Here is a 69,570-nt window from a genome sequence, read left to right on the forward strand (position 1 = left end):
TGTCTTTGTGTGTGTGTGTGTGTGTGTGTGTGTGTGTGCATATGCTTATAGAGTATACATATATTAGTCTAATCATTTACTTTCAGTGTGTGTGTCTGTCTGTTAGCCTGTTCTCCATTTTGGATGTGTTTCACTGTCATCCATGCATCCAGGTTGGCTCTGACCACCTCAGAGGCCTTAATGTGCTTGAACCCCGGTAAAATGCTGCTTGCAGCTTTAATTATTATTATTATTCTTCCGCCTTAAAACTGAACGTGCAGCCCAAACCGTAAGGCCTAGAGAGCTGAAACTTGGTCAGATGGTAGTAGTCTTGCTCGCTACTCAGATACAAAGAACCGGCCCAATCGGCCTAACGGGGGCGCTACAGCGCAAAAAACAAAAATTTTGGACAATTTTGGCCGTAAAGTGTAAACCGTTAGCCATAGACTCAAAAACATGGCATTGTTGCAATCCTTGGGTTAGCCCGAACAAAAGTGCACGGCGCCTTTTTGGGGTCTACGACGCACCGTTTTCTCGCAAAATCGAGCTATATCCGAAACCTACTTTTGCGAACTAGTCCTAGGATTTTTAACCAATCAGAACCAAACCACTTCATAAATATTCCCTGGACACTCAATATCAATAATTATCAAAAAAAAGTTGAAATTTCAATTCTTACGCGAAACAGTACACCAAAAAGCGTCTATGCTAATGTTAGCCAAATGCTATTTTAACTATAACTCTTGAACGGAATGAGATATCTTCACCAAACTCGGTATACATATGTATAAGCTCAATCTTTGGTCAAATCAAAAATATTGCGCATCTCTGCCACTTGGGGGCGCTATAAGATAGAAAAAACACATAAATGGCTATAACTAGGCAACTGTTGCCTCGATCGACTTGAAAATTGGTATGCAATGTCTTGGTCTGAAGGGGCACAAGTACATATGAGGACATTTGCATATCTCAAAAAAACATGGCCGCCATTGGCCAAACAATTTTAAGCATCTATTTGAAAGGGTTAACGGATGTTGATCGGAACGAAACTCGCTGGGTACGTTCGACTCATGAACCTTAAGGTCTGTAAGAATTTTGAAAGAAATCGGCCACTAGTTGGCGCTAACGAGTTTTATGGCTCTGTAATCACGTGGTGTTTCACATATCAACACAGTATGCATATCATTTGATAGATCTCCTCATAATGCACAACTTTGCCTCAAGAACCATGGCTGTCAATCAAATCGTTCAATTGTTATTCACAAATATGTTAAAAACCTACTTTTGCGAACTAGTCCTAGGTTTTTCACCCGATCGGAACCAAACCACTGCGGTAATATTCTCTGGACTCTCTAGATCAATAGTTATCAAAAAAATGTTGAATTTTGTCCTTTGGTTAGCTGTAGCCAGGTCATTAATAAAAGGGGTGTGGCCACATACAAACAAAAGCCTATAAAACCTCAACAGAAACTCAAAACTTTACAAAACTAGGAGAAAACATGGAGCAGATGTCTCTGAACAATCATGCAAAGTTTCATGGAGATCGGACAATAGGTGGCGCTATAACAGTAGAAAAGGTCTCAAAAACACAAGATTTATATGGTAAATGGCCTCAAATTGGTTAAAAATACTCATATATTCACACAATTACTAGATCATATGATAGATCTCCTCATTCTGAACAACTTTGCCTCTTGGATCAATGTTGTCGATAAAACTCCTAATTAAATATTCAAGATTATTTTAAAAAGGTACTTTGGCAAACTAGTCCAAGGGTTTAAGCTGAAAATCAATAAAACCACTGAAGTACAATTCTCTAGACTCTGAAGGTCAATAATTATCAAAAAAATGTTGAACAATTGTATTTGGACAACTATAAACCAGTTATTTTAAAATAAGTTATTTACATATTGTACCCAAAGACCTGTTAATACAAACAGAAAGCCCACAAATTATCAAAACTGTGTAAAATAATGCATAATCTCATTCTAAACAAGCATGCAAAATTTAAGTGAATTCATGCCTAAAAAATATAAAACACAGTTACATTTTAAATCTCATTGAGTCACAGTTTTCCATTTTGTTCAAACAGACATATCCAACAGACGCAGTGGTGTTGTTGGCGCAGTGGATAAGACACATGCCATTGGTGCGAGCGACCCGGGTTCGAATCCACTGTGAGACACCGATGTGTCGCTTAGCAAGACACTTAACCCCAAGTTGGTCCAGAAGCATGTGACCTCTGACATATATAGCAAGTGTAAGTCGCTTTGGATAAAAGCGTCAGATAATTGTAAACGTCAGTTTTTACACTTCTGCCACTTTATGATTACAGTGAAAGCTGAAAATGACATCTAAACTATTAAAAACTAGTTCAATCATTTAATTTCAGTGCGTGTTTCTGTCTGTGAGCCTAATCTCCATTTTGGATGTGTTTAACTGTCATCCGTACATCCATGTTGGCCGAGACCACCCCAGAGACCTAAAATGCTTGAACCCCGATAAATGCTGCTTGCAGCTTTAATTATTATTATTATTCTTCCGCCTTAAAACTGAACGTGCAGCCCAAACCGTAAGGCCTAGAGAGCTGAAACTTGGTCAGATGGTAGTAGTCTTGCTCGCTACTCAGATACAAAGAACCGGCCCAATCGGCCTAACGGGGGCGCTACAGCGCAAAAAACAAAAATTTTGGACAATTTTGGCCGTAAAGTGTAAACCGTTAGCCGTAGACTCAAAAACATGGCATTGTTGCAATCCTTGGATTAGCCCGAACAAAAGTGCACGGCGCCTTTTTGGGGTCTACGACGCACCGTTTTCTCGCAAAATCGAGCTATATCCGAAACCTACTTTTGCGAACTAGTCCTAGGATTTTCAACCAATCAGAACCAAACCACTTCATAAATATTCCCTGGACACTCAATATCAATAATTATCAAAAAAAAGTTGAAATTTCAATTCTTACACGAAACAGTACACCAAAAAGCTTCTATGCTAACGATGGCCAAATGCTATTTTGACTATAACTCTTGAACGGAATGAGATATCTTCACCAAAATTGGTACACATATGTATGAGCTCAATCTTTGGTCAAATCAAAAAAATCGCGCATCTCTGCCACTTGGGGGCGCTATAAGATAGAAAAAACATATAAATTGCTATAACTAGGCAACCGTTGCCTCGATCGACTTGAAAATTGGTATGCAATGTCTTGGTCTGAAGGGGCACAAGTACCTATGAGGACATTTGCATATATCAAAAAAACATGGCCGCCATTGGCCAAACAATTTTAAGCACCTATTTGAAAGGGTTAACGGATGTTGATCGGAACGAAACTCGCTGGGTACGTTCGACTCATGAACCTTAAGGTCTGTAAGAATTTTGAAATAAATCGGCCACTAGTTGGCGCTAACGAGTTTTATGGCTCTGTAATCACGTGGTGTTTCACATATCAACGCAATATGCATATCATTTGATAGATCTCCTCATAATGCACAACTTTGCCTCAAGAACCATTGCTGTCAATCAAATCGTTCAATTGTTATTCACAAATATGTTAAAAACCTACTTTTGCGAACTAGTCCTAGGTTTTTTGTCCGATCGGAACCAAACCACTGCAGTAATATTCTGTGAACTCTCTAGATCAATAATTATTAAAAAAATGTTGAATTTTGTCCTTTGGTTAGCTGTAAAGGGGTAATTTAGAAAAAGGGGTGTGGCCAAACATACCTCAAAGCCTATAAAACCTAAAGGAAAACTCAAAACTTTATGAAACTCGGTGAAATCATGTAACAGGTGACTCTTAACAAGCATGCAAAGTTTCATGGAGATCGGACCATAGGTGGCGCTATAACAGTAGAAAAGGTCTCAAAACAAAAGATTTATATGGTAAATGGCCTCAAATTGTTTGAAAATGCTCATATATTCACTCAAAAACACTAGATCTTCATATCATATGATAGATCTCCTCATTCTGAACAACTTTGCCTCTGGGACCAATGTTGTCAATAAAGCTGTTAATTAAATATTCAAGATTATTTTAAAAAGTTACTTTGGCAAACTAGTGATAGGGTATAAGATGAAAATCAATAAAACCACTGAAGTACAATTCTCTAGACTCTGAAGGTCAATAATTATCAAAAACATGTTGAACAATTGCATTTGGACAACTATAAACCAGTGATTTTATAATATGTTATTTGCATAGTGTACACAAAGGCCTATTAATACAAACAGAAAGCCCACAAATTATCAAAACTGTGTAAAATAATGCATGATTTCATTCTAAACAAGCATGCAATATTTAAGAGAGATTGGGCAACAAAAAAAAAAATAACAACACTATAACAGTTATGTTTAAAAACACAGTGTTGCTTGAGTAAATGCATTTTATAACCACTAGATGGCAGCGGAAGACCACTAATTGGCTCATTCAGCTAAGTTGAACAGTACTGTTGAAAGAATTCATGAATTCATGCCAAAACATTAAAAAATTAACTGTTATAACATTTTAAATCTCACTGAGTCAATGTTTTCCATTTTGCTCATACAGATATATCAGTTTTTACAATTTTGCCATATTATGATTACAGTGAAACCTGAATGACATCTAAACTCTTAAAAACTAGTTTAATCATTTAATTTCAGTGTGTGTGTGTGTGTGTCTGACTTTTGGATGTGTTTAAATGTCATCCATACATCCTGGTTGGCCGAGACCACCCCAGAGGCACAAAGGCCTATTAATACAAACAGAAATCCCACAAATTATCAAAACTGTGTAAGGTAATGCATAATTCAATTCTAAACAAGCATGCAAAATTTAAGAGAGATAGGGCAAAAAAACCCAACAACAACACTTTAACAGTTCTGTTTAAAAACACAGTGTTGTTTGAGTAAATGCAATTTATAACCACTAGATGGCAGCGGAAGACCACTAATGGGCTCATTCAGCTAGTACTGTTTTTATGAATTCATGCCAAAACATTAATAAATTAACTGTTATAACATTTTAAATCTCATTGAATTGATGTTTTCCATTTTGTTCATACAGATGTATCAGTTTTAACAATTTTGCCACATTATGATTACAGTTTAATCTGAAAATGACATCTAAACTCTAAAAAAGAGAAGACTTGCAATAAGTTTATTGACACCTATCACTTATTTCAAATACCTATATCTGCAACAAAATGTTTGTGCATGTATATGTGTGTCTTTGTGTGTCTTTGTGTGTCTTTGTGTGTGTGTGTGCATATGCTTATAGAGTATACATATATTAGTCTAATCATTTACTTTCAGTGTGTGTGTCTGTCTGTTAGCCTGTTCTCCATTTTGGATGTGTTTAAATGTCATCAATGCATCCAGGTTGGCTCTGACCACCTCAGAGGCCTTAATGTGCTTGAACCCCGGTAAAATGCTGCTTGCAGCTTTAATTCTTATTATAATTCTTATATCACAACTGGTTAAATTTTTATTTTTTTAAACAGAAGTTCGACTGGTTGGAGGATCTCGCTGCTCTGGGAGGTTAGAGATCCTTCAAAATCAGACGTGGATGTCAGTGTGTGATGCTGTCTTTGACCAGCAGGATGCAGAGGTTGTGTGTAGAGAGCTGGACTGTGGGGCTCCTGTACAGGTGCTGGGAGCAGCTGCTTTTGACAAAGGAGACGCTCAGATGTGGACACAAGAGATTCAGTGCAGAGGAAATGAATCTCAGATTCACCTCTGTCCAACATCACCATCACATCAAAACACCTGTTCACATGACAGTGATGTAGGAGTGATGTGTTCTAGTTGAGTATAAATATTTAGCAAATATTATATATGAATAAACATATATAGTATATAACTATATACACATAATACATAGAACTATACTTAATATATTTATTTATGATATGATGTATTTTGATCACTGAATTGTAATTCTCTTCTTCGTATTCATGCAGACATGTACAGTGAAAAATACATAAGCTTGCACTAGACAGAATATTGTTTGTTTTGTTTATTAGTTATAAAAGATGTGTCACTTAGCAGATCTGACTGATTAATTTATTAATCGAGCTAATTGTTCAAGATTTTAAGCATGACCATAAATATCAAAATGGACAGTTCTTCTATTTATTTACATTGCTGCAATGCAAACTACCACCACAAAAAGTAACATATTTTTTCAAAACATTTAACATTAATTGGTAACATAATTGATTACTATTTTGGGTGAGTAATGCACTAGTGTAAGGTTTATCTTTTTAAAACAAAATTTGATTTATCCATAAATTAGTTTTTACTTTTTGTTTTTATACTGTTTAAATAAACTCTCACGTTATGTCCAGGTTACACTGATCTCAGGCTGGTAAATGGTTCAGACTCTTGTTCTGGTCGAGTTGAACATCAGTACTTCAGTAAATGGGGCACAGTGTGTGATGCATGCTGGGATATGAGAGCTGCCAGTGTCCTCTGTAGACAACTGAATTGTGGGATTGCTGTGTCTGTTGTGGGATCAGACTGATTTGGAGAAGGAAGTATTGAAATCTGGGCTGATGTGTTTAATTGTGACGGGAATGAAACAAAACTCTCAGAATGTTCCATCTCTTCATGGAGTCGAGCTGAATGTTTACATAGACAAGATGTTGGAGTCATCTGCTCTGGTGAGAGGATTTTAATGAAAAATATATCATAAATTACCATGCAACATCTTAATAAATTGCCACACCTTCTTCTTAGATTCCTCTCTGGCTCTTCATGACGGTCTGGTTCGGTTGTCTGGAGAGAGACAGTGTGAGGGGGAGGTGGAAGTTTTCATCCATCAGGTCTGGAGGAGAGTTCTGCTGGACTCCTGGAGTCTCTCTGAATCCTCTGTGGTCTGCAGACAGCTGGGCTGTGGCTCTGTGCTGAACTTCTACAGCTCCTCTTCATCCAGTCCTGAACACAGTCATGAGTGTGTGACGGGCTTCCAGTGCTCTGGGAGTGAAGCTCATCTGGGGAACTGCAGATCTCCACAAACTCTCAACTGCAGCTCCACACAACATCTGTCAATCACCTGCCTTGGTGAGAAGAACAACATCTGGACAGATTCTTCAGTTGTTCATGATCAATAATGTGTTTTTCTTTCTCTGAATATCAGGTCGGGGTCCATCAGGCTGGTGGGTTCTGGGGGAGACTGTGCAGGGAGGCTGGAGGTTTTTCACAGCGGCTCATGGGGGACAGTGTGTGATGACTCCTGGGATATTAAAGATGCTCATGTGGTGTGCAGACAGTTGCAGTGTGGAGTGGCCCTCAGTAACCAGCAGGTACCAACCTGGTTTGGTCCTGGTTCTGGACACATATGGCTGGATGAGGTGGAGTGTGAGGGGAATGAGACGTCCCTGTGGAGCTGCTCTTCTCCAGGCTGGGGAAAACATGACTGTCAACACAAGGAGGATGTAGGAGTCGTGTGCTCAGGTAACCAGTTCACTGTTGTGAAATAAAATTTAACTATGTAATGTAATGTTTGAAATTATCAGGTTTGTATGAGATCTAAGGTTGATTCTCATTATTTTCTATCTAGAGTTTAAAGAGATCAGGTTAACTGAGGGCTGTGAAGGGAATCTGGAGGTTTTCTACAATGGATCCTGGGGTAATGTGTGTTACAACCAGATGGACAGAGACACAGTGAGTCTGATCTGTCAAGAGCTGAACTGTGGAAGATCTGGCAGTGAACCCAGTTATTCAGAGGGACTCAAGTCTTATAACTGGCTTGATAATCTTAATTGTCGACGACATGACTCCACTTTATGGCAGTGTCCATCTTCACCCTGGGGAAAGAATGACTGTGATAATGAAGTGGCCAAAATCACCTGCTCAAGTAAGATGATATTTAAGATGGTTTGACAAATTACTGCTTATTTAAAATATGGTTATTTTATATATTTTAATGATATTCTGTTCAGTAGTAAATAAATTTTTAACAAGTTTTCATCTCAGAGGAGGAAAGTCCTGAGTCTCCTCAGAGTCATCTGACGTGTTCTACTTCATATCCACACTGGAGACAGTGTTCAAGTAAGTTCATTATAAGCTTGTATTTATTTGTTTTTTCATCCTAAAGTATTATCTGCTTAAATAGCATCTGTCCACATCAACACTGAACTATTTTTTTATTCCACATTTAAAATTAACCACAGCATTAAAGGCCCATAGCTCTAGTTTTATTGTGTTTTGTTGTAAATGTTGTGCTGAAGTTGGTCAGTGGTTGACGTGTGTGTTTTAGATCATGTTCCTCTCAGACTGCGTGGAGGGGACGGCCGGTGCTCTGGGAGGCTGGAGGTGTATCATAACGCTGTGTGGGGCTCAGTCTGTGATGATCAGTGGGACATCAGCGATGCTCAGGTGGTCTGCAGGCAGCTGGGTTGTGGAGCAGCACTGAGGGCTGATAGGAATTCAGTCTTTGGTGCTGGTGAAGGTGTTGTGTGGATGAACAAAGTCGAGTGCAGAAGGAATGAGATTCACCTGTGGGACTGTCCTCTCTCCCTGAATAACCACACTGACTGCTCCCACAAGAAGCTTGTTAGACTCACCTGTGCAGGTCACAGTAAGATTTTTATATAATTTCATTGTTAATAATATTTGACTCTTTAAATTAATAATTTGCATAACTGTTAATTTGTTTGTGTCTGTTTTGTCAGATGTGTCAGTGTCCACTACTCCTGCCACAACATCATCAGTCTCTCCTTCACAAACTCCTCCACCAGTGTCTCTCTCAGTGCTTGTGATTGTTCTGGGAGTTGTGCTCTTACTGCTCTTAGTGCTACTGCTTATACTGATTCAGCAGAACAGAGTGATGAGGAGAGGTAGGAGAGATCCAGAGACTGTCATATTGTGTTTTATTCAGCGTGTGATCAGTCATGTGTTGTGAACTGACAGCAGGTTTGTCTGTCTACACTCACAGCTCTCTCTAAGAGGAGACACAGGACGATGTCTGAGGCTGTTTATGAGGAGATTCAACACAGACACAATCACTTCACTCAGAGGGGTGAGACATGAGCCATCAATCTCATTTAATACCATTAATAAGAGTCTGTGAGACAGTTGATGTTCATCTATTATTAGTCCTATTAAACCTCCTGCTTCAAACCACAGAATTCCTGACGGAAAACCACAGAGCTGTGTGTGTGTGTGTGTGTGTGTGCCAGTCAGCGTCTCTTCCTGTGTGTATTTTTAGAGGGTCATTCGCAGGGACTTGTATGTTTGTACATGTACAGTAGATGCAGGTGTGTGTGTGTGTGTGTGCTCTTGTTTTTATGACATATCAGGACACAACTGTGTATAATGACATGGGTATGACACAGGTATTACAAGGAGAGGGTGACTTATGAGGACATAACCCATGTCCCCATTTTTCAAAACGCTTATAAATCATACAGAATTAGTTTTTTTGAGAAAGTAAAAATGCACAAAGTTTCCTGTGAGGGTTAGGTTTAGGGGTAGGGTTGGTGAAGGGCGATAGAAAATACAGTTTCTACAGCATGTAACGTCAACTGGCGGCCCGCGGGCCAAATCCGGCCCGTCAGAGATTTCCATCCGGCCCCTAGAATAATACTGAATTCAGGAATAGCCTTGTAAGAGGAAAAAGTTTAGGGCTGGCCCGAATACCACTTTTTGAGCTTCGAAGCTTAGGTAGTAATGAACATCGACTATTTGAAGCTTAGGAGAGAGGGGCTGAACATATTTTTCTCTCTAATAAAGGCAGGAATCTGTGTCTGTATGTCCGTTGGCATTTTTATTTTGAGAACCGTTCATCCAATCGACTTCACGAGGGAGTGCAGTGTCGCATTTGGTGCAATATGATGGACACGCGAGACGCGACACATTCAGAATTAATAAACTTTTAGTAAACTACAGAACTATGGAAGCATATGGGTAGCATTATTCAATTTGGGATGTAATATGCAAAATGACAATGCAATATGTAAAATGGCAATGCATTTCTGTATTTACATTTACATTTTCCAATACATTTGTGAAACGTTTGGTGCAAAATGAAAATTAAATTACATAAGTTTCATTTGCCATTTCATACACCAGTTTTAATATGTAAAATGAATAATAATTTTAACGCTTTATAAGTTGCAAAATTAAAAATTAAAATGTATTACAGAAATGATTAGATATGTCTAACACGTTCAAGCAAAAACTGTGGCAAAATGATCATTTAAATGCTATTTTTCTTAAATGCAATAACACTCACAGTCAAGACACTTACGATTGCATTTTCATTCAATGTCCCGCAATGAATGTAGCAAAATTCAATGTGCACATTGAAAATGCACTCCGAGCCGATCACGTCTCCGCCCCCTCCCGCCATGTCAATCACTGCGTGAACAAGGCGGGGCTTGCAGAAGGTCAGAGACTCAAATCTCAAGAAGAGGATTCAAGTGAGAGAACATGGACAAGACAGTTGGTCCCTGTACGTTTTGATCATTTCGGTTTATGGCTTCAATATTTCATTCGCACTTGTGGGCGGAGCTGAAACGCTGCTTTCATCTGATTGGTCGAATCGCTCCACCTTCAGCTCGGTTTTTTTATTCTTTCAGACAGAATGAGAGTCAGTGCGAGTGAAGCACTGTAATGTCTGAAACCACCGCTCACTGTTAATTAGCATAATATTTGAATCAGATGTAGCTGGGCACATAATTCGTGCTGCTGAGACCTGCAAATTATTTCTAGGTTGTAGTATTGTATAAATATTGTCCCAATGATAAATACAGTGCAAATAGTTCTGTCTCCTTGGATAACAGTGAAGTGGAAATAAATATAGTTAAATTTATGAAATAAAATTAAATAGGATTTTTTGGGAAGGTAAGTCTGGCCAGTTAAATTAAATTATTTCTAGGTTATAGTATTGTATAAATATTGTCCCACTGATAAAAACAGTGCAAATAGTTCTGTCTCTTTGGATAACAGTGAAGGGGAAATAAATATAGTTAAATTTATGAAATAAAATTAAATAGGATTTTTTGGGAAGGTAAGTCTGGCCAGTTATACAAGCAACACGAGTCGGACGAGTCTGAAGATCTGAGCTGAATTTGGTGAAACATTAAAGTTCTAGTCTGTGTCAGTTACTCTCATAATAAATAATAATAATAATGTTACCTGTATTTTTCGGTATAAGTTGCGTCAGTCCAAAAATACGTCATGACGAGAAAAAAACATATAATTCGCACTGGACTATAAGTCGCATTTATTCAGGACCAAGAGAAAACATTATCGTCTACAGCCGCGAGAGGGCGCTCTGGGGTAGGCTACAGGAGCACTGAGCAGCATAGAGCTAATTTTACTATTATTTAGAAATGTAACTATATTATTTTTTTCAATTATTTATTAATGTCACACACACACATACATAGTGCCTTAGGACTTAAAAGATGAGAGTGGTAAATGTTACAGACATGGAACTGTTCAGTCTATTATTGATTTTTATTTCCACTTCACTTTTATCCAAAGAGAGAGAACTATTTGCACTGTATTTATCAGTGGGACAATATTCATACAATACTACAACCTAGAAATAATCATAGAAATAATCCTTTAAACAATCCTTTTGTGACATTTCGCGACGCTCTCGCTCTGATCAGTGAATGTCTGTTGTGCTCTCAGTGCTCTGCTATACGGGAGCGCGCGCTCTTCCGGCAGAAGTGCCCTTAGGACCCATATAAGGAAATTCCGCTCCATCTAACGTCACACAGAGCCATACTCGAAAAAAACTTTCCGAAACTTGTGACAAACCGGAAGGAGTATTTTTGGAACAGAAATACTCCTTCAAACGTACAACTTAATTTTTGAAAATTTGTCCATGTTTAGCATGGGAATCCAACTCTTTAACAGTGTAAAAAACTCAGTATGCATGAAATAGCATTTCACCCCCCCCTTTAAAAAAGGGGATATGTATCGATACTCGAAACCATGATCAGCAACGCTGCTATTGGCTGTTCAGCATGGCCAAAGAACGTGCCCAATTTTTCTCCCAAGCAGAACAAGAGCTTTTAATTGAAGGTTATGCCGAATTTGAGTCGTTAATTAAAACAACAGGGAACACCTCAATGTCTGCAAAAGCCAGGAGAGCGGGCTGGCAAAAAGTAGCAGACAAATTAAATGCATAAGTGCTGTCCATAGTAGATGTTTCTATCATTTTCTACAGTGTGTTTTTGCATTTTAATAATTTAATATTTACTTTCGTTAATGTCAGAGCCACCACTGGACCCAATAGAACATGGGAACAAGTAAAAGTGAAATACAAGAATATTCTACAAAATGGTAGCCTTTAATTCATACTGTCTTTTATTTTAAAAAGCCACTTTTTTTTCCTTTTTAAAAGCCACTGTTAAATGATGTGTTTGTCTATTTATAACAGCCACCAAGAAAAAAGGCTGAAAAAAAAAAAAAAAAAACAGGTGGTGGTCCTGCACCACCACAATATACCCCAGCAGAGGAGCTGGCCCTTGGATTGAATGAAAACCGAACCATTGTGGAGGGCATCCCTGGGGGCAGCTCTTCCTCAGACCCAAAGACAGGGACCAGTAGCAGCAACACCTTAATTACTGGTAGGCTAAATGAGCTTCCAATTCTCTTAGTACACTGTAAAATGATCTGTTGCTGCATTAAATGAAGTATAATCCAAATGGCTGGTACAGTCATTTCAACTCTTTGTGAAAGTGAAAACTTCTACAGTTTTATTTAATACAAAATGTTGCCATGAGTTATTGATCACATTATATATTTTACAGTGTAGTTAATTGTAATGACAACCCCCCCCCCCCCCCCCTCTTTTGCAGTTTTACATAATACACCAACACTTTTACCTGTTCCCATGCAAGTGGTGGCTGAAGCATATGCAGTAAGTTGTGTACTTTTTCTAACTTGCATAAAGGGAAGAAAGTGCAACACTCTGTAATACCCATTTATTTCCATTGCACAGGACAGTGAAGAAATCCTCTCAGAAGACTGTCCTTTGGAGGAAGAACCTGTAAGTGCATAAATACCTTTACACTAATTTGTATATAGCCTCCTTGTGTACCTATTCTTTCTGTCTGCAATTTGAGTTGCAGGAGTCCACACCTAGAGAAAGGCTTGCAGAAGAGTCTGCACAAAGAACTAATACAGAGTTGGACAGTGGTAAACTTTTACTTTTTACTTTTGTTGCATGAGGCATGTCTTGATTTTTTTTTTTTTTTTTTAAATGACAGGGTGACATCCGTTCCCTCTATAAACGGCATCTTCAACAAAAAATTGAGTATTTTGAGCTGAAAAAACGCAAATTAAGAGGAGAAATTTAACTTGACAACTTGAAAAAGAGAAAACTTGCTCTAGAGATAGTTGCTTCAAAAGGACCTGCTAATACACCATTTGACACATCGTTATGTAAAGTCACCAATACTACTATCTCTAATTGCAGGCAAAAGATGACTTGCTGGTTTTTCTTTAAAGAATTGTTTAAATAAAACTCTGGGAACTAAGCATATTTGTCGTCTTTTATTACACATTCAAAAATGGTGTTCCACAATTCTGTCCCGTGCAGCTCTGCCACTAGGTTGGTCCAAGTGCACTGGCTGGAGGTCATCATCAGGCTGCACCCCCACCACAGGGATCCTCTCCTTTCTGATAGTGGCGATGTTATGCAATATGGCACATACAACAATTATGTCACAGGCCCTGTCAGGGGCAACCCGTCAGACTTTTCAGACACTGAAATCTTTCCTTAAGTTGCCCAAAGGTCATTTCAATGCATGCCCTTGTCCTGGCTAGAGGTGCATTGTAACAGGTTTGTGGTCCAGGGTTTGGGTCGGGGAAGGGCATCATAAAATACTGCCTGCAGGCATAGCCCCCGTCTCCAAGCAGGATCCCATCAAAATCCCCTGTATAATGGAAAAATGCAGTTTTGTTAGGCTCAGCATAAGTGTGTGTGTGTGTGTGCAATGCTGTGAGCTTGACATTTATGTTCCCTTACCACGTTCAAATAATGTGCATAAATGTGACTTGAGTCATGCACTGATCCTGGCCATTTTGCTTCCACATTTGTAATATGGAACATAGAGTCACACACCATCTGAGAGATTTTAGTCAGTCAACTGCATACTTTTTGATTTAATTCCTTTTTTTTAATGTAATAAACTACTAATCTGGAATATTATAAATTGTAATAGTAACTTACCTGCACATTTACACTGTGAACCCCCTTTCGGTTCACAAAATCTCCTTCATTTGGGCCAGGTGGGGCCTTGATGGGGATGTGTGTGCAGTCTATGGCACCAATCACGTTAGGGAAGCCTGAACGACACATACTGTTAGTCATACTTTTTGGCATGGTCATGATTGCATGTCATTAACAATTATAAATGTACCTGCAATAGCGAAAAAATTCTGCTTTACAACCTGGGGTCTTAAGTGGCTTGGGAATACCACAAAAAAACCCTAAAAACTGCGTGAGTGCCAGGTAATGTAAATGTAATAATGTAAATGACACCCTCACAAGAAAAACGGTATCTCTCAACAATTACTTTCGCGCTGGGCTAGAGGATCCTGTCTATCCCGCAATACACCTGATTAATTTGAAAAGCTCTGCGAATTATTCTCGCACCTTCCGCAACAGGTTGCTCGCGTAAAAACGGACAAGACATGGCTGCGACAGACTTCCCTATCTCCCCCGCTTATAAAGCCTCAATCTAATCATGTTTACATGAAATAAGCCTTCTCCCGAGCAGGTTTAAGCTTACGGACCTGTTGCTATGACAGCAGCTCCGGGATGAGCTTCGAAGAACCAAACGATCCAAGATCACGCCAAATCGTCAACATTCAAATCCAGCTAACTGAGTTAGCGGCGTACGAAGAACGGGCCCCGGATCACAAAAACTGGTCAACACGGTAGTTTAATTACGTTTCAGCTTTGAATGAAGATAAGCAAACGTAGAATATAATTGTTCTTTTGTGCACTAAATGTTATTAATTGTTTGCTTATTTGCCAGAGGCATCTGCCCATCGTTAGAATACGCTACAATAAATGGACCAGCAGCTGTTAAATATTTAATCATATTCCTCTGTTTTGCTATTAAAAACATCTCATTTGATAAGTATGTCGTTTGAGGTTGTGTATCATATGGTGGCACAAACTTTTTTTTCTCCTTAAAAATGTGTCAAATGCATGACAGCCTGCAGTTTATGTGAAGAAGCACAGTTTGTTTGTTTGCAATTAATATATCTGTTACAAATCAGCAGAGTTTGATACTTGCACTTCTGCCTGTTATTTTTTTTCCTATATGTGTACTTTAGTGTAATAATTAAACAAATCATATGCAAAAAAAGAAAAATTTGTATAGCTTACTATTTGATACAAATGTTGTATTGTTTAACCAGTTTTAAAGTTTTACTACAATTTGTTCCTGAAATCCAAACTTTTGAAATCAAGATAAATCAATGGTAATCAAACCAAGCACAACCTAATAAAACAAGTTTCATGGATAAAGGGTTTTGTAAAAAAAAAAGATCATGTTGGTGGATATTCTACTAATATTAAAAACGTGTGGGTCATTCTTGAATGGCTTATTCTGCAATGGGTATAAAAAATCTGGTCCCATTGATTTGGAAACATGTTTCTTCTCCCAACATTTAGACTGATTTATTTGAATTTGTTCATGGTGTTTAAATCTCTGTTTGCCATTTGTTGTTCATATAGGAATTTACTTTAATAATGTATTTAATAATTTACTTACAACAGAAATCCTATAACATGTGCTTGCTTGTGTGGATCAGTAGGCCTGTCCCTAAACACATATACAAGTAAACCCTTGTGTAGCTTTCACCTGTTTTTTTTTTTTTAAACACGTATTTTATATTTATACAGGTGTGTAGTAAATTTCATTTATGTAATGCCTTCACCTCATCTGTCAATAAAACTTTTAACACAGAATCAGTTGAAGTCTTTATTCAGCAAAAGCAATCTACTTTTATCTTTGGAATGAAAATATACAAATTACTGTATGTTTTGATATAGCCATTTGTTATTTTTTAGTTTTTAGAAAATAAGAAAAACATTGTTAAAGTATGACAAGGTTGTGGATTTCAAAACTTGACCAATACACATTTGAGTCAAAATGATTTTCAAGTGCACCACAATGCAGTTTATGATTAAAGACAAAAATAAAGCGTATAAAGACAATTTTTTTTTTTTTTTTTTAATTATATAGTGCATTTTATCTACTAAATTTCAAAATTTTGGGGCAAATAAATGAAAAAAAAAAATACAGAGATTAAGCATGTTTATATTCCAGTTCATATGTGCATTAAAAAAACATCCAGCTTTCACTTTTGTTATTAAAAACATTTTTTTGAATGACTGAGTAAACGATTAGGAATGACACAGAATAATCATCATACATTTTATTATGGCACAACAGATAGATTTTGGCAAAATTATTAAACGACACATTTTATGTCAAATAAGAATATTATGAAACTGCTTCATTGTAGGCTCATTTGGAGCATATGGTTCAGGTAAATCATTACGAAAATCACTAACCATGACACAGTCATATTATGAATAGTATTAAACATTGTTGGGAACGTTACTTTTAAAAAGTAATTAGTTATAGTTACTCACTACTTGTTCCAAAAAGTAACTGAGTTAGTAACTGAATTACTCTATAATAAAAGTAACTCGTTACCAGGGAAAGTAACTATTTGCGTTACTGTAAAAAAAAAAAAAAAAGTTGCTATATGTTAGAGAATTTTTTTTTTTTTTTTTTTTTTTTGCAGTTTTCACAAGTCCGCTGAAACGAGTAGAACAGACAGGTGTTCGTACATAACTTTTTTGATATTTATTGCACGTCAACAGACAGCAAAAGTTTTATCCTTCACTTCAAGTATTATCTTTGTAAGAAAAGTGTTTTTGGCGACTAGCTTTGTAGATGCGTGTCACACATTACATGTAACGTTACACATTACATGCACGTTCTTGCCTTTGACCACAATGAATTTGAAGTAGTGCTTATATCTTTAAACTTGATACCTTGAAAACGCCAACTTTTCATCGGATTGCTCCTGACTCGCCATTTCTGCTGCTGCTGCGAATCTCTCTGTGTAGCTGTTGCGTGTGTGTGTGTGTTTGCCGCTGCTGGCGCTGCCGCGTGTGCCAGCATGTGTGTAAAAACACTGGCTCTGATTGGCTACCATGAAACACATGACTCTGCCTTAGCCAATCATAATCGCTTATCTCGTTATTAACCCACCTTCTCACTCGCTGTGTGACAGTGTGAGCCAGGGGAGGGCGTTCGGATTACATAGTTTATTAAAGGGGGGGTGAAATGCTCGTTTTCACTCAAAATCCTGTTAATCTTGAGTACCTATAGAGTAGTACTGCATCCGACGTGCCCTTAGGACCCATATAAGGAAATTCTGCTCCATCTTACGTCACACAGAGCCATACTCGAAAAAAACTTTCCGAAACTTGTGACAAACCGGAAGGAGTATTTTGGGAACAAAAATACTCCTTCAAACGTACAACTTAATTTTTGAAACTTTGTCCATGTTTAGCATGGGAATCCAACTCTTTAACAGTGTAAAAAACTCAGTATGCATGAAATAGCATTTCACCCCCCCTTTAAATCAATGCATAGTAACGCGCCGCATTTAACGTTCACTAACGTTAACGGCGTTGTAACGACGGGAAAAGTAATTAGTTAGATTACCCCGTTACTGAAAAAATAACGTCGTTACCTAATGCCGTTCTTTTAAACGCCGTTATTCCAAACACTGGTATTAAAAACAACAATAAACTAAGCATAATGTAATTCTACGCTAAAACATACCTTTTTTAAAATAGTTTATGTTTCAGTGACAACGTACTAATATTTTCAGAGTCGCTTTAACGCGAAACAGGAAAGTCATGAATATTCACGTATGCTCCGCCCAGCGTCACCGAAAATCTCTGAAACCGAATATTTCACAACACCCTTATTCAAGGGGGAATGAGAACCGTTTCGCGGGGGATCCAATGTGTGTCAAATTTTCAAATCGAATACCAACCCACCGAACCAATATTCAAATATTCGGGTCCATTCCATATTTATTCCTTTTTAAATCTAATGAAAAAAAAAAAAAAAGCAAATGAGGCACACAGGTACAGCATTTCTAACAGTAGGAACTATGAATACGTACTTATCAGTCCATTCTTCAGTAAAACTACGGTTCTCTGAATCAACTTTTCGCTTAAGGCTCTTTGAGAGTGCCATTTTTTCATTCAAATATATTCAGAAGGCCTTTCTTCTAGTGTTCTCCACAAACTACGACCTGCATGTGACAGTGATGGACAGCTTGACAGCCTCACAAATATGAAGCCTTAAATATCGCAATCGCCCCCTGGTGGCTTGCTGCAGTACAGGTAATATGTAAAAAATAACATAATTTTGGAATTAGAATTAGTATATCAAATAATAACATATTAGGATACAATTCAAATTTTTTATTTCATATTATGAATATCTGAATACGGCTGGACAGAGTGGAACAGCTGCTGCTGGTGGCTCCGCGGTGGCACACACATCCATGAGGAAAGATTTGTCCTTTTCCTTGATGTCGGTGAGATTAAGCCAGAGGTGGCGCTCAACTGTAATCAAACCGGCCATGGAACGGTCCACTGCTCGAGCAGTATGTTTGGTAGAACGTAGTGCCAAATCCGTTGTTTGCCGTAATTATTTCACTGCCTCGGGTGTGATACCCTCCCCTTCGTCTAGTTCCTTTAATAGCTCCGCTTGGTAGGCCTGAAGGACCGCCATAGAGTGGAGCGAAGCAGCCGCCTGGCCAGCGCCCATGTAGGATTTCCCAACTAGGCTGGACGTGACTTGACACGCCTTAAAAGGAAGAAGGGGGCGAGACTTCCATGCCGCGGCCGAATTAGGCGCGAGGTGTTCGGCGAGAATCTCTTCCACCAGAGGCACCGCTCCATAGCCATGGTTCGCCATATCGGAAATGGTGGCGAAATCCACAGCCGCAGCGTTAGTAATCCGTGCTGAGAACGGCTGTTTCCAGGACCTCGAAACCTCTTGGTGGAGGTCCGAGAAAAAAGGTAAAGGCCTCCGGGGCTGTGCAGGTGTCCGACTGGTTAGAAAACGGTCGTCCAGCTTAGAGGAAGGTTGGGCCTCGGCCTTCTCAACCTCCCAATCCAGCCCCAATTTACCCACCGCACGAGAAACCACGTCCAACAGCTCGCTGTAGGAGGGGGAAACACGCCTCTCCTGTCTGCTAGGAGGGAGAGGGCTATTGTCGGCCGCAAGGTCCTCAGACCCCGAGGCTGCGGTGGATAAAACATCGTCATCATAGGGCCCACAAACGAAGGAGATGGCACTACATGCCTCCAGTGTGGGCTGTAAATCCTCATTAGAGAAGACGACAGGCTCAATAAAACTTTTATTCTGCACCAGGGTAGGGGAGAGCGAGCGATGTGGAGAATAATCCAGCGCTGCGCTGTCCTCGAAATCCATGTCGCACGTGTCACCCCAAGCTATCACCTCGTGCGGTGCCTCGGCAGTCGCAGAAGTGACATGGCGGGGGTTAGACACGGGGGCGACATCAGAAAATACTTCCACCCTTGAGCGCAGTACTCTGAGCCGCAGGCCATCACAATGGGGACAGGAAGAAAGGCCACTAAGCGCCGCCTGTGCGTGATGTAAACCCAGACATACTACGCACCTGTCATGAGAGTCTCCCTTCGTGATGTACCTGGTACACGGCTCCTTGCACTTTCGAAAACTCATCGCGTCCGCGAAGAGGAGTTAACAATGCTCATAGAAACCGCTGGAGAACGCGAGATGAATCCTAGGGCACAGATGATTCCCTTCCCTGAAGGAATGAAATCTGAGCGAAATGGCGTGCGGCACCCAGGTATATGATGCGTACGCATGCGTAGGGCGGTGCCAAGCGCTATTTGGCCAATAGGATTGGTGGGATGGTATAGGGCTTCAGACATTCGTCACACCGAGAGGTGTTCCCATAGCAGTTGACCTCACCGCAGCATCGAAGTGACCTAAGAAAGGGAACACACTAATTAGCAGCTGTGTTCATTTATTTAAACACAATGAAACTCAAAGACAGCCGAGGATGACCGATATAATACAACAATTAAACATATGGCGCTAATCTGATTAATAAAGAAGACAGAATACATTTTATAAAAGGCATTGAAAGAGCGTATTTACGACTACTCACCCAAACTGTGGAACTGATAGCAAGTATCGCGATGTGTGCTGAATGAGACTTCTTGAACGTGATTTCATAGCGATAAACATTTCATGTCCTCGCGTCGAAATTCTGACGCCAAAAGTTTCCCACTGAAAGCAATGAAGGTCGTAGTGCGTCGATATTTCGACGCCGAGAGGCACATTTGGCGTCATAAAAGTGAAGCTAGGGGCGCTTGAACATTCTTCGGTATTTGACGCCTTTGAAGTGAGAATGGGTTGCAACATGAGCTGCAATTTTCTGCTGGTTCAGTGCTTATGAACTGATGTCGGTGGAACTGGTAAAAACTTGAACTAGTCTGGAGGTAGAGAATGAAGATGGAACCTCTGTGAAGTTCTGCTTTGGACAGTAAATTCCCTTAAAAGTGAAAAGGAATAGTAAACTGCACAAACACAGAAGACATGTTTGCAATGTGCTGGATTGTATTCTTCTGAGACCACTGATCGTGTTGTATTTAGGCGATATTTTTTTCCCAAGGTAAAGGTAAACTGAAAGTTAAAATTGTCATTATGCTGATATTTAATATGCCTCCTCTTCATTTATTGTTGATAAATTAACAATTTGTCACCTACAGTGGTTGTTAATAAAACTTAAATTCTCAGTATCTCTCATCTCCCATACCTCAATATTATTATTATGTTGCTTTGTCTAATTTCAGGCTTTTTAACGAAAACTATATATTACAATAAAAATTTCTGTTTTTCCAGAAAGAAATTAATTACAAATGTTATTATAAGAAAAACAGAATTATTTATGTTCCAGTAAGTGTTTAACACTTGAGACAGACACTCTACTGCTGTAACACGAGCACAAGACTCTTATCAGCTCGTTTCTGGAATAAATTTTTGCTGCCATCTATTGGAAGACTAACGCATTGCAGGATGAAATGCACCTTTCAGTCATTAGATTAAATAGTTTTTTGCTTCCATCTTGTGTTTGATTAACACATTGCTACATTCAACGCACAAGCCCATGTACTTTAATACTTGCTGTAGTGAATGAAAGCGATTTATTTTCAATAAGAGATTTAATTTTGTACCATTTTTCTAATAATAAATACTAAAATTGAATGAACAATTGTATATTATAAAATCTAATAATAATAATAATACCAGAATAGGTAACAGGGTTGCAAATTTGGGAGTTATATGTTATTTTGAAGATATATATTCATCTTTTTTTAATTATTATTCGTTTAACAGGGTTCAGTGGTTGAGCTTAATGATTACAGTTAACACTATAAATTGAGAATAAGGAATGGAATAAGATTACTTGTTTTCCTGTCATGCTGTAAATTGCTATTTGCTGGGTGTCAGATTTTGTAAGGAATTTTCACGTATTCATCGTATGAGGGAAATATATTTTTAAAGTGAGCCTTTATCAGTCTCTGTATCTCAGCAGGTGTTGAAGCTGTAAATATCCCGGAGTGGTTCCTCTCTCTGAAATCTTTAATGTCTCCTGTATGATGTGTGTCTATTTTTGCCTCTGGCAGGTGTGTGTGCACATCTTCATTGAAGAGTCTTTGTATGGAGGAGGAGGAGGAGTCCTGTTCAGCGATGACGTTCTTTTGATATATATGGTGAAAATCAGAAATGCTTCCTCTGATTTGTCACTGATTGTGTTTGATGATTTCCTCTGTTGTGTCTAATAAGGTAACACTGAGTGTCATTGGTAGCTGTGAGTCTCTCATTCTCTCTTTAGGGGGCTGACAGGAGCCAGTTTCTTCAGTGTGTTTGAGGGAGCAGAGGAGAAACTTGTGCTGTGTTTTGAGCTGATGAAATTTTTTTGTTGAGCAGAAAATGATGGAGAGCTGTTTGATACTTATATTTCTGTGCTATATAATACCACTCATCACCTCTGGTAGGTTTATGCTCAAGGGGATTTATCTCAAATCAAACATTTATATGTAATTATGCTGTAATGAATTTATTAAAGCTGTTATTTTCTTCCTGTTCTTCTTTTCAATATTCTTTATTTTCTCTTTCTTTCTCTTGGTGTCTTATTCATCTAGACAGCGTGAATGTGAGGTTGGTTGATGGTCACAGTCGCTGTGCTGGTCGAGTGGAGGTTCTTCACAGAGGTCAGTGGGGAACAGTGTGTGATGACTGGTGGGATTTGGCTGATGCAGCAGTGGTGTGTAGAGAGCTGAACTGTGGAGAACCTGTAGATGCTCTGGGTGATGCTCATTTTGGACCAGGATCAGGACCAGTCTGGATCAATTATATCATGTGTACTGGATCAGAGTCCACACTGAAGAACTGTGGATCAGGAGGATGGGGTAAATATGGCTGTGATCATAGTAAAAATGCTGGAGTCATCTGCTCAGGTGAGCTGTTACAAGTTATGATATGACTGAAATTTGTTCACATTTCATGAACATTATCTGAACTAAACACACACACAAATCTATACTTTCTAAAAACATCTAATAGCACATCTGTTCCATGAGTACTTACAATTATTAATGCACTCCTTCGCAGTTTTCTTTACTGTGTCTCTGCTACATCTATTACTATCATAATTGTTGTTGTTGTTGTTGTTGTTGTTGCTTTTTTTATTAACAAAAACTATTTAAATGATCAATGTTGTTTCAGAAGTAAGACTGGTTGGAGGTTCTCGTTGCTCTGGGAGGTTAGAGATTCTTCATAATCAGACGTGGATGTCAGTGTGTGATGCTGTCTTTGACCAGCAGGATGCAGAGGTTGTGTGTAGAGAGCTGGACTGTGGGGCTCCTGTACAGTTGCTGGGAGCAGCTGCTTTTGACAAAGGAGACGCTCAGATGTGGACACAAGAGATTCAGTGCAGAGGAAATGAGTCTCAGATTCATCTCTGTCCAACATTACCATCAAATGAAAACAACTGTTCACACGACAATTGTGTTGGACTGGTGTGTACAGGTTGGAATTCATTTTCTTTGAGTAAAAACATTTTTATTTTTTACTTTTGTGTGTCTGTGTTACTGCCCAATCTTAATAGTTATTTCCCTCTGTCCTCTATTTCCTATACATCTGCCATTCTCTCTGTTCATTATATAGACCGTGTGAATGTGAGGTTGGTTGGTGGTCACAGTCGCTGTGCTGGTAGAGTGGAGGTTCTTCACAGAGGTCAGTGGGGAACAGTGTGTGATGATTTATGGGATATGGCTGATGCTGCAGTGGTGTGTAGAGAGCTGGACTGTGGAGAACCTGTAGATGCTCTGGGTGCTGCTCATTTTGGATCAGGATCAGGACAGGTCTGGATTAGTTATGTCATGTGTACTGGATCAGAGTTCACACTGAAGAACTGTGGGTCAGAAGGATGGGGTAAACATAACTGTAATCATACTAAAGATGCTGGAGTCATCTGCACAGGTAAACTACTTCCAACTGGTCCATAGTGATTAGTCGCTTGCCTTAAACCCCTTATTAATAGATTATTTTTTTTATTAGTTTTGTTTTTACTTTAATAAATGGTGCTTAATGGTTGACCATCAATTTCAATATTTATATGATAAAAAAAATGTACCACTATTTTTTATGTGATAATGTCAAGATCTAAAATAAACATTATACATAACGTGCATGTAATATTTGTTAACACATTATAATGAGGTTAAACTTTAAGTTTTATGAACTAACAAGTTTACAGCATTTATTAATCTAATTTTGTTAATTAGTTTATCTCATTTCTACACTTAAAAAGATTAAAGCAGCATTTTCTTGTAAAATGTTCTGTAATCTTTTTGTTTACAACATTTTTAACATCAATTTGTATAGATTAACATTAATACATCATGATGAACAACTGAGTTAAAAATGATTAGTACATTTAACATTAATCTAGATCAATGAATGATTTCAAATAATTGTGTACTGTTGATTGTGTTCATGATACTGAATGCATTAATTAATGTTAACAGATTAACCCTTACTGTAAAGTGTTACCAATGTTTATTTTTCTTTAATTATTCAGGAGTCCAGCTGGTTGGAGGTTCTCACTGCTCTGGGAGGTTAGAGATCCTTCATAATCAGATGTGGATGTCAGTGTGTGACGCTGTCTTTGACCAGCAGGATGCAGAGGTTGTGTGTAGAGAGCTGGACTGTGGGGCTCCTGTACAGGTGCTGGGAGCAGCTGCTTTTGACAAAGGAGACGCTCAGATGTGGACACAAGAGATTCAGTGCAGAGGAAATGAATCTCAGATTCACCTCTGTCCAACATCACCATCACATGAAAACAACTGTTCACATGACAATGATTTTGGACTGGTGTGTACAGGTTGTTTCTTTAAGTAAAATCACTTTTATTTTGTACTTTGTGTGTGTGTGTGTTTCTTCCTGCCCAGTCTTAATATTTATTTCCCTCTGTTCTCTATTTCCTATACATCTGCCATTCTCTCTGTTCATTATACAGACCGTGTAAATGTGAGGTTAATTGATGGTCACAGTCGCTGTGCTGGTACAGTGGAGGTTCTTCACAGAGGTCAGTGGGGAACAGTGTGTGATGATGGCTGGGATATGGCTGATGCTGCAGTGGTGTGTAGAGAGCTGGACTGTGGAGAACCTGTAGATGCTCTGGGTGATGCTCATTTTGGATCAAGATCAGGACCGATTTGGATAAATTATGTTGAGTGTTCTGGATCAGAGTCCACATTGAAGATGTGTAGGTCAGAAGGATGGGGTAAACATGACTGTGATCATAGTAAAGATGCTGGAGTCATCTGCTCAGGTAAATCACTTCAAACCGGTCCTCAGTGATGAACCACCTGCCTCAAATCAGCCTTTCATTCAAATTTTTATTTATTTATTTTTATTTTTTCCAAATTTAGAAATAGTTTTTTGTTAAAATTAATGTTTAATGCTTAACGGTTGACACTGTAACAGTGTTTTTCATGACAAAAATAATGTCCAGGGCTAAAATAAGCTTCAGACATGCATAGTTTAATATCTGAGAACGTTAAATTTATTAGCATTATGTTTCATGAGTTAACAAGGAATACAACTTTTACAACATGTATTAATCTAGGTAAATGTTAATATACAATTTTAACATAGGAGTTTGTATAAATAAACATAATTTTTTATGATGAACAAGCCTGAATTTAAATGAACAAAAGTATACTGATTAATTCATCTTAAATATTTTAAAATAATTGTGTTCATAATTAAGTTGGGATTACTAATGAATTATCTGATGTTAACAAATTAAACCTTATTATGAAGTGTTACCAATGTTTCTTTTTCTTTCATTGTTCAGGTGTCAGACTGGTTGGAGGTTCTCGCTGCTCTGGGAGGTTAGAGATCCTTCATAATCAGACGTGGATGTCAGTGTGTGATGCTGTCTTTGACCAGCAGGATGCAGAGGTTGTGTGTAGAGAGCTGGACTGTGGGGCTCCTGTACAGGTGCTGGGAGCAGCTGCTTTTGACAAAGGAGACACTCAGATGTGGACACAAGAGATTCAGTGCAGAGGAAATGAGTATCAGATTCATCTCTGTCCACCATCACCATCACATGAAAACAACTGTTCACATGACAATGGTGTTGGACTGATGTGTGCAGGTTAGAATTACTTTCCTTTTAATCTGTAGAATGTAGTATTTTTTCATCAATTTAAGTTTTTTGTATCTCAAATTTTCTTTTTCTCTGTCTTTCTATATATATATATATATATATATATATATATATATATATAGTTTAATTCTCTTTGTGCATTATACAGACCGTTTGAATGTGAGGTTGGTTGGTGGTCACAGTCCCTGTTCTGGTAGAGTGGAGGTGTTTCACAGAGGTCAGTGGGGAACAGTGTGTGATGATGGCTGGGATTTGTCTGATGCTGCAGTGGTGTGTAGAGAGCTGGACTGTGGAGAACCTGTAGATGCTGTGGGTGATGCTCATTTTGGACCAGGATCAGGTCCAATCTGGATGACTTTTGTCTTATGTACCGGATCAGAATCTACACTGAAAAACTGTGGATCATCAGGATGGGGTAAAAGCAGAGGTGATCATAGTAAAGATGCAGGTGTCATTTGTTCAGGTGAATGAGACTGATCTTCAATACTTTTTTCGAGCAAATTCACTACACAGTCGTGCCACTCTTGCACATGCTATCAACGCTGTCTTACAGTATGTACTAACCATAAACGGGGACATTCAGTGTCCAAAAAGCATTTCGTCTTAAGTAAATAAACCATGTGATTGTCGTTTTTATGAAAGTTTTGTCATTTTATTTTGGTAATTTAATGTCATTAAATTTTTAACACCGACACTGACTTGCTTTTGTTTTATGTCTGTATCATAATCATAGTGACAGATGGTCTTCTGTGTTGTGCTGTGTTTCTTTGTTCAGGAGTCCGGCTGGTTGGAGGTTCTCGCTGCTCTGGGAGGTTAGAGATCCTTCATAATCAGACGTGGATGTCAGTGTGTGATGCTGTCTTTGACCAGCAGGATGCAGAGGTTGTGTGTAGAGAGCTGGACTGTGGGGCTCCTGTACAGGTGCTGAGAACAGCTGCTTTTAACAAAGGAGACGCTCAGATGTGGACACAAGAGATTCAGTGTAGAGGAAATGAATCATTCATTCGATTGTGTCCAACTTCACATGACATAGAGTGCTCTCAAGAAAACAATGTGGGACTGATATGTTCTGGTAAAAATGTCAATGTTTAACCTTACAAATCACATGATGGTAGTGTCTTACAATTGTCACATCCATGTGTAGCTGCTGTGTATATGCTAATCATTTAAAGGGGGGGCGAAATGCTTGTTTTCACTCAATATCCTGTTAATCTTGAGTACCTATGGAGTAGTACTGCATCCTTCATAACTCCAAAAAGTCTTTAGTTTTATTATATTCATAAGAGAAAGATAGTCTGTACCGATTTTTCCCGGAAAAACACGAACGCCTGGAGGCGTGACGTGTGGGCGGAGCTAAAGAATCACGAGCGCGAGTAAGCTTTTGCGTTGAGAGCGTTTGGAAGCTGTGACATTACCGTGAGGAAAAAAAAATCCAAAACAAACCATGGCTAACAGTCAGATTCAGCGTATATTTATGATCCAGAATCAGATCCAGAGGCTGAAATTTAACAAGAGCAGCATCAGCAACGATGTCTCTATGTGGTATGTACTGAAACTGTATATATTTGCTTAGCGGTTTTGGAAAATGACTAAGGTCCACTTTATGTCGTCTTTTTTTTTTTTTTTTTTTTTTTTTGCTGTACATGTGGAAAGTGCAGTTTGATGACAACATCGCATGTTGTTTACTTGATGTGCTTACGCACCGATAGCTAAGTTAACAACACAGAGATATTTGAAGCAGTTTTACTCACCGCCTGCGGTTCCAACACACGATCGTGACCCTTTTTCGTTGGGACTGCATTATCCTTAAGAAATAAACGATGTGCAAATTCCGGCGTCAAACTGGGCCTTGTTTGTAAAACAAGCATCTTCGAAATGCAGGGAACAAACAAAAACACTTGCACAACTCCGTTGATGCTCTGTAAAAATAAACTCCATCCACTGGTCCCTTAATGCTGTTTTTTTTGTTTGGTAATCTGTGCAGAGTTGTCTTGCCCTGGCAACCAAAAAACACACATCTTTTGTGACATTTCGCGATGCTCTCGCTCTGATCAGTGAATGTCTCTGCTCTCAGTGCTCTCCTATACGGGAGCGTGCGCTCTTCCGGCAGACGTGCCCTTAGGACCCATATAAGGAAATTCCGCTCCATCTAACGTCACACAGAGCCATACTCGAAAAAAACTTTCCGAAACTTGTGACAAACCGGAAGGAGTATTTTTGGAACAATTTTTGAAACTTTGTCCATGTTTAGCATTGGGAATCCAACTCTTTAGCAGTGTAAAAAACTCAGTATGCATGAAATAGCATTTCACCCCCCCTTTAAATGATTGTTTTGTATAGTCATGATGAAAAAACAGTTGAGAAGACTTCAAATATTTTTGAAATAAATGTTTAGTATTCCAGGAGATATGTTAAGTTTAAAGAAAAGGAGCTACAATTTCAAAAAGAGTATGTTAGCAATCGTCAAACTCTGTAATATAACAACTGCAATAAGATCAATTATTTGTAATATACTCTTGTCTGTCTTTATTTGTCCAGTTCAAAATATGTATAAATATTTGTATTTAAAACTTCTGTTCTGCTACTGTGATTAGATCCTTTCTCTCACTCACTCACTCACTCACTCACTCTATCTCGCTCTGGTTAATTTCTCTTTTTCATGTACAGATTTTGAGACTGTAAGGTTGGTTGGTGGTAACAGTCCCTGCAGTGGTAGAGTGGAAGTTCATCATGATGGTCAGTGGGGAACAGTTTGTCATGATTACTGGGATAAGACTGATGCTGAAGTGGTGTGTAGAGAGCTGGGATGTGGAGAGGCTTTAAATGCAGTGTATGTGGCTTACATTGGACAAGGATCAGGACCAATCTGGATGGATGATGTGACCTGTAGTGGATCAGAGTCAACACTGAAGGACTGTGGATCAAGAGGATGGGGTGTTCATGACTGTGATCATCGATATGATGCTGGAGTCAGATGCTCAGGTAAGCTGCTCCATACATCAGCCTGTCTATGCATCACTGATCAATTTCATTCATAAACATATTTATGCAATTTAAACTAACTGGTGTGTAATTTGATTTTAAAGCATGAACAATTAATTGATTATATATATATATATATATATATATATATATATATATATATATATATATATATTCTATTGTCTAAACCTACTGCTTTTTTATTCATTAAAATTGTTGCTGTTGATAGGTGCATCTCAATAAATTAGAATGTTGTGGAAAAGGTCATTTATGTCAGTAATTAAACTCAAATTGTGAAACTCATGTTTTAAAGTGGGAAGTCGTGGCTTAATGGTTAGAGAGTCGGACTCCCAATCGAAAGGTTGTTCGAGTCCCGGGCCGGCAGGAATTGTGGGTGGGGGGTGTGCATGTACAGTTCTCTCTCCACCTTCAATACCACGACTTAGGTGCCCTTGAGCAAGGCATCAAACCCCCAACTGCTCCCCGGGCGCCGCAGCATAAATGGCTGCCCACTGCTCCGGGTGTGTGTTCACAGTGTGTGTGTGTGTGTTCACTGCTCTGTGTGTGTGCACTTCGGATGGGTTAAATGCAGAGCACAAATTCTGAGTATGGGTCACCATACTTGGCTGAATGTCACGTCACTTCACTTTCAAATCAAATCAAAATTCCCTCAGCAGTGCCTCAAACTGATCACCTCCATGCCACACCAAATTGAGGCAGAAATCAAAACAAAAGGCACCTCTACCAAGTATTGAGAACCTGTACACTAAATGAACATACTTTCCGAAGGCCAACAATTCACCATTTTTACTTTGGTCTTATTAAGTATTCTAATTTGTTTAGATAGTGAATTGGTGGGTTTTTGTTAAATGTGAGCCAAAAACATCACAGACTTAAACTACTTCAGTCTGTGTGCACTGAATTTATTTAATACAGTTTCACAATTTGAGTTGAATTACTGAAATAAACAAACTTTTCCATGACATTCTAATTTATTGTGATGCACCTTTATGTCTGTATCATAATCATAGTGACAGATGGTCTTGTGTGTTGTGTAAATGTAATCAGAAACTATAAACTATGGACGATTTACAAGACTTGCTGATGGACCTCACCTGTGCTCTGGGAGATTGGAGATACTTCATGATCAGACGTGGATGTCAGTGTGTGCCGCTGTCTTTGACCAGCAGGATGCAGAGGTTGTGTGTAGAGAGCTGGACTGTGGGGCTCCTGTACAGGTGCTGGGAGCAGCTGCTTTTGACAAAGGAGACGCTCCGATGTGGACACAAGAGATTCAGTGTAGAGGAAATGAATCACACATTCAACGCTGCCCATCATCAACTTCAAATAATATAAACTGCACCCATGACAATCACGTGGAATTGATGTGTTCTGGTACCATTTGTAAACAAATCTAATTGTTAAAAATGTTATATTGTACAGGGTTTGACTTTAACAATTGCCTAATGTGGGTGGATATCAGTAGTGATGTGTAACACAGTCATTAGCCACTTTGGTTGGTTTCTGCGGGTCCTTAAGAACTCTAAATTTAGTTGTATCAAATTACAAATTTCGAAAATGCTACATGAAAAGCCTGTTAGAATTTTACGGGGTCTTAAATTTGGGGAAAGAAAGACAAGAATTATGATAGAGTATGGATTCATATGATGGTTAATCTTCGAAAGACTATGTATTGAATAATGAGTGCTGTATAATTCAAAGTCAAAATGCAGCGCAATTGTTTTTTCTTATGTATCCGGGCCCAGCTGGATTTTTTTTATTCTGTTGAAAAAGCCTTAGCAAGCACATTCACTTTACTACCTTTGAGGTTAACAAACTTGCTGCTTTACACAGGGCTTGACAGTAAGGGGCGACCAAATGCCCAATTTTTTATCTGAATTGTAAATCATGTCTTTTTTTGTTTAATATATTATTCTAGACATTGCCTCACCTAACTCATAGGGTATTGAGTTTATTTGTGTAGTTCTTAAAAAAAATAAAATAAAAGCTCTTAAAAAGCCTTAATTTGGATTTTAGATGGTTCAACGAAAAAGTGGAACTCAGGTTGAGAATTGCTGGTATTTGATCCAGCACAGAATCATGTTAATCATGACATTTGTATTTAAAGAAGTTGTAAATCTAGCTACAGTGTTTTAGCTTACCATAGTCAACTTTAATCACATAAAATGTAATTTCCCAAAAAACAAAATTATGGTCAGTAAAAATGCTAAGTGGCAAGTAACAACTAGCCACAGTAGCTGGTAAACAAAATTGTTGATGTCAAGCCCTGCTTTCATTGTATTAAACAGAACCAACTGAAGAATTAATCAATATTCATACTGTTATCTTTCCTATAAACTCTTTTTCGGTTTCATAAAGACTATGTTCTTTCTCCAGGTTACACTGATCTCAGACTGGTAAATGGTCCTGACATTTGTTCTGGTCGAGTCGAACGTCAGTACTCCAGTAAATGGGGCACAGTCTGTGATGCATGCTGGGATATGAGAGCTGCTGGTGCCCTCTGTAGACAGCTGAATTGTGGGATTGCTGTGTCTGTTGTGGGATCAGACTGGTTTGGAGAGGGAAGTGGTGAAATCTGGGCTGATGTGTTTAATTGTGACAGGAATGAAACAAAACTCTCAGAATGTTCCATCTCTTCATGGAGTCGAGCTGAATGTTCTCATAGTCGAGATGTTGGAGTCATCTGCTCTGGTGAGAGGATTTGAATGAAAAACGTGTTATAAATTACCATGCAATAATATAGGGATAATCAATGGTCTGCCGTGTATTCAATTATTAAAAATACACAAGGTGGCGGCAAAGTTGCCTCCGCGAAGCGCATTTAAATTCATTAATGCACGGAAAACCATTGATTAAGTTATTGACAAGTTAAAACTAGTATTGCTCTTTGCAGTGCAATATTTGACCTAATGGGTAAAATAGGTAAGTTATGGCTCGCTAGCTCTAGCATTCTGCCCACTTCGAATCAGGTAAAGAGATGAAATAGTGTAGTTAGAATGAACTGTTGAATTAATTATAACAGTTATTTGAATCAATTAACGATTGTTTGTGTGAGGCAAAGAAAGATCACAGTTGTGTGTGTGAATTACCTGGGTCTGCGTAGCCTGGTAATACCAGACTCTGCTACTTCACTTTGCTTCGTAGACAGAGTCTGGAATGGCATAATAGAGAAGTGTTTTCTCTCTCGCTAGGGGGCGCTTGTCTGAAGTTTAAAATCATTGGTTACCTGTAAGACAATCAGATACGTTTAGTTATGACGTATGTTATGCGCCTGTACAGCCGCATCGAAGCACAGACATCATGCATCGAACTCAAATCTATGATTGAACTTCCACTGTAAACCTGTTGTAAACACATGATGATGCGAGCGAAATACCGGAGTGAACATGGCTGTAAACGACTTTTGCAGATTATGCGAAGTTAATCTACGCATCTACGTCACGGCTCTCAGCCCGCCCTCTGTTCGTTGATTGGCCCGGCTGTTTCCAGACCGGTGGCAAACAGAAAGCTCTGACGCTGTATCAGACTGAGTACAGAAGCGAAATGAAATTGAGCGGAAGTAGGAAGTCTGACGTAGTCAGGCTAGGGTCTGCGTCTCTCTAACTACAAAGAATTTGAAAGTTAGTTAGAGATTTTACCTCCTCGTTGGTGTGGAATATAATGCAGGTATCCAGTATCTAAGGTTAATAGGGTTGCCACCCATCCCTTAAAATATGGAATCGTCCCGTATTTGAGAATAAAATAGCGCGTCCCGTTTTGAATCAATACGGGACGGGGTTTGTCCCGTATTTTCGGAGTTGTCTTCAGTGCAGCATCTCATGTAAATCATCCCAGATCCCACCGGCGTTCTGAGAAGACTCATCCCATTCTGCCCCTGATTGGGTAATACTCGCTGCCATCGGTGGATTGACAAGTTCACGACCAATCAGAGTCAAAGGAGGGCGGGCCTCTTGGCAGAGAGTCGATTTAAAAGAATAGCGGAGGCTGCTCCAGATAACCCCCCGTGTCCAGAGCTGAAACGAAAGCGGATTCAAAAGTACCGACGAGACTGGTAGGAATCGAAGCGGAAATGAGTATCAAGCACAATTTGTCAGCGAGTGTTCTCTGTTGCGCATGGTGGCTTTTCAGATGTGCGACACCATGCCTCGGGAGAACAACACACTTTACAATAAGGTTCATTTATTAAACATTAGTGTATTAAAGGGGGTGAAATGCTCGTTTTCACTCAATATCCTGTTAATCTTGAGTACCTATAGAGTAGTACTGCATCCTTCATAACTCCAAAAAGTCTTTAGTTTTATTATATTTATAAGAGAAAGATAGTCTGTACCGATTTTCCCCGGAAAAACACCAGTGCCTGGAGGCGTGACGTGTGGGCGGAGCTAAAGAATCACAAGCGCGAGTAAGCTTTTGCGTTGAGAGCGTTTGGAAGCTGTGACATTACCGTGAGGAAAAAAACATCATCCAAAACAAACCATGGCTAACAGTCAGATTCAGCCGTATATTTATGCCAGAATCCAGATCCAGAGGCTGAAATTTAACAAGAGCAGCATCAGCAACGTCTCTATGTGGTATGTATTGAAACTGTATATATTTTTTTTAAGGTGTATATGTGGATAGTGCAGTTTGATGACAACATCGCATGTTGTTTACTTGATGTGCTTACGCGCCGATAGCTAAGTTAACAACACAGAGATATTTGAAGCAGTTCCCTCTCGAGAATGGTCTCTCGACATGGCGTTAACGCCTTGGGGACTCCCTTCCTTCCTAACCTACCTGAAATCCTATTGCACAACGCCAGTGAAGTTGCAACTCTCACTGGCCAATGCCAGCCAAGACGGAAAATATGGGAGGGGCCTCGCCACTATATATTGTGCCGTGTTGGTGGCATAACCTCAGAATCTTCCTCTTTCAATTATCCTACGAGACAGCTGTTGAGAAGACGCAAGAAGACGGATTTCCCTCTTGGCGTTCCAGCATGTTGAAAGTTTTCACGCTGTGTTAGGCCCCGGATACCCACGAGTTCTGCATCCGTTGCCTGGGTCTCGCTCATGCGGAGGCAGCAGTCAACGGGTCAGGCTGCCCACACTGCGAAGAATTCTCAGTGCGGGTGCTTAGGGCCCGGAAGAATATCGCCCTCGGTGATTTCTCTCGGCAATGTCCCACCGCCGCCAGTGAGCCGCTGGTGGGACAACAGCCGCACGTGGGCGACCGCGCGGAATGGCGCAATTCACCTCCCCCCCGCTCTCCAATGTGCTTGGAGGAGGATCTTCAACCTGCCGCTGGAGCATCGGAGATTATTTCATTCGGTGCGTCGGGGGTCGACGATTTCGACGAGGCGCTGTCCCTAACGACGTCCGAGAAGGACTGGGCCCGGTCTCCGGAGGAGCACTCTGAAGTGGAGGGATACGCTGCAATCCAGGATGAACTCGTCCGGATTCTCACTAAGGCCGTGAGTGGTCTAGGCTTAGAGTGGGAATCCCCCGACGAACCAGCTAAGAGCAAGCTGGATTCTTGGTTCCTTTACTCGGGCCGCCGAGCTGCTGCTCCGAGGAAACGAGCCCCATTCCTCCCAGACCTGCATGACAAGGTCGCTAAGGCGTGGGCTGCGCCCCAATCGGCTCGTGCTCACGCTGCTGGGTCGGAAATTTTCACCAAAGTCGATGGAGCGGAAGCCTGTGGATATACACGCATTCCGCCCGTCGAGGAATCCATTGCTGCACACCTCTGCCCCTCCTCTGCTTCTCTGAAGACAGGTACTACACTGCCGTCAAGGCCCTGTCGTTTGACCGCACATGTAGCGGACAAAGGCTACGCGGCCTCGGGAGAAGCAATTTCTGCTCTGCACACGATGGCAGTGCTCCAAGTTTTTCAGGCACAGCTTCTGAAATCCCTGGATGAGGGCGGGGCGGATCCAGAGGCGTTTAAAGATTTACGCGCAGCAACGGATTTCGCGCTCAAAGCCACAAAGAAGACAGCCCAGGCGATCGGGCGGAGCATGGGCTACATGGTTGTGCTCCACCGGCACCTGTGGCTTACTCTCACTGAGCTGAAGGATGCGGACAGGAGGGCGCTGCTCAACACTCCTGTATCTCCATCTGGCCTATTTGGAGATGCAGTCGAGGCTATCGCGGAGCGTTTCTCAGAGGCACAGAAACGCTCTAGGGCGATGAATCACTTCCTGCCGCGCCGGGCTGCAGCACAGCCTTCTGCGCGCAGTAGATCCTCATCTGCTTCCAACCGGCCATCGAAGCGACCCCCCGCTGCTTCCACTGCATCAGCACCAGATCCTGAGCCGTCTGTTCGCGCCAAAACTCTGTGGCAGAGGACACCGAAAGAAAGGCGTCACGGCTTCAAGAAAGGCGGGAACCGTCCCGGGGGAGCTCCTCCGTTGGATCAAAAACCTCGTTCCTGACAAGAGGGCGCGGAGGAGGAGAGCGAAACGCGCGATAGAAGTGGTCCCGCCGAGCGAGAGAGAGAGTGGGTTTTACAGCCGGTACTTTGTCGTTCCCAAGAAAGGCGGTGGTCTCCGTCCAATATTAGACCTGAGACCCATCAACCGTGCGTTGTACAAACGCGCTTTCAAAATGACAACGCTAAAGCAGATACTGGCACAGATTCGACCCGGAGATTGGTTTGTTTCGGTGGACCTGAAAGACGCATATTTTCATATCCAGATCGCCCCTTATCACAGGCGCTTTCTGAGATTTGCGTTCGAAGGCATAGCATATCAGTTCATGGTGATGCCGTTCGGGCTAGGGCTTGCGCCTCATATGTTTACGAAATGTGTGGATGCAGCACTTTCCCCTCTGAGAGCGAGCGGAATGCGCATACTGAATTATTTGGACGATTGGCTGATCCTGGCACATTCAGAGGATGTGCTCAACAGCCACAAACACACTCTGTTACGTCACCTGGAGAGTTTGGGTCTCTGTGTGAACGTACAAAAAAGCGTGTTACGCCCCAGCCAAACAATCATGTATCTAGGGGTGCAGTTGGACTCAATAACAATGAGGGCACATCTGAGCTAGGAGCGCATACAATATTTAATGTCCGCTCTGAACGCATTCAGACTGGGCCGTCCCGTAGCACTGAAGGAATATCAGAGGCTCTTGGGGCGGATGGCGGCGGCCGCGACGGTCTGTCACCTCAGTCTACTCTATATGCGCCCACTGCAGTTATGGCTGAAAACACAAGTACTGAGAAGGGCGTGGAAATTGGGTCGTGCCCGCATTGTGGTCACTCGCAGGTGTTTAAGCGCGCTGAAACCATGGCAGAACCCCGACTTGTACCAGCGCGGCGTCCAGATGGGTCTGGTCACGCGGAGGAAAGTGGTCACGACGGATGCTTCGACGACGGGCTGGGGAGCTCATTGCGATGGCTTACCGGCTTCGGGCCACTGGACAGAGTCGGAAAGAACGTGGCACATAAATCGCCTCGAGCTGAGAGCGGTTTCTTTAGCCCTTCAGAGTTTTATGACGCAAATCAGGGGGCACCACGTGTTGGTTGGCACAGACAACATGACGGTGGTATCTTACATAAACCGCCAGGGCGGAGTACACTCGAAAGCCCTGTACAGTCAGGCAGCACGCCTTTTGCTGATCATCATCTGCTCTCCATTCGAGCAGCGCACGTTCCGGGATGCCTGAACAGTGGCGCGGATATGCTTTCAAGGAACGGGATTCCTCACAGAGAATGGAGACTGAACCCTGGGACAGTGAGGCTGATCTGGGAACAGTTTGGAAAAGCGGAGGTGGACCTGTTCGTGACAGAGGAGAACACGCATTGCCCTCTGTTCTTCTCGCTGTCGCGCTCTCCCCTGGGCGGGGATGCACTCACAATGCCATGGCCGAATGCCCGTCTGTATGCATTCCCCCCGCTAAAGATTTTGACACAAGTGCTGCACAAAATCAGAGAGGAGAAAGCGTCAGTGTTATTAGTCGCTCCGTACTGGCCGAACAGGCCTTGGTTTCCCGATCTTCTAGAAATACTAACGGCTCCCCCGTGGCCGATCCCGCTGAGACGAGATCTCCTGTCTCAGGCAGACGGCTCGATATGGCACCCCAACCCATAATGGTGGAAACCTCAGGTATGGATGGTGTGCGGGAACCGGTAAACCCGGGTTCGTTGTCTCACTGCGTGATGTACACGATTACGGAGGCGCGAGCCCCTTCTACGCCTGTACGCTTGTAAATGGGCAGTCTTTGAAAGGGGGTGTGAATCGAATGGTCGGGACCCGGAAAGCTGCCCCGTGTCTGACATTCTGGATTTTCTGCAACAACGAATGGACGGCGGCAGTATGTCCTCTACGCTTAAGGTTTACGTTGCAGCTATCTCAGCTTTTCACGCTGCTGTTGACAGGCGCTCAGTTGGGAAACACAATCTAGTGATCAGATTTCTGAGAGGCGCTAGAAGACTAAAACCCTCCCGCCCCCCTACAATGCCATCCTGGGATCTGGCTCTGGTGCTGGGAGCACTAGCCCTCCCGCCATTCGAGCCACTTCAGTCTGTCAGCTTGAAGGAGCTCACACTTAAAACAGCGCTGCTGCTCGCCCTTGCTTCATGCAAGAGCGTGGGGGATTTGCAAGTGCTCTCTGTGAATGCAGACTGTATGCAGTTTGGACCAGGTGATTGTAACGTCACGCTCAAGCCAAAATTTGGCTATGTGCCTAAATCGCTCTCGACACCATTTAGAGCGCAAGTGGTGGCTCTTTCTGCCTTCTTTCCAGAATCGGAGACTTCATTGGACGGCACCCCGAGTCAGGTGTTGTGTCCGGTGAGGGCTTTACGACTCTATGTCAACCGCACGGCTGCGTTTCGGCAATCCGAGCAGCTGTTTGTATGCTTCGGAGGCAGCACCAGAGGACAGCCTGTCTCTAAACAATGGCTGTCACATTGGGTGGTCGACGCTATTGCCTGCATATTCTAGCCGTGGTATGGAATGTCCTATTGGTGTTCGAGCCCATTCGACGAGGGCTGTCTCCTCCTCGTGGGCGTGGACTAAGGGAGTTTCTATCAAAGATATTTGTATGGCGGCTGGATGGTCTTCGCAGAATACCTTCGCCAGATTCTACAACTTGGACGTGCAGTCATTAGCCTCACAGGTTCTATCGGTGAGTACAACATGTGGTTCTTCCTGCAACCACTAGCCGCTTGACGGCGCTGGTGGTTTCGACCAGGTCCTGTAAGGAGAGGTTCAGACTGTAACGCCTCATACGGTCATTCCCTATGTGTGCCCAACATTTCCTTCTAATGGTTGTTGCACTGTTTTGCTATACGCTTGTATGTGGGTTCACAGGACTGTGTCATATTTGTATAGCTATGGGGCTGCGTCTCTTTCAGACATAATTTTTTATTAATCTGATTGGTCCCCCACACGGGAATCTATATCCAATCCCTTCGAGGCATGTCGCAGGGTCATATCTGATTGGCTGGGGATTAACTTTAGTGTATACAGGAATTATTTATGATTGCTCCACCGAGGCTGAGCCTTTTTATTCGCTGTTCTCACGGCGTTGTTCTATACAGTCCCCAAGGCGTTAACGCCATGTCGAGAGACCGTTCTCGAGAGGGAACGTCTCCGGTTACTATCGTAACCTCGGTTCCCTGAGAGACGGGAACGAGACATGGCGTAGGCCGCCGTGTTCACTGCTCGGATCTGCTGTACTGTCAATTCAGTCTGAAGATTCTGAGGTTATGCCGCCAACACGGCACAATATATAGTGGCGAGGCCCCGCCCATATTTGACGTCTTGGCTGGCATTGGCCAGTGAGAGTTGCAACTTCACTGGCGTTGTGCAATAGGATTTCAGGTAGGTTAGGAAGGAAGGGAGTCCCCAAGGCGTTAACGCCATGTCTCGTTCCCGTCTCTCAGGGAACCGAGGTTACGATAGTAACCGGAGACGTTTTACTCACCGCCTGCGGCTCCAACACAGGATCGTGACCCTTTTTCTTTGGGACTGCATTATCCTTAAGAAATAAACGATATGCAAATCCGGCGTCAAACTGGGCCTTGTTTGTAAAACAAGCATCTTCTAAATGCAGGGAACAAACAAAAACACTTGCACAACTCCGTTGATGCTATGTAAAAATAAACTCCATCCACTGGTCCCTTAATGCTGTTTTTTTTTTGGGTGATCTGTACAGGGTTGTCTTGCCCTGGCAACCAAAAACACACTTCTTTTGTGACAATTCGGTCTCTCGCTCTGATCAGTGAATGTCTCTGCTCTCAGTGCTCTATGGGAGCGCGCGCTCTTCAGGGAGAAGTGCCCTTAGGACCCATATAAGGAAATTCTGCTCCATCTAACGTCATACAGACCAATACTCGAAAATTTTTTTCCAAAACTTGTGACAAACCGGAAGAGGTATTTTTGGAACAAAAATACTCCTTCAAACATGCAACTTAATTTTTGAAACTTTGTCCATGTTTAGCATGGGAATCCAACTCTTTAACAGTGTAAAAAACTCAGTATGCATGAAATAGCATTTCACCCCCCCTTTAACTAACATGAACTAACAATGAGTAAGAAATTCATTTGTTACAGCATTTATTCATCTTTGTTAATGTTGGTTAATAGAAATAAAGCTGTTCATTGTTCTTGTTAGTTCAGTGCATTAACTACTATTAACAAGATTTTAATAAAGTATTATTAAATGTGGAAATTAACATGAACAAAGATGAACAATTGCTGTATAAGTGCAGATCATTATTAGTTAATGTTAATTAATGTAGTTAACTAATGAACCTTATTTTAAAGTGTTAGCGATTTGTTTATTACGGTTAAGGTATACAGTCAGACAAAGCATTATTTTAATAAGAGGGATATATTTAGTAATAAAAATATAGTGCCTAAGTGAAGCAAATAAACAACTTAACTAATTTAAATGATTGCATTATTCAATAGGCTACTGTAGAATTAGCAATAGACTATATAAAATAGATTAACTTACAAATAATAATAATACAAAAAAAATGTGAAAAATTAGAAATGTTTGTAGATCGGTTATTTATTATGTGGTTTCACTGTTGGGATGGTGTTACTGTCTGCAAACAATGACAAATATTTTATCCAAAAATCTGTGTTCACGCTGCCTTAATTAATAAAGTTCATTAGCAATTAATATTTTTATGAAAACATGTTTTAATTTGTGATTTACCACCACTGGCACGTCATCAGACCTTTGGTCATCGCGCCCCCCCCCAGGCGTCCATTATTTTTCTGTATTGAAGGTGGCAACCCTAAACGTTAATCCATTTTATAAATAAAAGTTGCTTGGCAGCGTTCACAAGTTTATGTTGGCCTAACTCATGAACATTTCTGTGCACAGCTGATCTCCGATCTCTCTCTCTCTCTCTCTCTCTCTCTCTCTCTCTGTAACGAGTGGTGTGTTTGTGTGTGTATTTAAGCAGTGCATAAATATGGAATGGAGATTAAACTGACTTGGAACTGTGCGTTAAGTAAGGAATAGTTGACCTTGGGTGTGCATTATTTTTAATAATTCAATGGTCCGGAGTCAATTATTCCGCTTATACTACGGTTACCACAACTCAAGACATCGATCCAATGATTTATTTAAAGGGATTCGTTAGGTTTTTGTACTTAAATTGCTATTGTGAGTAGGACTATTTCTTCCGCATCTCATTCAATGCCTCTTTTGCTAGTACCAAAACGTTGTTTTAAAGCTGGCAACGGAGGCTTGAGCCATTAATAGCATTCTAATGCAGTTATTAATGAAGTTATTAGAAAGCAAGAGTGACAGAGACACAGAGAGAGAAAAAGAAAGAGAGAGATTTTGTGAATTAGGCTAACCTCTGTGCGTAACTAAACACTCTTCTGCTGCAGCATCTCTAAACAGCACTGTTATTACATCGCTAGTGAGAAATGACATGTGTAGCCTTTAAGTTGCTACACTATATAGGCTAACTGATAAATTTGTCAGGGCAGCGCTGACAAAACAATTTTTTGTGCAAACTCCGTGACCGTTATTACGGTTTTACTATGCAAAGTGATATGGAACTGTAATGCGGTCAAGAAAGCTGCCTGGTACTACATTCGCCGTGAGATTCCCAGAAGATAATAACACACCTCAGAATGTTCGTTAGCCAATCAGATTCAAGCATTAAATGGCCCCATAGTATAATATAATACAGTTGCACTCAAAATTACTCAACCCCTCAGAAACTGCAGTACTTTACAAATACAAGCTTTTCTGAAGATCCGGGATAAAATAAAAATTGCATCTATAACAGTTCACTGGCATATTAAAAGTGCTATTGTCAATATATAATATAATATTTTTGAGTTATAAGATTTTTTAATAATTTTTAATAATACTGCTATGTCACAATTATTCAACCCCATTTAACATTGCTGTTTTTAAATCACTTACAGTATTTGCATGGTGGGGAATAAAAAAGTCTCAAAACACAATTAAGCATTTAGAAACTCTATTAAAAACAGAATTAGCTTGAGCTGTTACAGATACAGTTAGCCCATGTATGTGTTGAAGTTAAGTAGCAAAAATATCAAGAGATCTCACAAAAGCTAAAGAGACTAAATATTGTATTACTTTAGAAAGGCTAAGGCTATATTAAGATTTCCAAGACATTGAAAGTTCCTAGAGACACAGCTCTCAGCCTTATTCCTTAGCTTAAAGTGTGTTTTACCGGAAAACCTTTGAGGGAGTTGAAGAAAAAGCACAGTATCATAAAATGTTTAATCAGAGCAACTGAGAAAAACCTGCAATGTACAGCCAAAGACTTGCAAGATGACCCGATGAAAGGAGGAAAACCATTTCAATGCAGTGGGAAGAAGAACACTAGACAAGTATGGCCTTCATGTTGAGACATGTCAATGAATACCACTCTTGATCAAGAAGAACAAAAGGCCAACTTGAACTTGATAAAATTCATTTGTGTAGACCTGTGGAGCTCTGGAGGAATGTTTTATGGAGTGATGTGACGAAACTGGAACTTTTTGGACCCATGGATCAGCGGTATGTCTGCTGCAAAACAGGCAAAGCTCATAAGCAGAAGAACACCATCTCCATCCTCAAACTTGGAGGTGGATCAGTCCTGTTATGGGATTTCTTTACTGTAGAAGGAAGTGGAAATCATGACTGTATGAAGGACATCATGGATTCTTTCAAGTATCAGGCCATTTTGACAAGAATTGTGATGCCTTTGGTGCAAAGACTGAAGCTGATGCTCAATGGACTTTCCTGCAGGACAGTCATCCCAAAGTACAAATCCAAATCTACTTAAACTTGGTTCAGGGATCAGTCATAGAATGTTCTTAAGTGTCCTGTTCAGTCTCCAGGTTTAATTCTCATTGAAAATATCTGGTCGAATTTGAAGAAAGCAGTGGCAATGTAAAAACCAAAGATTATCAGTTATCTGGAAGCTTTTTCAGGCAATGAATGGGCCAAGAGTGTAGTAGAGAGGTGACAGAAGCTTCTAAACACTTACAGACAGCGTTTATTGGTGATTTTAAAGAATGAAAGATTCTGCACAAAGGGGGTTGATTAGTTTTGAACATGAATGTTTAGAGTCAATTTGAATTTTATCATGATTCATCAATGTTCCATTCTCAGAATCACTCAAAAGTGTATTAACAAACTTTCTCTAATACTTTACTGATGCCTTTGTTGAATTGATTTCATTAAATGCTGTTCTCCGCAGCAAAATGTCTTGCAAGTCAAGGGGGTTGAATAATTTTGATTGCAACTGTATAATATATCATATCATATCATATATTATGCTACATCTTTCACTCAGATTCCTCTCTGGCTCTTCATGATGGTCTGGTGCGGTTGTCTGGAGAGAGACAGTGTGAGGGGGAGGTGGAAGTTTTCTTCCATCAGGTCTGGAGGAGAGTTCTGCTGGACTCCTGGAATCTCACTGAATCCTCTGTGGTCTGCAGACAGCTGGGATGTGGCTCTGTGCTGAACTTCTCCGGCTCCTCTTCATCCAGTCCTGAACACAGTCATGAGTGTGTGACAGGCTTCCAGTGCTCTGGGAGCGAAGCTCATCTGGGGAACTGCAGCTCTCCACAAACTGTCAACTGCAGATCCACACAACAGCTGTCAATCACCTGCCTTGGTGAGAACAACAACATGTGGGCTAATTCTTCAGTTGTTTGTGGTCTGTAATGTGTTTCTCTCTCTAAATATCAGGTCGTGGGTCCATCAGGCTGGTGGGTTCTGGGGGAGACTGTGCAGGGAGGCTGGAGGTTTTTCACAGCGGCTCATGGGGGACAGTGTGTGATGACTCCTGGGATATTAAAGATGCTCATGTGGTGTGCAGACAGCTGCAGTGTGGAGTGGCCCTCAGTAACCAGCAGGTACCAGCCTGGTTTGGTCCTGGTTCTGGACCCATTTGGCTGGATGAGGTGGAGTGTGAGGGGAATGAGATGTCCCTGTGGAGCTGCTCTTCTCCAGGCTGGGGAAAACATGACTGTCAACACAAGGAGGATGTAGGAGTCGTGTGCTCAGGTAAACATGCTGCTGTTTTTTTTTTATTATACTTGAAATGAATATAATGGTTATAGAAATAACCTTTTAACACATTCACATATAAATTCTAATTTGATATTTTAAATTTTTTCTTTTCATTTTCATCTAGAATTTAAAGAGATCAGGTTAACTGAGGGATGTGAAGGTAATGTGGAGGTTTTCTACAATGGATCCTGGGGTAATGTGTGCTGGAACCAGATGGACAGAGACACAGCGAGTCTGATCTGTCAAGAGTTGAACTGTGGAAGATCTGGTGTTTTGTCGGATTCTACAGCAAGAGTTAAATCAGCTCCTAACTGGCTGGATAAAGTTACATGTCGACCACATGATTCCATTTTATGGCAGTGTCCATCTTTACCCTGGGGTCAAAACTACTGTGCTGTCGATGAAGTGGCCAGAATTACTTGTTTAGGTGAGATGATACAGTATTTAAATTATTTAATATGGTCTCAGTAGTCATGTTCTCTTAAATGTGCCACAGTTATTTGGTAAGTAATAATTTTTTTTCTGCAAAACTAAACATTGTTTAATGTTTCATTTTAGTGGAGGAAAGTGATGAGTCTATGAGTCGTCCAACATGTTCAGCATCTCCTCACCAGAGACAGTGTTCAAGTAAGTTTCCTAATACATTAGTTAATGTTTTTTATTGTAAGCCTTTATTTGCATATATATATATATCTGTGCATCACATTATTTGCTGATTTAAAATCAGTGCATTTAAGTTTGCTTTTAAAAATCCATCTTCAGTTTTAGAGTGTATTTTGTTGTGAATGTTGTGCTGAAGCTGGTCTGTTCTGGTTGATGTGTGTGTTTTAGACCATCTTCCTCTCAGACTGAGTGGAGGGGACGGCCGGTGCACTGGGAGGCTGGAGGTGTATCATAAAGCTGTGTGGGGTTCAGTCTGTGATGATCAGTGGGACATCTGTGATGCCCAGGTGGTCTGCAGGCAGCTGGGTTGTGGAGCAGCACTGAGGGCTGATGGGAATTCAGTCTTTGGTGCTGGTGAAGGTGTTGTGTGGATGAACAAAGTCGAGTGCAGAGGGAATGAGATTCACCTGTGGGACTGTCCTCTTTCTCTGAACAACCACACTGATTGCTCCCGCAAGAAGCTTGTTAGACTTAACTGTGAAGGTCATTAAGATAAAAAAAAAAGAAAAAAAGATTGTACTACATTGAGTGCTGAGTACGGTGCCCGTAAGGTGACTTGTTCGGTTTACTTAGTTTTGTTGTGGCCACGACATAATAACTTGTGGGAACATGATAATATGTAGTGGCCACGAGATATTAATTTGTGGGAACGTCATATTAACTCGTGGGAACGTCATATTATGTCGTGGCCACGAGATCATTTTGTCGAGGTAATGACATCCTCATGCTGTGGCCTCAAGATGCTATGTTGAGGGAACAACATCCATTTCTCATGGCCACGACTTCTTATGTTGAGGGAACTACAGTACATGTTTTTCTCGTGGCCACGAGTTTAATGCGTAAAAAAACCTGCGTGACCATAGCAACTCAGGATTATCAGAGATGGATTCATCCATATTTTATTTTGAATTAAGAAATTATTATATTATTTATGCATATAAAAATTATGCATTTACATTATGAAATTTTGTTAATGTCGAGCATTTACAGTATGCTATTATTTATAAAAGTATTCAGAATGTTAAGCAAAGAGATCGAAATTGAAGCAAAAAAAAAAATAATAATAATAGGCTAATAATAATAATAATGTACACATATTACGGGGAAAGACTAGTTAATGGACTTACAAGACTGTAGGATGGATAAAAAAGTTTTTATATTTTATTATGCACTTTATGTAATATTTATTTATGATAAACTTCATTTGAATGCTGACAATCGCATGTAATACAGCCCGGTAGCCAAAACATATGGTTAATATAATAATTACTTAATTCAAGATAAAATATTAATAAATTCATCACTGATAATCCCTATGGTCACACAGGTTTGTTTAGACATTAAACTCGTGGCCACGAGAAAAACATGTCGTTCCCTCAACATAATAAGTCGTGGAAATGGATGTCGTTCCCTCAACATAGCGTCTCGATGCCACGACATAAGGATGTCGTTACCTTGACAAAATGATCTCGTGGCCACGACATAATATGACGTTCCCACGAGTTAATATGATGTTCCCATAAATTAATATCTCGTGGCCACGACATTATCACGTTCCCACTAGTTATTATGTTGTGGCCACTACAAAACTAAGTAAACCGAACAAGTCACCTTACAGACACTGTAGTTGAGTGTTTAATCAGTCATTTGCATGATTATTTTGGTGTTTTGACAGACTTATCAGATGTGTCAGTGTCCACTGCTCCTGCCACAATATCATCAGGTTCTCCCCCAGTGCATTCAACATCAGTCTCTCCTTCACAAACTCCTCCACCAGAGTCTCTCTCAGTGCTTGTGATTGTTCTGGGAGTTGTGTTCTTACTGCTCTTAGTGCCACTGCTTATACTGATTCAGCAGAACAGAGTGATGAGGAGAGGTAGGAGAGATCCAGAGACTGTCATATTGTGTCTTATTCAGTGTGTGATCAGTCATGTGTTGTGAACTGACAGCAGGTTTGTCTGTCTACATTCACAGCTCTCTCCGACTGGTACACAGGACTACACAGGACTCAGTCGCAAACTGAGCCAGTTTATGAGGAAATTTATTATAGACACAATCAATTACCTCATAGAGGTGAGGCACCATGAGATAATGTAACTGCATCTGTGGATTGATTCAAAGGTCTCTACACAGTGCTTACTTATCTTCAATTGCTCGCACATTACTAATTAAGTTGATTTGAAAAAGCCAACTCACTGACATCTGATTTAAACTTCTTCTTCTTCTTCTTCTTCTTTTTCCTTGACTCAATTATAAAATGTATCTCCTCCTACACTTTTAAAGCTATAACCACCAAACTCAGACCCGACCTGCAACTCCTGCTTATGGTTGTCATAAACCAGTCTATGAGCCCAAAAAGTCTATAACAACCAAACTCAGACCCGACCTGCAACTCCTGCTTATGGTTGTCATAAACCACTCTATGAGCCCAAAAAGTCTATAACCACCAAACTCAGACCCGACCTCCAACTCCTGCTTATGGTTGTCATAAACCAGTCTTATGAGCCCAAAAAGTCCAATAGACTTTCATTGATGGGGTGAAAGCTTTTATACAATGAGACTTATGGTGTATTTAAGCTGTCTACTCCCAAAGCAAAGCTTAACACATTCCTACTGAAAATACAGATAAAACCAGCCTAAGCTGTTTGGTTGCTTTGGCTGGTCTCCCAAGCTGGTTTTAAATTGGTTTTGGCCACTGGTTTTGGCCACTGTTTTAACAATTCAGATTGGTCTTAGCATTTTATAATGAATCAACTAGTTTTAGCTGGATTAGCATTGAAACATGCAAGCAACATGCTAGTAACTTGCTAATCATGTTAACAACATGCTAGTCATTTGTTAATCATGCTGGAAACATGCTAGAGACATGCTAGTTACTTGCTAATCATGCTAATGACATGCTGGCCACTTGGTAGTCATGCAAGCAACATGCTAGTCACATGCTAATCAACCTATCTCATGTCAGTTACTTGCTTATCATGCTTACAACATGCTAGTCACTTGTTAATCATGTTAAAACATGGTAGTCACTTGCTAATTATGCTAACAACATGTCAGTGACATGCTAGTCACTTGCTAATAATGTTAACAACATGCTAGAAACTTGTTAACGACAGGCTAGTCACTTGTTAATCATGCTAGCAACATGCTAGTCACTTGCTAATCATGCTCTAAACATGCTAATGACATGCTAGTCACTTACTAATTATGATGGAAACATGCTAATGACATGCTAGTCAATTGCTAGCAACATGCTAGTCACTTGCTAATCATTTGTTAATCATGCTACCAACATGCTAGCCACTTGCTAATCATACTAACAACATGCTAATGATATGCTAGTCACTTGCTATTAATTCTGGAAACATGCTAGCAACATGCTAGTAACTTGTTAATCATACTAATGTTATGTTATTCACTTGTTAGGTGTGCTAGCAACATGTTATCCACTTGTTAATCATGCTAGCAGCATGTTAATATCTTGTTAATCATGTTAGCAACATGCCAGTCACTTGATAATCATGTTAACAACATGCTAATCACTTGTAAATCATGCTAGCAACATGCTAGTCACTTATTAATCCTGCTAACAAACATGCTCAAGACATGGTAGCCATTTGTTAATCATGCTAACAAAATGTTAACGACATGTTAGTCACTTACTAGTCATGCTATCAACATGCTAGTCACTTATTAATCATGCTATCAAAATGCTAGTCACTTGCTAATCATGGTAACAAACATCACTGTTTAATCATGCTAACAACATGATAGCGACATGCTAAACACTTGCTAATCATGCGAACAACATGCTAGAAACGTGCTAATGACATGTAAACAACATGTTAATTACTTGCTAATAATGTCCCCAAATGCCATCGTCATGCTAATCATGATGGAAACACGCTAGTGACATGCTAGTAAATTGCTAATCATGTTAGGGACATTACTAGTCACTTGCTAATCATGCTAGCAACATGCTAGTTTACTATTTCTTATCTATTTATCTATCTGTCTATTTTTCTATTTTCTGATAGATTGTATTGTCTTCAAAACTTTAAATCTACTTTAAATGAGTTAAAACTGAAAACCCTCAAACTTTTAAAACTACTTCAAACTTTCTGGCTAGGCTTTTTCAAGCCAAAGTTTGCCTACATCTAGTTTTCCTTACAATGTTAAAGTCAGCTTGGCACCTTATACTTATATAAGGATCAGGTTGTTGATCTTAACTTCCAAAATAGCTTGCAAAGTTGAATCCTTCAAAGATAACATTTTGAAAAAAAACAAAAACAAAAAAAACTGTTTAATTGTTCTGCTCTCCTTTAACAGGGAGCCTCATCACTGAAGACACTGATGAGCTTCTCTCAGGTTAGAGAGGTGATTTACAAACTCAGTTAATAAATGTAAACTATGAAATTATATAGTATATATACATATTATTTTGATTTTAAAGAGAGGGTGAATGAGATCACTCCAGGAATCTATGAGGATATCTTCACTGGTGGACCAATACCAGATTGTGAAACAGGTGCTGATGCTTTTCTGTACTTTACTTGTATTTCTTTCTCTGTAATTCTATAATGTTCTATATACTGTACATTCAAGTTTGTTTTAAGTGTGATGGCATTGGTTTAATGTTAAATTTGTAGATGACACACCAGAGGGATATTATGATGTCATTACTAGTGGACAGAACTATGATACTGAAAAAGGTGATTTTGCTCATGAATTTTTACTCCCTACTACTTTAAGGTGAAGGCCAGTTATTATTTAAATGAATCAGATATGTAATAGCTTATAATGTGTGTGTGTGTGTGTGCGTGCGTGCGTGCGTGTGTGTATTGTGTGTGTGTGTGTAGTGGACACACCAGATAATTATGATGATGTCATCATTAATGGAGAGTGCTCTCAATGTGCAAAAGGTGAGACACACATAACTTGTTTTTAATCATCTACATTTGTTCTATGGTATATTGAATGTGTTTATACCTTTAATGAATCACTATGGCTTTATCAGGTGTAATCTAACAATCTGTCATGAGGGGACAGGGGTCTATGATATGACACAATATCAAGATAAAATGTATTATAAAAAATGTATTATCTTTTTTTGTACATGTGTAAAGAGGGAGATCAGGAGGAATATGATGATGTGTGGAGTATCACTGAAGATGTGAGAAACCTGTTAGGTAACCCTTTTGTCTTTTGATTCCTACATTTATTAAATATATTAAGTATTATATATTAAGAATAAAATAGCCTGTCAAAAGTTCAGACACACCTCATTCTTTATTAGGGCCTATTTTAATACACAAAACATTGAAATAATTATATTGGTAATTAACTAAGTTAAATTACGAATAATGATGCAATCATAACATTAAACATATTTTTCTTTTTTTTCTTTTTTTTTATTAAATGCAGACTATGATGATGTGGGGGAGGAGTCAAACTGTGAGTGAGGGGCCATTTGACTCAGTGGCCACACCCACTGCCTCTGTTTATTTCATTTTATTTCATCAAGCATTCATGATCAACCTAAAATAAGATGTTTGCATAAATGTTAATTAGTGACTATGTTGTAGTGTAAAACAACAGCAATAATACAATAATTACAGTACATGTCTCTTCCAAAAAAATATGTGTGTAATTAACACTTACTCAAACAGCATTTTTACAAATTACACCAATCCTGATTCCTGAATTGTTCCGAATATAGCTGAAATGTTAAATGAAATGTATATATTTTTTTCTGTTAACTCAGAATTGTTAAATATAAATAAAATAAGTTCAAACCTTATTATGCAGTAGTGATGCTCCCAGGTATTTGTCCCACCCTGCAATTAAAGTAAATTTCTTGACCCGCTCCAACCTGAGATGACCTGCACATCACTAGTATGCAGTCTAAAGTGCTATAGCAGAGGTGGTGAACTCCAGTCCTGGAAAGCCATGTACTGGCACTACATTTTAGCCCCCACTGGATCCCCCACCATCACTGGGTAGAGTACTGTCAATTTGACAATGCCTGTATGACATTGTATCAGAGCACTGTCAATTGCTACCAGATTGTTGCATGCAAAGATTGCATTTGGAGTATGCAAAACACCATTAGATCAATGGGTTCTATCAGTACTTTGAAAAAGTAACGCTGTATTTTTTATTTGCCGTGCAATAAAGCTAAGTTCAAAGGCCAATATAACATACTTATACAGTAAAAAGTGCACAAAATGAGTATTTTGTTAAGGCAATATTTGTGAAAGTCAAGAAATTAGTCCAAAAGGTGTGCGTTTTTGCGCCAACGCATTGTTAAAGGATCAGTGTGTTGTGTAATATTCCCATATGAAAGTTTTATGGACAATTAAAAATCTATATTGTTATAGTAAATTGGGTAGCCTACCTAGGGGGCGTCAAAATGACTAGAAATGTCCCTGGTGACATGAAATATGTATATTTAGTTATACGCTATTGGCTGTTCATGCTGGTTTTTATTTGTTAATGCCATTGACTTGGACATGATGACTGATGATCTGAATTTTTTTTTTCTAAACAGACAAAATAAAAGTCTTTAAATCAGTTTAGATTAATCCATGACTTTCAGTTGTGTGATTTCAGTCTCCTGCTGGTGTCAAAGTGAACAACAGGTAATAACTTACTTTCTGTGGATTTCACTGCCACCTCGTGGAGACATATGAAATGCAGTAATAGAAACTTTAAAGCAAAGGTTCGCATGCAACTTGATTAGAACAAGTCTAAAGTAACGAAAGTTTTTTAAATTCGCCCAACCTGTAGGCAGAGGTAACCCAACTTGTAGCTGCTGAAACCACCTTATTTCAATCCCTTTTTTTTTTCATTAATTTGATAACTGAAGACATTCTCTTTGTGCTAATCTAGAAATAACATGGTGAAAGAGAGCACACCAGATAATGATGTCATTACCGCTTTTCTGTAGATGGCATCAGCACAGAATATACTGTAGCTCTACAGAGTGGAGTTCAGACATTGCTTATAAATATCACTGAAAGGAGAAAATATATGTACTGTATGTAGTTATTTATTTACCAGAGAAGGCCAGTTCGCTGAGAGTTCTCCATTGTGGCAAGCATTGTATTTGCACTTTCTTCTAATAGCCAGTAGGTTCTAAGTAGCTACACAACTTTGACTTGATGGCCAAATCTCTGGTCGACATTGTAGAATACTCCAAATGTGTTGTACAGATTGCTTTAGCAGAAATGGAGCACACAGACTCTCTCTACTGGTCACAAAAGGAACAACATGCTTGTCTTTACAGAATGACATCCTGTTTTTGTTTTTTTCAGGGCCATCTGAAGCCACGTTTGTGGAATTAGGTAAATTTCATATTAGTTAGAGAAATTATGGAAGATGGAAGGTTTCACAAAATGTTATGCTCTTTTCTTAACTTCCTTAATGCCATTTTACAATTTTATAAATTTTAGAGAGCTGAGTTTAATGTCATGCTAACACATGATTGTTTTTAGGACACTTAGTTATCAGTGCTTTTATCTCGTCTCTGCAGGTGCTAGGCTGTGATGCTGTAAATAAACTGGAGTGTCTCCTGTAAGTCTCTCTCTCTCTATATGTATACACTGTGTGTGTGTGTGTGTGTGTGTGTGTGTGCGTGCACGCATGTGCTTCCCCTCTGTGGGTGTCTTGATGTGTCGAGAGGAGGAGTTCATCAGCACTGATGTACAGTATATATACAGTATATGGAAAAAATCTGAAAAGCCTCCTCTGATTTGTCACTGAAGTTGTTTGATGATTTCCTCTGTAGTGTCTAATAAGGTAATAGCGGGTGTGATTGGAGGGTGTTGGAACCCTTTCTATCTCATTAAGGAGACTGAGAGGTTGTCTGTACTTCTGTATCATCAGTGTGGAGAAGCTTGCACTGTTGAGTTAATCATGCTGAAGATGATGAGGAGATGCCTGACACTCATTTTACTGTCTTCAGTTGTAATGCTCATCACAGCTGGTAAGTACATAAGGATTATGATAATTTCTGAAAATGTCTCAAATGATCAGAGTATTGTGTTTCTTTTTATTTCTTAAAAGTGGTGAAAGTTGTAAATCTCTGACAGACATGTTTTAGTTTGAATGAGTCCTATGAACATTTACCAAAGTAAAACTGTATTGCTTACTCGTGATGCAGCAGCATAAACAATACATTATTACATGTCGATGTCGAAATTTACGACAATACAAGACAAGATATTTTAACCTCTTACACAATACCAGATTTAATAATCGACATTATTGCATGTCGATATCACAAGAAAATTTACGACAAAACAAGACAAGATATTTTAACCTGTTACACAATACCAGGTTTAATAGCAAGAGATATACAAGATTAAAATATATAAATAATTTAAATAATAAATTATTATTATTATTTAAAGAAAGATGATTTTGACACTTAAGTTTAAACCTAAATGTTCCCTTAAATATAAAAACTGTAGTTGCTCTTTAAACTCACTGACTCTCTCGTCCCTTCATCTTTTTCTCATTTGTTACTGCTAAATATTTAGTTGTGAATTTGAGGTTGGTTGGTGGTAACAGTCGCTGTGCTGGTGGAGTGGAGGTTCTTCACAGAGGTCAGTGGGGAACAGTGTGTGATGATTTCTGGGATTTGGCTGATGCAGCAGTGGTGTGTAGAGAGCTGGACTGTGGAGAACCTGTAGATGCTCTGGGTGATGCTCATTTTGGATCAGGATCAGGACCAATCTGGATGAGTTATGTCATGTGTACTGGATCAGAATCTACACTGAAGAACTGTGGATCATCAGGATGGGGTAAAAGTAGATGTGATCATTCTAAAGATAATGGAGTCATCTGCTCAGGTAATATATTTTCCATATTATAATTCATATCTATGTAAGATTTTTGTGCTTCTACACTACAGTGGTCTTTAAAGAAGTACATTTTAATTGAAAAGTTCCATGTATTTTTTTCAAAGGCTATAATTAAAATTTTCTATAAGCCATGATTTTTGTTGATGTTGGTTGTCTTAGAAGTCAGGTTGGTTGGAGGTTCTCGCTGCTCTGGGAGGTTAGAAATCCTTCATAATCAAACATGGATGTCAGTGTGCGACGCTGTCTTTGACCAGCAGGATGCAGAGGTTGTGTGTAGAGAGCTGGACTGTGGGGCTCCTGTACAGGTGCTGGGAGCAGCTGTTTTTGACAAAGGAGATGCTCAGATGTGGACACAAGAGATTCAGTGCAGAGGAAATGAGTCTCAGATTCATCTCTGTCCAACATCACCATCAGTCAAAAGCAGATGTTTCTATGAGCACACTATTGACTTAACGTGTTCTGGTAGGAATTCAAAATGCAACAGCAGTTTTATTTCATTGTAAGATATTTTCTATCTCTCACACTTTTTCTCTCTCTTTCACATACATAGACAGTGTGAATGTGAGGTTGGTTGGTGGTCACAGTCGCTGTGCTGGTCGAGTGGAGGTTCTTCATAGAGGTCAGTGGGGAACAGTGTGTGGTGCTGGTTGGGATTTGACTGATGCTGCAGTGGTGTGTAGAGAGCTGGACTGTGGAGAACCTGTAGATGCTCTATTTGTTGCTCGTTTGGAACCTGGATCAGGACCGTTTTCAATGAAAAATGTTGTGTGCACTGGATCTGAGTCCACACTTAAGAAATGTGGATTGATCCAATCAAGTTATCCTGATGTGTGTCTTAATAAGAATGCTCATGTAATTTGTTCAGGTAAGCTAAAAACCCTGTCTTTATTATACAGAACAATTTCACAAGAAGTAGAATTTTCTCAGTGAAGGCCTTTTTGGGCTAGAGAAGGAGGTGTTGTTGATATTTATATGTTTTCATATTAAATTTATTTTATTTCATTAGATCAAAGAAAATATTATTTATGATATATGATTCAGAATTTAAATTCCCTATTTTAAATGTTGTTGTTTTTTAGAAGTCAGGCTGGTTGGAGGTTCTCGCTCATCTGGGATTATGCTTCATAATCAGACCTGGGATTTACAAAAGATTCAGTGCAGAGGAAATGAATCTCAGATTCACCTCTGTCCAATATCGCCATCACATGAAAACAACTGTTCTCATGTTGGACTAGTGTGTGCAGGTTTGAACCTTTTTTAAATGAACTAAAATCCTAAATTAAGTCCCCAAACTATGAACTAAATATTGAATTGTCGCATTAGTTTTTTTTCCCCTTTGTGTGGTGCTTTTTTATTCATCATTTTTATTCTTTGTCTATTTTTTTCCTAATCTGTCCCTACTTATTACATAGATATTATGAGAGTGAAGTTGGTTGGTGGTAACAGTCGCTGTTCTGGTAGAGTGGAGGTGTTTCACAGAGGTCAGTGGGGGACAGTGTGTGATATTGGTTGGGATATGGCTGATGCTGCAGTGGTGTGTAGAGAGCTGGACTGTGGAGAACCTGTAGATGCTCTGGGTGATGCTCATTTTGGACCAGGATCAGGACCAATCTGGATAAATCGCTCAACATGTATTGGATCAGAGTCTACACTGAAGAACTGTGGGTCAGTAGAATGGGGTATTTATGATTGCGATCATACTAAAGATGCGGGAGTTATCTGCTCAGGTAATCTGTACCAAACCCTGCCCTGTGTTTACATCACTAATAATCCTCCTGTTTTAAAGCCAGTTTACCCCAAAAATTTTGTTTTTCTAAATCTATACAACTTAACATTGAACATTTTATGTATATTACTACTTCAGGCCTCAAGCTTACTAAAAGATCCAGTTGCTCTGGGAGGGTAGAGATCCTTCATAATCAGACGTGGATGTCAGTGTGTGACGCTGTCTTTGACCAGCAGGATGCAGAGGTTGTGTGTAGAGAGCTGGACTGTGGGGCTCCTGTACAGGTGCTGGGAGCAGCTGCTTTTGACAAAGGAGACGCTCAGATGTGGACACAAGAGATTCAGTGCAGAGGAAATGAGTCTCAGATTCACCTCTGTCCAACAACACCATCACATGAAAACAACTGTTCACATGACAACTACCAGGGGATGCTATGTGCTGGTAAGAGTTAAAATACTATAATAATAATATTTATTAAAGGTACAAAATGTAAGTTTTCGTCGCTAGAGGGTGCATATTCGAAACAAACAAGAAACAAGGCGTAGTTTGATGATGATGATGCGATTGAGTGTGGAATCATGGGATTTGTCGTCTTCATTCCCACAGCCGATGCAATCCGACGACACTCTGGCAGAAATCATGTTCATCGATGAGCTAATGTATTAAACACTTATTAAAGACACATTAGTATGAAGCTGGTGGGGCTAAAAGTTGTGGAAGCGAAACGAGGCCACTGGAATGATTGCTAATGAAGGATGAGCGCGATACACGGCTCAGCAGAAGAGCTTTTATTATGCCACAGTCGACCGCTTTGGCTTCTTCCAGTCAAGCGTAGGCTATGTAAAACAGCGATGTTTATACTAGATTAGGGTGACCAGACATCCCCGTTTTGCAGGGACAGTCCTAGTTTTTGAGTCCTGTCCCTGTTGGGGTATTTACTTTATTCATGTAAAATGTAAACTTATCTGATTACTTGTACTTTTACTTGATTACATTTCTAAAGAAAAAAATGTCTCAGGTTGCGCATGAACCATGGCTCCCTGAGAATGGGGAACGAGACGCTGCATCCTCTAGAGGGTGCTATGGGAACGCTGTCAGGATGGCCGGTGTCTGAAGCATGAATGAATGATATAAAAGGGCACCTGTAGAACACATCATCCTCTTTTTTGTCTGAAGAGACACAGGCATGATGCCGAAGCATGGCACAGAGATGCAGTGTCTCGTTCCCTATTCTCAGGGAACCAAGGTTCCATGTGTAACCTGAGACATTCCCTTTCGAAAGGGAACTCCACGCTGCATCCTCTAGAGGACGCTATGGGAACAGTATACTAACGCCGCCATGCTGAGGGATAAGTGCAGAGGTAATTTTTTCCCCAAGTCAGGACTTGAGGAATAGCATCCCTGCTAGTGAAACCGCTAGGCTTTAAGGCAGGCTCAAGCTCTAATCATCATAGACTAACTCACCTGCCAGAGTCTGGAGCTCTAAGAGTCGAGGTCTCATCATAACAACTTTTAAACCTGGAGGAGACCTAGTTACACTCAATGCCAGAGGCAGGTAGTGAGGCTCAAATAAAAAGAGCTTACTACTCACATTACTGCCTAAGCAGAGCTCTGGGGAGTGGAGGCTTCAGCAAAATAAGTCTCTAAACTGAGAGGAAATCTGCCTGCCCAACCCTGGTATGGGAGCTCTAAAGAATAGAGGTCTCAGCATAACGACTCTCTAGAACGAGAGGAGACCTGACTGCACTCAAAGCGCTAAGTAAGCGAGGCTCACAAAAAACCGTGAGGACAGAAGGAGGCTAACTAGGTACTAGTGCCAGCCCCAGATGCCTTCTTTTCCCCCTGAGCTGTAGTCCGGAACCATCCCTTTAGCTCCTTCCTTTTGTTTCTACACTCACGTCTTCTCTGCAACCGACTCCTCCTAGGAGGAGGACCGTGAGTAGCCACACTAGCCACCTGGCCCTGTCTCCGACCTGCAGACCAAGATGGGCCAGGTCCCTCCTTATGCTTGGGCGCAGATGTAGACCTGCGTGGTATAAACGATTACATATGTGCCGAACAATTCAGAGGGTGAAACCGGAGTATCAAGAAGAAACTGTTTTTCTTTCTCCCCGATGTCCGCCAGGTTCACCCCAAGGGGCAAGGAACTCGACCGGAAGTTGAAGTCGGGTGGGGGCTGCCATCTTTTAGCAGAACTTCACTTGCGTTAGCATTCCCATTGACTCCCATTCATTTTGGCGTCACTTTGACAGCAAATAACTTTACATCTGAGGCGTTTAAAGACTCTGTTTGTCCATTATTTATTTCTAAAGATACACGACAATGTATAAAGGGCTCCATTACCTTCTATGTTACATTATGGCCCCGTATAAACAGTTTTTGTAAAAAATAGGCTAACGATTGCGTCATAACCACTCGGCTCTCTGTCGCATTACCGTACAGACAGGTGGAGAAGCTCGCAGGCAATTAACTTAATAAGGCGTACTGGCGTTACATTTTAAAATACTATTCAAAATAATTAATCAGAATACTTACTCCTGCTCACTCACGACAAAGAACTCCCCGCTCAAGCTCGCCGTCTCTGCAAGATTAACGATGGCAGTTTGCACGCACAGCTACTAGAACATTTACATCTGGCAGACAGGTTGCTGACGTCGTCAAGCTTCGTTTGAGTCTGCGCGTCAGAAACGGAAGTGCTAAAAAACGCTAAAACCGGGCTTCATTTGTCTCAATTGAGTTCCAATGGGGTCGCTGTGTCCATTTCTTTTACTGTCTATGGTTCACCCACAGGTGCCTCTCAGTGGCCACCATTGCCGGCATTGATCTACCAATCACGGCAGCTGTCTGCTTAGTGGCCCTGAGGGCCAGGTCTGTGGTGTGGCACAACTCCGCTACCGCCTGGTCTAGGTCCTTCAGCAAGTCAGCCTGGTATGCCTGCAGTACCAGCATTGTATTCAAGGCAGCACCCACCTGACCTACTGCCGCGTGTGCCCTATCATTCAGGCAAGATGTTTATTTTAGTGGCCTGGATGGCAGGGCCATAGCCTTCAATGTAGATGTTACCCAATTTGAGAGATAGCTCGCAAGCATATCTTCGATAGGGGGCATCGACGCATATCCATGCTCTCACGTCCCCTCGATGTTAGCATGACTGACACTGATGGATACGGACTGAATATGGTTTTTCCCAAGCCTTCTTGATCTCATAATGAAGATCAGAAAAGAATGGGAGGCTTTTGGTGGCTGGAGGATTATGTCCAGTAAGAAACCGCTCATCAAGCTTGCTGTGAGTGGCTTCCTCTGTGTCGTGCTTCCACTGTAGATCTAACCTAGCAGTACCACACTCCATAACTTCCAGCATTTCCACATACACGGAGCAGGCTGGCTGAGAAAGCTCGGAAAAATCCTTTTCACCTTCTTCAGCCAAATCCTCCTCACATTGGCTAGAAGTCAACAGAGCCCTTCCTGCTGGATCAGAAGATGTGAAAGACAGCACATCTTCTTCCAGCAGTTCACCATCGTCAGCCCGTGGCGAGTGTGGGAGATTAACTCTGCACATCTTCTTCCAGCAGTTCACCCTTGTCAGCCTGCGGCGAATTTGGGAGATTAACTCCGCCCTCAAACTCGTCAACGATCCCCATCTGCTATACCCACGATCTCAGTCACCTCACTGCCTCGGCAGTGACAAGACCTGAGCCATGGGGGGCAAATGTTTGTCCCAATTGCCTCAAAAAAAAGGAACAAATGAGACAGGAGCTTCCTCAATGAGAACTGCTCGCAACAAACGCACTCTGTCCCCCCGAGAGCAGAGCGCATGAGCTCCTCGCCCAAACACATAACACAAAGTCGTGTTCATCCTCCGGTCTCTAATATCGCTGACACGGACCTGCACAGGCTTCCTCATGCCAATGTCAAGTTCATTGTTGTTATTTCATTCAGGCTTTAGACACTGGCCACGCTGACAAAGTTCCCATGGCACACTCTAGAAGACACAGCATGGAGTTCCCTTTCGAAAGTGAACTGTATTTTTTACACCATACTCAAGAAGTACTCATTTATTTATTTATTTATTTTTAATTTTTACTTTAGCACATTATATATGGTAAACCAAAACTCAAAAGTGCTTATGATATGCAAGAACCAATGAGGTTTGTTTTCAATCATCAAGCACACACATTTCAGCTTCAGTTATAACTTTAACCCGGTAAATTTCTGGCATCAAATCTATCTATCTATCTATCTATCTATCTATCTATCTATCTATATATAAATATTGTTCATTTTGATATATTTGTAAGCTGTAGTATATTGGCTGAATGCACAAAAGTGTGCAAATACTATCAGTTATGAGAATTGAAATACAATTAATGTTTTTGTATAGGGATGACAGCTTTTTAAAATTAAATTTTACAAATATCCAAAACTTGTTTAAATTAGCCTTGTATTTTATATTAATTATAAATCATGTTTAGTGATGTTTTTACCAAGTAGTTGACTTTTTACACCCCATGCTTTTTGCGATAGTTACTATTTTTCAGTGTGATTTTTGGTGAATAGTATTAAAAGAAACTAGGGTACGTTTGATCCTCAAACACAATTATGATATTAATGTTTGGAACCCACAACAATAAAATTAAACATAAATAAATAAAAACCTAAAAACATATTGTCCCCGTTTTTAAATTTGTAGATAATGACAAGTGAGATTTCAGTGATATTTTGTCAAGGTTTTGGCAAGGGAGGAACTCAAGTGCAGACAGGATTCTCAACACAAAGGGTTTATTTACAAAAAGGGGAAAACAAAACCCACGAGGGGGAAAACACGGAGTAAGGTAAAGACTAAATAACTAAACAGGACTGGGCTGACAAGATGAACAAGGACTCTAAATACTAACTATAAACAAAGACTCACGGTAAGGAAAACACTCACATGTAGGAACAATCACAGTGTGGAACAATCTCAAAGGGATCACATATGAGGTACAATCACATAAGTAGAACACACAATGAACCGACGCAGGACAGAGCACACTAGGAGATCTAAATAGGGGGAACAATTAAGCCACGACAGGTGACACAGATAGGACAATCACGACAAGACTAGGATAACAAGGGGGGCGGGGCAAGGGAATGAGACAACACAAGCACATGGCCTAAAGACAAGGCCATGTTCTAGTACACAAAACACGGGTCTGCCATGATCCTGCCTCAAGACTAGGAAAAATCAAGGACACGAGGGCAGAATCATGACAATTTTGACCACTGAAATAGGAAATGTCCCTATTTTTTTGAAACCTTGGTCACCTTATACTTGATACATTTGAATTATGCATGATTTATTGTAGGTGTTACATGTATTATAATTGTAAGTACATTTAGCATGTGTATCAAGGACACCTTGTTAAAGTGTTACTTACACAACTATAAATTTATGTTATAATTATTGAAGTTGCATGTGCTCTTTATTATATCCAACAAAGAAGAATGAACAAAGAAGAAGAATGAATAACAGAACTGTAGTGACACAACTACATGGCAATACAACAGTGACACCTATTGGCAAATTACTATATTACAACACTCCCACTTAATTTTACAATAGGACTAAGCCATTTCTTAGTAAATTATATTAACAAAAAAAAATCTTATGCCATGTTATACCGGTTTACATCGTAACATATTTAACACTAAACACATTCTAGCCCTTTTAAGATCAGACTAAACAGAATTAAATGAAACAAAGTCCAATCTCACTCCTAAGATACTCAAACTTCTGCCTCACCAATGGCTTGGTCAAGATGTCATCTGTGGGACAATATTGCAGTTGTATTTGTCCATTCTGCACACATTCACGAATGTAATGATAGCGAATGTCAATGTGCTTGGTTCTTGAATGATCAACTGGATTCTTTGCGATTGCAATGGCTCCTTGGTTGTCCTCCAGGATGACCACAGGAGTAGCATCCATTCCAAGATCACTCAGTAGTCGTCTAAGCCAGGTACATTCCTGAGCTGCTTGGCTAAGTGCAACATACTCAGCCTTCGCTGTTGAAAGAGCAACAGTTGACTGTTTCTTGCTGAGCCAACTCACCGCTCCTCCACCCAGTAAGAACACATTTCCGGTTGTAGAGCGACGATCGTCCTGGTCTCCTGCATCAGTTCTCTCATGTCCTTCATCTTGTAGCGCTTCTTAAGAGCGAGTTTCAGCTCTTCCATGCTTTTCATCGACTCTGTGATCAGAATTAGATCATCAACATACACAGCTAATATCTCCAGCTCCTGTCGAGATCTCACGAACACACATGGGTCTGATGTACTCTGTTTGAATCCAATGTTCTTCATGAACTCTGTGAAAGTTTTGCTCCAGCAGCGAGGGGACTGCTTCAGTCCATATATTGACTTCTTCAGCTTGCACACCAAACTTTCCTCTCCTGGTCTGATGTATCCCTCTGGTTGCTCCATATAGATTTCCTCATCCAGGTGTCCATTTAGAAATGCGGTTACCACATCCATCTGATGCACATGCATGTTATTCTGGACGGCAAAGGACAGCAACGTACGAATTGAGCTAAAACGTACCACGGGTGAAAAAGTTTCATCGTAGTCAGCACCATACTTCTGTGAGTAACCCTTAGCCACAAGTCTGCACTTGTATCTCTCCACTCGTCCGTCACTATGATGCTTGACTTTAAACATCCATCTCGATCCTATGGTTTTCCGATCCTTTGGTAGTTTCACTAAATCCCATGTCTTATTTTCCAGCAGTGATTCATATTCCAAGTCAGCCGCCTCCTGCCATTCCTTTGCATTTGGACTCATCATTGCCTCTTTCAGTGTGCTTGGTTCTGCAACACAACAAAAAGTAGCATAATGATCAACAGTCACCAGGTCGGCAAACTCATCATAGCCATATCTCTTAGGTGGTTTTCTGATTCTGCCACCTTCTCTAGTAGTTTCATCGACAGTAGCATCGACTGGTGTTCTCTCGTCAGTTTTCATGATAACTTCATTCTCCGAACAAGAAATATCCACTTCTTGTTTCAAGTCAAAATCTGACTCGTTGAAGATCACATCCCGACGAATTAGAATCCTTCTTTTTTCTTCGTCGAACAAGCGATAGCGCTTGGCATTGTTGGCATATCCCACGAAACGAAGCTTCACAGCCTTTTTGTCCAGTTTTCTTCTTTCAATGTCTGGGACATGTGCATAAGCTACGCAACCAAACACTTTCATGTGACTCACATTTGGCTGTTTGTCGCACCATTTCTGGTAGGGCGTCACTTGTTTCAGAACAGATGTGGGGAGTCTGTTCTGTATGTAAGCTGCGGTTGCTACAGCCTCTGCCCAGTAAGACTTTGTTAATTTAGCGTGAGAGAGCATGGTTCTCGCTGCTTCAATTAATGTCCTATTTTTTCTTTCTGCAACACCATTTTGCTGAGGTGTGTGAGGTACAGTTGTCTCATGGTGGATACCTTGAGCCTTCAAGTATTCTTGAAATTCTTTGGATGTGTATTTCCCACCATTATCCGTTCTGAGTCTTGCTATTTTCTGTCCGCACTCATTGGATATTATTTTCACAAATTCCTTGAATTTGCAAAGAACTTCACTCTTCTGTTTTCATAAAGTACACCTTGCAACATCTAGAATAGTCATCAATAAAAGTCACAAAGTACTTTGATCCACCTATAGATTCAGTCTGCATGGGGCCACAGACGTCACTATGAACCAACTGTAGTTTACGTTTGGAACGGATTTCTCCCACTGGCTTATGTGGCTTTCTAGACAGCTTGCCTTCCACACATGCTTCACAGAATGGAACTTCTTTCTCTGCAGGATAGTCCACTCCATTGTAACAACAATGAGTTTTACATAGTAATTAACTCAAATGATATATAGGGAATTCGAATAATTAATCAGGAATATGATTAATATAGCTCTCAGGTGACAGTTACATTTAATTTTATTGATTATGAAAAATAGCTCAATTGCCTATACTAATAACTAATCACAGGGCACTGTAACTTACTCATTAATATGTCAATATGCCATTCTTCATATCAATTATTGTGATATCTCTTACTGTAAATTACTGCAAATCAAACGTGGTTTGTCCAGCAAACCAGATTGACCTATCAATTTCCAATAACGTTATCACTTTTTATAATTGAAGGAAAAATATTCTCTGGCCATGAAAACATTATCCTATCATTATGATAATTTTAGTTTCTAAATTTAAAGCTTGTAGCTAAAGACCAAAACATTTCAGTGACTCGTAATGTGAGTGGGGTGGAGTCCAAGCCAATCATTTATATATGGGTTTTTAATAATTCAACTAGTAATACATCAAACTACAAATCACACAGAGTAAATATGCGTACGAAAATACAGACAATAAACATTTACAAGACATAACGGAATCCAAATAAAAGAGAGAGAGAGAGAGAGAGAGAGCGAGAGAGAGAGAATGGAGAAAGCGAGAGAGATCACAGAATAAGCTCAGGTATGAAAATCAGTCAGTAACCTTTTTGGAAGCCAACAACGATCAGATCATAGCAACACTTTAAAGCAGCATTTAAATCTCCATAGAAAACGATACTTGCATGGCCCAGTGGGTGAGCGTGGTACCGGCGACGCACGTGTGATGTCACGTGGTCCTTTGAAAACTGCGCGCGTGGGCCGGAGGCCGTGTGACGCACGTGCAAGCTGCGCTGGATCTTGGCGTGAGCGTGGAGTCACGTGGTCCTTTGTTGCAAAGAGATGTTCGTTCATCTTCGCGCGGTGTTTGAAAGGTTCAACAAACAATGTTCCAGAATTCGTCTTCCTTGTGTGGCGAGGCGAATAGTTGAATAAACTTAGTAAAGAAAAGAAAAGAAAACAACGAAAATGAAAGTTTCCAAATGAGCCATGAAAATGGCTTTCTTCTCCTCAGTCCGTGTGCTGAGGGGGGAGGAGAAAATGAGCGCGGCCCGAAAACCAAGAACAAGAGAAAAGAACTAGGCGGGCCTTGTTCGGTCGACTCTTATAGATTGAGATGTTCACGCCCCTTTTCACGTGAACCACCCAATGAACATCCGCGATCTGAAGCGGCGGGAAAGTTCCTTTGTCTCTGGAACCAACCCCCTGGATGATTTAGGACTTGTCAGATTTCGTAAAGGGATTATTCTAGCAAGTTTGTAATTCAGATTACATACATTTTTCATTACTTTGCTCTAGATAAATGGGTTTGTCAGAACATGACGATCACAACGATACTAAACATATGTATAAATGATCAAAACATGAAGTTACATTCAAATGCAGAATTACACATATTTAAAGATTTGATTAACACATGATAACACTGCAGATCGTCCCAATTTATAGGGGAAACCTCTAATGTACCGCAAAAACAATACTATACACATTAAGACTACATTTGAGTATATTTTATCATTCTTTTGTAAGGACTAGGTTTCCTGTCCTGTGGTCCTGTGTGGTCGTAGAATTTTACGAGCTGCCCAGGAGTGTGGGGGTTGCAGAACATTTCTTTTTGAGAAAGTATAAGAATGAAGTCAAGCATTTCCACTCATAAGTCAGCACTTTAACCATTTACCCAGGATTAACCATTTTATGCAATACACAAACATTCAAAATACATATTAATAAAGGACTTACAAAAGTAAGGAACAAAAAGAAAGGTTTCTTTTTGTGTGTGTTAAGGAATTTGGTGGGGGGTTTTCAGGTTTCCTTTGAGGCTCGCATGGGTATCGTAAAATAATTTAAGTCCAGCCAGGCTGGCGCCAGGCCAGGCCAGGGTTTATTTGTAAAACAGAATTTAACCCATGAATCGCTGACCTGCATATCTGTTACATCTCCCCCTTTCGTCAGATGAAGTCCCTGTGTGGACATCATCGGACGGCAAATCATCAGGATGGGCAGATGACAGGTGAATCGTGATGGTCATGTAGCAGGTGGGTCATGATGGCAGGTGGTTCCTGAAGCTGAGGACTCAGCTTGATGAGGTTCGGTGTTGTCTTTGACCTGGCACCCCCTTTCCGGGGATTCCATCGGAGACCTCCAGCCACAGTTGTCGTGAGCTTGGCTGTAGAGGTTTGCATCTCGTTGAGTATCCTGTATAGGATGAAGGTTACGCCAAGAGTCAGGGCGGGACCAATGACGGTGGAGATGCACCGTGCAGTGTCGGCAGCAGTCCAGGCTCGGACCGCAGATGACGGGTTCAGAACGGGCTGTCGAGACAGTGCCTGGAGGGCTGTGTCGACGGGAGTGATGTCAATGCGTTGGGTGGTATCCTTCAGTACTTGGTCAAGCAGGTTGGCACGGGTGGCGGTGTCATGCTGGTCGTAGGTCAGCGTAGCTGAGCGCACAGGAGTGTTGACGAGCCATTTGTTACCCACAATCTCTGCTTGTGTTTCTGTGACTTGTGTAAGAGGCTTGGCTTCGGCAGGGCAGCGCGTATCACTGACCCAGGGTTGCAGCTCGCAGATTCCTTCAGAGTTGTGTCTGAGGAAGGGTTTGCGTCGGCAGAGATAATGAATGTCTTTGGACAAAGTACACATGTGCATGTTTGGGGCCAGGTACAGTTGTGTGTCGCTGTCGTGGTAGGCCACCACATTTGGAATGTGTGTCTTGGTGTGGGTGTTGCTTTTCCAAAACCTGACACTGACAATGTCTTTAGGTCCGTAGACTTGGCTTGACTCGCTGATGGGTTGGTTCAGGAGCACATTCACTTCTCTCTGTTTGGGGTTGACGTGCCGAAGGAAGGCGCTATCCAGAGAGTTGGCCAGGTGTATTTGTAGCAGGTCAGCTGGCATGGCGATGGCGTAAGACAGCACAGGTGACACAAGGCTTAAAGGTGTCATGTATGGTGGGGTTTTACTCGTGGTTAGGCTGTCATTGGAGGAGCTAACCTCCCACAGCATGTCTGTTGTTAACGCTGTAAACAGCTGAGTCTGGGTAAAGTTCTTCTGGAAGACAGTAAACAGTGGTTTCAAGGAGTTTACGGTCTGGTTCGCTGCATTGACACTGGACATAACAATGTTAAACATTCTGGCGGCAGCAGCGGCTCTAAGCAAAACTCCCGGGAACTGTTTTGGAGCGGTGGTGGCGTCCACTTAACTCCATTTGTGTGACAGTCACTTTCTCATGTTGGCTGAACATGTGTTTGACATCGGCCTCAGTGTGAGTGAGGGAGTCCTCTCTCCATCGGAACCTTGTACAGCTGTACCGCTGTTCCGTGACAGTGCTGGGGTAGTGTGCCCTGTCATCGGTGATCAGGAGTCTCAGCGGTTTTTCTCGGTGGCAGCTGTCCTCTCTTTGGCTGACAGCACGGCACGGCAAACCACAGCAGCATCCTGGTACAGATAATAGGGAGAGAGAGAGAGAAAGGGGAGAAAGAAACAAACGAGGGCTGTCTTTGGTTGGACAGGGCAGCCTCTTTGCTTAGTGGGCGGCGACTGGGTTTAGCTCGCCCTCGCCATGTTTTGCCACATCTTGCTGCTGGCATGACGCTTGCTTCAGTGTTTTGTCAGTGGCTCTGGTGCTGCGTGGTGCAGCACATGCTGCGTCATGGAAATATATTGGCATTATCCCCCTTTTGCTCCGTGGCATTACAAGCCCTGGCATTGTGATGTCAGACGGTGCACAACCCACAATATTGTTCTGTGCACGCAGCATGATTTGTGTATCATGCAGTGGTCTGGGGCTTTGGTTGTCAGTGACTGTAGACTGGTTGCCAGGGTGGATGGAGGGGTATGAGAGGTGGTAAAGCAAAGTCATTATCGAGGTTTCAGAAGCCCGCATGTCCGCTATGTTGGTCTGTGTAGACAACGGAACCAGCGTAAGCGATTCTGATGTAGGCAGTTTAGCTAGTAAAGTTCTTATGCTGTGTGTAATCACTTCAACCTTGAATGTGGGTGGGTGGGTTGGGAGTGACCACAGAATGTTGTTTCGTGTGCCAGTTTTGGCAAGGGTGTCAGTGTGATCTTTAAAGTCCTTGTCTAGACTTGGTAGCTTCGAGTGTCCTTTTGCCTTCCAGTACACGATCACATTGTGTGTTTTTGTGATGTTATCACATTGCTGGAACAGGTGTTGGTGTTTGACATGCTTGTTGTTTGCAAGTGTGAGTCCGAGTTCCACACATTCAGGTGAGGATTGGAAGAAACCCAGCGTGTGGTGTAAGGTTTGAACACATTGCAGGTTAAGCCGAACAGCGACCCCTTTGGTGTAAGCTGGTACCACCGTACCATGTATGTTGTCTAGGGTACAGAGGCATGAACTTGAGCTTGTCGTAAGGGTGTTGTACTCATGGCTGGCTGCTGGGGTTCCCGTGACCTCTGTGACCTGACCGTCTGGCTCTGTGGGAATTAAAGGTTCTCGCACTTGAGCAAAGTCTTTTAGCTGTTTGAAGTTCAGAAAGGGTCAAAGTGTTCTAGCAGGTCTTTGTCGATGAGAAATGTATGAGTGTTCATTGGTGGGACATACATTGGACGTATAAGACTCATCAGAACGATTGTCAGGTGAATGGAAACAACCTGTTCAAACTGGATGTCATTCTGTCTGTACGCCTGTACATTCAGTTCATAAGTTTGAGGTGTAAGAGTTCGATCTTGTCTCTTAGCTTCAAATTGGAGTCTTTTGAAAAGGTGAGATGGGATCACCGTCAGGTTAAATCCTGTGTCGATCAGGTCTTCCCTGCTGACTCCTTTTCGGTCCACCCCTTTTTGACCAGGCTGCCCAGGAATGTTGGCATCAGGGCAGGTGTGACGATCGGTGGGTGGTGAGGACCGGTCTTGTGTAGCTCGCTGCGAAGGCAGGTAGTCAAAACAGCATTTTCTGGTACCTTGTGTTTGTGGTACCTGGTGTGAGGACCTGTGCTGTCTCGTTCAGGGTGTGCAGCTGTCGGCTGTGGAGCTTGGGTGATGCTGTCACTTTGTGCTGCGACGGTTAGCTCTGTGGTCTGTAGATGACAGGCAGTGTTCTGGGTGCTTGGCTCATCTTCCTTGTGAGTTTTCATGTGAAGAAGCTCTTTCAGCACCCTCAGGATCTCTGCTGTCTCAGACGTGGCTGCACTGTGTTTTTCTGACCTGGGCTCAGGGTTGAGCTTACCAGTGTCGTGTCGAGAGTGGTTCCACTGCCGGCTGTTGGGGCTTTGTGTCCTGGCTGGTAGGAATCGCTCGCTCTGGTGCGTTGGATGAGCACCACCACGATTGTGTTGCCCTCTGCTGGCTTGGAACGGTATTGACTCTCTGTGAAAATGTATGTGACTGTGGTGTTGTAGGGCGCCATCTAGGGATAACTCCAAGCAGTGTTCAGAGACAGAGATTTTGGGGTTTTTCACAGTCTTTTCACAAATAGTCTTTTGCTTGGTGCAAGCTTTGTGGCTAAGTTCCGTAACTCTTGTGTAGTCCTGTTACGTGGACACGCTGGGACTCTGAGATGAAAACTCCAACTGGCATGTAGGTTTAGGGGGAACAGAGTTTTTAAGTTGACATCCTGCTCCATACCTGGTTCGTTGCATGCTCCGAAGTAGGCTTTTCGTAGTTGATTACAGAAAGTCTGTGGGTTTTCAAATCGGCCCTGTTTGAGGTCCATAGCAATAAGGAGCCCATGGTCTGAGTTTGGATCAGAGAATTCAAGAATCAAAGTCTGTAGCGGTTGCTGGTAGTACGCTTTGACAGTCTCTAGTTGACGATCCAGAAGACAATGCACATCATGGCTGGACGTGATTTTTAACAGGTACAATGTGTTCACATCTGTCACGTTGGCGACAGTTTGCAAATGAAAGTCAATGGCTTGTAAAGAAGCATGAACGTCATGTCCTCCTGCAGGATCTAGATTGAATGTAGAGATGCTTCTGGCTAGCTTGTGAAGTTCTCTGTGAGCAGTGCAGGGTTTAGTGACATGCGTTCTCTGGACGGGTTCTCTCCCCTCCGTTGTTGAACAGGTGTTCTTGTAAGCTGGCTGGTGATTTCGTTAGAAGTGAGCTTACACCCCGTTTTTCAGCTCTGGGTTCTTGGCTGAAAAGGTTGGAGTGGCGGGCCGGGAGAAACTTTGTGGTGTGCGTTTCTCCGATGCAGCCACTCTGTAATCTGTGAGATTGTCTCAGTTCTGTGTGAACAGTGTCAAGTTCATCTTGGAGCTTGTCTCTCTGCAGAATAAGCTTGTTGAATTTAGCTCGGGCCGCTTGCAAGTGTGTTTTGCAGGCCCAGGTTTATAGTCTCTTTCTTTCAGTTCAGTCTCTGCTCTTTTTAGGAGAGCGTCACCTTGCTGGAGTTTTTTGTTGAGTTCTTTTCTGGCTTCTCTCTCCAGCTGTTCTTTTTGATCTGTGTCGAGGCGAAGATCTTGCAGGGCATTGTGAAGTCTTTCAACTCCTTTCTGTAGCTCTGGATCTGTGTCGTCCTCTTTCTCGCGCTGGTTCTGGGTCTCGAGGAGGAGCTGATCAAGATGACTCTGGGTTGGGGCCTGGTCCTTCCAGGCCTCCTCCGCGATGTTGCTCCGTTCACTGAGCCGTGCCTGGGCGACGAGAATGTGAACTAGGCTTCCGAAGATCCTGGCGAGTTCTCTGTAGTAGTCGCTTTGGTTGGATCGCGTGCCATCAGTTCATCTAGCTCGGTGTCTAGTTGCTCTGGGTGCTGCAGGTTACTGGCGTCCTTGGGCAGGAAGGGGGTCGTCACTGCTTTCAACCATGTCGAGAGGTGGCCCCCGTGGACTGCTGGACTGGATGCCTGGAACATCCTGATTCTCTGTCGGTGAGAGAAGCACAGCACACACACACACAAAAAGACCAATGCAAGTTCGTTCTACGTTTAACGAGCTATATTCATACGGGCTGTGCCGTTTATGAGAATTTTGGGGCTAACTGATGCAAACAGTCAGACAGTTAAGTAGCCAATTAACTTGGGTCAACGAAGGACCTGAAATGGAGATTTGACAGGCAGTAGCCTAGCGGGTCGTGTGATGACACCGCTGCTGGTGTCGCTCTACTATTTCACTTCGTTGGTGGCTCACAGGTTACTGTCTCTATGTGAAAATGAAA

At 41.0% G+C, this 69,570-nt stretch overlaps 2 protein-coding genes and 2 long non-coding RNA genes across 4 annotated transcripts; all 4 read left to right on the plus strand.

Moving 5' to 3' along the window:
• Positions 1–21,986: 21,986 nt before the first annotated feature.
• LOC113085616 (scavenger receptor cysteine-rich type 1 protein M130-like) lies at positions 21,987–22,909 on the plus strand (the record flags this gene model as incomplete). The annotated part of the gene is made up of 3 exons (XM_026255216.1): positions 21,987–22,092; positions 22,244–22,558; positions 22,827–22,909. Coding segments are annotated over exons 1-3 (459 nt in total), but the record flags the coding sequence as incomplete, so codon positions are not given.
• Positions 22,910–22,991: 82 nt separating this feature from the next.
• LOC113085617 (scavenger receptor cysteine-rich type 1 protein M130-like) lies at positions 22,992–23,627 on the plus strand. Its single transcript, XM_026255217.1, has 2 exons — positions 22,992–23,129; positions 23,268–23,627. The coding sequence occupies exons 1-2, from the start codon at positions 23,012–23,014 to the stop codon at positions 23,606–23,608; spliced, it is 459 nt and encodes a 152-aa protein (XP_026111002.1). The 5' UTR covers positions 22,992–23,011; the 3' UTR covers positions 23,609–23,627.
• Positions 23,628–48,267: 24,640 nt separating this feature from the next.
• LOC113085620 (uncharacterized) lies at positions 48,268–48,655 on the plus strand. The gene is made up of 3 exons (XR_003284335.1): positions 48,268–48,311; positions 48,397–48,471; positions 48,593–48,655. It is a non-coding gene; the product is annotated as an uncharacterized LOC113085620 (long non-coding RNA).
• Positions 48,656–48,824: 169 nt separating this feature from the next.
• LOC113085619 (uncharacterized) lies at positions 48,825–49,485 on the plus strand. Its single transcript, XR_003284334.1, has 3 exons — positions 48,825–48,865; positions 49,070–49,132; positions 49,368–49,485. It is a non-coding gene; the product is annotated as an uncharacterized LOC113085619 (long non-coding RNA).
• Positions 49,486–69,570: the final 20,085 nt, after the last annotated feature.

The sequence above is a fragment of the Carassius auratus genome, unplaced genomic scaffold (assembly GCF_003368295.1).
Source record: "Carassius auratus strain Wakin unplaced genomic scaffold, ASM336829v1 scaf_tig00042057, whole genome shotgun sequence".
In the NCBI taxonomy this organism is placed as follows: Eukaryota; Metazoa; Chordata; class Actinopteri; order Cypriniformes; family Cyprinidae; genus Carassius; species Carassius auratus.

Bases quoted from the DNA above. Each gene is read 5' to 3' on its own strand.
- LOC113085617 (XM_026255217.1), top strand. From the start codon at position 23,012: ATGTGGACACAAGAGATTCAGTGCAGAGGAAATGAGTCTCAGATTCAT. The intron at 23,130-23,267 runs GTTGGAATTCAT...TTCATTATATAG, and splicing joins TGTTGGACTGGTGTGTACAG to ACCGTGTGAATGTGAGGTTG.